This window comes from Macrotis lagotis, chromosome 1, assembly GCF_037893015.1.
Source record: "Macrotis lagotis isolate mMagLag1 chromosome 1, bilby.v1.9.chrom.fasta, whole genome shotgun sequence".
Classification (NCBI taxonomy): Eukaryota; Metazoa; Chordata; class Mammalia; order Peramelemorphia; family Peramelidae; genus Macrotis; species Macrotis lagotis.
In genome coordinates this window covers 600,154,198-600,226,286 of record NC_133658.1, presented here as the reverse complement: position 1 = coordinate 600,226,286, position 72,089 = coordinate 600,154,198, and the positions used below count along the sequence as shown (strand labels likewise).

General features: G+C 35.4%; 1 protein-coding gene across 1 annotated transcript; it reads right to left on the bottom strand.

Moving 5' to 3' along the window:
* Positions 1-18,138: 18,138 nt before the first annotated feature.
* Positions 18,139-64,410, bottom strand: CYP27C1 (cytochrome P450 family 27 subfamily C member 1). The gene is made up of 9 exons (XM_074214938.1): positions 64,066-64,410; positions 48,812-49,002; positions 46,001-46,200; positions 39,359-39,568; positions 35,522-35,685; positions 32,346-32,512; positions 31,470-31,548; positions 19,694-19,897; positions 18,139-18,255 (listed from the first exon to the last, which is right to left on the bottom strand). Exons 1-9 carry the CDS (start codon positions 64,408-64,410, stop codon positions 18,139-18,141), a joined length of 1,677 nt encoding a protein of 558 aa, XP_074071039.1.
* Positions 64,411-72,089: the final 7,679 nt, after the last annotated feature.

Here is a 72,089-nt window from a genome sequence, read left to right as displayed (position 1 = left end):
TTTATATAATGATATAATTCACAAGAATTATGTCCAGACTTCCATCTGAATTGCCCCAGGAATTGGCAAGCAATCTGTTAAAGAAATATATGTGTTGCTCCATGTCCTGAGGAGACACATGGGAGGAATTTTCACCTAGCACATTGCTTTCTCAACTGAAGGAGAGGAGATGACTTACAGGTAATCTAAATCCCTAATCCCTATTAGTAGAACACCTTTAGAATTTAGTTTGAGAATAGTTTTCTTATTTTTTGCTTTTCTTTTTCCTTTTTCCTTTTGCTAGTTTTTATTTTTATTTCATTTAATTTTGCCTAATTTTATATATTTCCTGATTTTGAAGGGTTGCAACTAACCCAGTACTGCCCTTAGTCCTGGGCAAGTGATGCCCCTACTCTGTGCGCTATACTTCAGGATCCCTGTCTTATACTTTGCAGGACACCATTCATCATAAGCAACAAAAATTAAGATAAAAAATGAAATTACAGAATAAAACAAAATAATTATAAAAGTCCTTTATGTAAGGAAATGTTACCTAGCTACCCTATTTCTTTTTTTTTAAGGAACACTCCATTTTATCTGTGTTCCCTAGTGCTTCTTTATCTTTATTTTATTTTATTTCTAAACTACATGACCCCCTCATGCCCCCACCCTCCAACCCACACCCCCTCACCCATACCCCCCTTACATGCAAAAATAAGTTTGAACATTCACTTCCAAAACCTAGAGCTCCAAATTCTCTCCCTTTCTCCCACCCCACTCACCCTCATTAAGAAATCAAATTATTCGATATAAGTTCAAATGTTTAGGTTAACCCATTTCTTAACCAGTGCCAAAAATATTTTGAAGATTACTGCTTTTTAGTGTAGTTTGGTCCTATTGGGTCACTTTATTCTCCCTATTTTTTCATTATTTCCCTTGAGATTCTTGACTTTCTTCCTAAAGAAGATTTTATTATTTTCCTAGATCTATAAAAGTATAAAATAATGAAGTGATCCTTTGAAAATTTGGGATGGCACTGAATAATTAATTTAGGCAATATTGCCATTTTTATTTCGTTGCTTGGTCCACCTTTGAGACTCCAATTATTTAGGTCTGTCTTTATTTGTGTAAAGAATGTTTGGGAGTTGCATTTCATATATTGAAATTCCTCCACCATTTTATAAATTCTGTAGTTATTTTAAATAAAATCTCTTTTTGTTTCTTTTGTGTATTAGTAATATACAGAAACATTGATAATTTATGTGGACTTATTTTCTAAGCTGAAAGTTGCTGAAGTTTTTTAAAATTAATTTTTAGTTTTACATTCTAGGATTTGTTATGTAAGTCATTATATTATCTACACAAAGTAAAAATCTTGCTTTCTTTTTACCTATATTATCCTATTTCTTTGTATTGTTTTTCTGCTATAGCTAGCATTTCTAGCACTTGATCAGATGTTGATAATGGATATCCTTTTACATTGATCTGATTGGAAAGACTTCTAGTTTCTCTCCATTACAATAATAATAATAATAATGTTTTGTCCTTAATTTTTGAAAAAGACCACATCAGGGAAGTGATGCCATGACAAGCACACAAATTAGATTTGAGTGAGCTGTGCTAAGTCACTAGCCTCACTTTCTCCTCCAGAGTCATTTGGGCCCAGTCACCAGATGTGAATCAGGACAACTGGAGATGGCCCTGAATGTGAGGCAATCAGGGTTAAGTGACTTGCCCAAGGTCACACAGCTAGTAAGAGTCAGTATCTGAATCTGGATTCAAACTCCTGTCTTCCTGATTTCAAGACCAGTGCTCTATCCACTGCACCACCTGGCTGCTCTTCTCCCCAGTCTATACAATGCTGGATCTTAGTTTTAGATAGATATCATTCATATTAAGGAATGATGTATTTATTCTGGGATCTTAGCCAGGAATAAGTGCTATATTTTATCAAAATATTTTTCTATGCTTATTGATATAATCATATGAGTTTAGTTCTTGCAATTAATATTCTTGTAATAACTATTATGTTAGTTTTTCTAATATCAAATCAATCATGCCTTACTGATAGAAATTAAACCTGATCATAGTGTATAATAGTATGTTGTAGTGTGTTGCCATAGTCTCCTTACTAATATTTTGTTTAAAATTTTCATAAATGTTCATTAATGATATTAATATTTTCTTTCTGTTTTGACTCTCTTGAATTAAAGTATTAAGATTATATTTATTTCACACCTATCAGATTGACTAAAATGATAAAAAGGGGGAAATGAGAAATGTTGGAGGGGATATGAAAAAATTGGGACAATAATAAGCCATTGGAGACACAGCAATGTCATTATAGACTTGTGTCCCAAGGTGAGCAGGGAAAAAAGGAAAAGAGCATATGAGCTCTAAAATATTTATTTATATATAGTATAGCTATTATACTTGTGGTGGCAAAGAACTGGAGATTAATTAAGGGGATACCCATCAATTAAGGAATGGCTAACTAGGGTATGTAATTGCTTTTTTCTTTTTAATTTTTTTCCAATTATATGTAAAGATGGTTTTCAACATTCATTTATTGCAAGATTTTGAGTTCCACATTTTTCTACCTCCATCCTTTTCCTCCCCCATCCCTATAACAATGAATAATATGATATAGATTATACAATCATGTTGGACATATCTTCATATTTGTTATATTGTGAAAGAAGAATCAAAACAAAAGGGAAAAAGCTCATGAGAAAAAAACATAAAACCAATTTTTGGAAAGTAGTATGCTTTGGTCTGCATTCAGACTCCATAGTTCTTTCTCTGAATGTGGATGGCATTTTCTATCACAAGTCTTTTAGAATTCTTTTTTTTTTAGGTTTTTTTGCAAGGCAAATGGGGTTAAGTGACTTGCCCAAGGCCACACAGCTAGGTACTTATTAAGTGTCTGAGACCGGATTTGAAGCCAGGCACTCCTGACTCCAGGGCCAATGCTTTATCCACTGCACCACCTAGCTGCCCCTAGAATTATTTAATCATTGTACTGCTAAGAACTAAGTCTATGATAGCTGATCATCACACAGTGTTGTTGTTCTTGTGTACAATGTTCTCCTAGTTCTACTCACTTCACTCAGCATCAGTTCTTTCCAGGTTTTTGGGAATCCACCTGCTCATGATGTAATTCCCTCCATCCATTTCTACCCACTACCATTATATTTTCTTTCTCCTTTCACTCTGTCCCTCTTCAAAACTGTACTGTGGGACAGCCGAGTGGCACAGCGGACAGAGCAGGGACCTTGGAGCCAAGAGGCCAAAGCCAACATCCCACCCCAGAGACCCAACAACCACCCAGCCCCATGGTCCCGGACAGATCACCCAATCCCACCACTTTGCAAAAAGTAAAAAAAGAAAATATGTTATATCTGACTATTGTCTCCCATGATCTATCCTCTCCTCTATCCCCTACAAACCCCCGTTCCTACCCCATCCCCTCTCTCTCCTTTTTCTTCTAGATTTTTATACCCTATTGAGTATATATGCTATCAGAGTCATTTCTGATGAGAATGAAGGCTCTCTTCACCTCCATCCCCCTCACCTTCTCCCCTTCCACTCCATTACAAAAGCTATTTCTTGACTCTTACATGAAATATCTTAGCTTATTCTACCTCTCCTTTTTCTTACTCCCAGTACATTTTCACAATATATTATATCTTCAAATTTGGATCTCTCCTGTGCCTCATCTATAAAGGCTCCTTCTACCTGCTCTAATAAATTAGTAGGTTCATATGAGTATTATCAGCATCATCTTTCTATGCAGGAATACACACAGTTCATCATCATTAAGTCTCTCAGAATTTACCCTTCTTATCCATTCTCTCTATGCTTCACCTGAGTCCTCTACTTGTAGATCAAACTTTCTGTTCAGCTCTGGCCATTTTTTTAGGTTTTTGCAAGGCAAATGGGGTTAAGTGGCTTGCCTAAGTCCACACAGCTAGGTAATTATTAAGTGTATGAGACCGGATTTGAACCCAGGTACTCCTGACTCCAAGGCCGGTGCTTTATCCACTATGCCACCTAGCTGCCCCTAACTCTGGCCATTTTAACAGGAACATTTGAAATTCCCCTGTTTCTTTGAAAGTCCATCTTTTCCCCTGGAAGAAGACATTCAGTTTTGCTGGGTAATTGATTCTTGGTTGCATTCCAAGCTCTTTTGCCTTCCAGAATATGATATTCCAATCTCTACAAGCCCTTAATGTGGATACTGCTAAATCCTGTGTGATCCTGACTGTAACTCCATGATTTTTTAATTGTTTCCTTCTGGCTGGTTGTAATATTTTCTCTATGACTCGGGAATTTTGGAACTTGGCTATTATATTCCTGGGATTTTTTTTTTTTTGGATCTCTTTCAGGAAGAGATCAATGGACTCTTTCAATTTCTATTTTATCCTCTGCTTCTGGGATCACAGGGCAATTTTTCCTGTAGAAATTCTTTAAAAATGAGGTCAAGGCTCTTTTCCTGATCATGACTTTCAGGTAGCCCAATAATTTTTAAATATTTCTTCTGGATCTGTTTTCCAGATCAGTTGTTTTTTCTTTTTTTTTTTTTTAGATTTTTTTTTTACAAGGCAAATGGGGTTAAGTGGCTTGCTCAAGGCCACACAGCTAGGTAATTATTAAGTGTCTGAGCCCAGATTTGAACCCAGGTACTCCTGACTCCAAGGCCAGTGCTTTATCCACTATGCCACCTAGCCACCCCTCAGTTGTTTTTTCATTGAGGTATTTCACATTTTCTTCTAGTTTTTCATTCTTTTAGTATTGTGTTATTGTTTCTTGATTCCTTGCAAAGTCTTCAGCTTCCTTTAGCTCCATTCTACATTTGAAGGAGTTGTTTTCTTCAGAGAACTTACTTATCTCCTTTCCCAACTGGCCAATTCTGTTTTTTAAAGCATTTTCCTCCTCATTTGCTTTTTGGATTATTTTACCCATTTGACCTAAACTGGTTTTTAACATGTTTTCTTCAGCACTTCTTTGGATCTCCTTGACTAAGCAGCTGACTTGGTTTTCATGTTTTTTCGACATCTCTCATTTTTCTTTCCAATTTTTCCTCTTCCTCACTTGATTTTCAAAATCTTTTTTTGAGCTCTGTCATAGCCTGAGATCAAGTCCTATATTTCTTGGACTCTTTAGATGCAGAAGCTTGGACTTTCTCATCTTCAGATTGTGTATTTTGATTGTCCATGGGACCAAAGTAATTGTCTGTGGTCAGGTTCCTTTTTTTCATTTTTTACTCATTTTTTTACTCATTTACTCATTTCCCCAGCCTGTACCCTGATTTTGGGGTGCTTCTTGAGCTTTTGATTGTTATTGGGACACCCCCACAAGGACCTCAGTTCCTTTAATGTCTTAGGAGAGGCCCTGGCCACTCTCCTGGTCTGTGCTCTGGTCTTTGGATGATCACAAGCTCTCCCCTCTGTCCTGAAGCTGTGAGGAAGGTCCTTGCTCTATGACAGTATGGGGGCCCAGACTGTGACCAGGGTCTGAATATGGACAAAGCCCCAGAGTCCTGTCCCAGAGACAGAGAACAGATCTTGACAGTCTCCCCCCAATCCCTTAGCTTCTGTAGGTTGAATGCTCTGGAAGAAGCTGCCAGCTTGATTCCCTGTTGGGTGACTCTGTGGGCCTGCTTCCATTTCCTGGGATCTAGGCTGTACTGATGTCTATGGCTATGCTGAGAAGGACCATGCTTCACGCTCACTCTGGCAGAAGTTTCCCTGCTGATCTTCTAAGTTGTGCTTGGTGCTCTCTGGGTTGGCAGGTCAGAAAACTGCTTCTTCTGCCAGGAGCCAGCACTCCCAGGTGCCCCTTGCACTATTCCTGGAAGACTGGAGCTCCTTCATTTTGGTGCACTGTCATCCCCTCCAACCACATGGAACAGAGTCTTTCTATGATTTTCCAGGTTATCTTGGGCTGGAGAATTGCCTCACTGGATCTTTCTGTGGGTTTTGTCTCTTGAAATTTTAATTAGAGTCATAATTTTAAGGTTTTTGAAATATTTTGGAGGAGAGTTCTCCTGCCACCATCTTGGCTCCACCCCCTGCTCGTGATTTTTTACAGAACTGTAGTGTTCCATCACATACTTATACCGCCATTTGTTCAGCCATTCCCCAATCAATGGGCATCCCCTCAATTTTCAATTCTTTGCCACTACAAAAAGAACTGCTATGAATATATTCCTACCTGTGGGTCTTCCCCCCCACCTTTTTTTTACCTCTTTGGGTTACAAACCTACTAGTGGCATTGTTGAATCAAAAGATATGCATGGTTTTATAGTCCTCTGGAAATAGTTACAAATTGCTCTCCAGAATGGCTGGATCAGTTCATTACTACATCAATGATGCATTAGTGTCCCAATTTTCCCACATCCCCTCAAATATTGATGATTTTCCCTATTGGTCAGAGTGACAGATATGAGGTGATACCCCCAAGTTATTTTAATTTGAATTTCTCTAATCGATGATGATTTAGAGCATTTTTTCATATGACTATAGATAATTTTAATTTCTTCATCTGAAAACTGTTTGTTCATATCTTTTGATCACTTATCAATTGGGTAATGACTTGTATTCTTATAAATTTGACTCAGTTCTCTACATATTGTAGAAACGAGTCCTTTATCAGAAATGCTAGCTCATAACAATTATTTTCTGCATTGGGTTTTTTTTTGGTGCAAAAACATTTTAATTTTGTGCAATCATAATGATCAATTTTGCATTGTATAATGTTCTATCTCTTATTTGGTCATAAATTCCTCCCCTCTTCAAATATCTGCCACAAAAACTATTCCTAGTTTTCCTAATTGACTTATGGTATCTCTCTTTATATCTAAATCCTGTATCCATTTTGACCTTATCTTGGTATATGATTTCAGATGTTGGTCTATGCCTCTTTTCTGCCATTCTATTTTTGTGGTGTATAACTGTGATGAAATGTTATTGTACTGTAAGAAATGATGAGCTGATTAATTTTTAGAAAAATATGAAAGGACTTGCATGGAAAAAATGAAGAGAACATTATAGTAATAGTACTTTTTTTTTGATGAATAATTGTGAACGATCAAGTTACTCTGAGAACTACAAACACTAAAATCAACTACAAAGATCCTATGAAGGAAGATGCTATGTATCTCCAGAGATAGAATTAATAGACATATGCATGGTATGGTTTTACATATATTTATAAATCTGTGTCAAATGTTGGCCTTCTCTAATGTGTAGTGGAAAGGGAAGAGGAGAGAAAGTTTAAAAACTTAAAACTTAAAAAGTAACCAAAAAAATGAAATTAAAAAAAATTAAAGGTTATACTTGTATCATAGGAGGAATTTGATAGAAACTTTTCTTATTTTTTCAAACAGTTTATATTGGAATTAATTGGCTTTGAATATTTGATGAAATTCATTTGCCAACTCTAGTTTTGGGGATTTTTCCTTCTTTGGGGAGCTTGCTTATGGCTTTTAATTTTTTTCTGAAATTGAGTTAATTATTCTATTTATTTTTTTAATTTGTTTTTGCTTTGTTTTGAAAGTCAGTGGGACTAAGTTACGACCAGGGCCAGACAGCTAGTAAATATTAAGTGTCTGAGGTCAGATTTGAACTCAGGTACCACTGACTCTAGGGCTGGTGCTCTATCCAGCTCTATTCCAAATGATTCTATTTCTTATTCTGTTCATCTGGAGCATTTTATATTTTTGTAAATTTGAATTCATTTAATTTTGTTTTGTTACTGTTTTGTTGTTGTAAACTCACCTTTTAAATTTTTGATGCTGGTAATTTGCTTTTCCTCTTACTTTGAAAAATTAAATTAGCTAAAAGTTTATAAGGGTCTACTTTATTTTCAAAAATTAATTTCTATTTTTATTTATTAAATGTGGTTCTTATTTTCTTTCAGTTTTATTAATCTCTTTTTGACTTTCAGAATTTCTCTCTTGATGTTTAATTTTTTTAATTTTGTCTTCTAGAGTCTTTTGTTTTTAGTTGTAACTCAATTTGTTGATCATTCTTACTTTTTTGTTGTTGTGGATGAAGTGTTTAGAGATATCAATTTGCCTCTTGGAACCATTACCTTGTCAATATCCTCAAATTTTGAATATTATCTCAATGTTATTATTATCATTAAAGAAATTATTCATTGTTTTTAATGACTTAGTCTTTGACCATTCATTTTTAAAATTAAGTTAATCTTCAATAAATTTTTAGTCATTGCTCAGTAGCACTTTAATGAATGATTTTTATTGTACAGTGGCCAGTAAAAGAGGTTACTTTTCCCTTTTTCCTATCCCTTTCCTCTCACTCCCCCTCACTTTTCCCCTCTTCCTTTCCACTGCAAAAGCATTTTCTTACTTCTTTTATATGAAATAACTTATCCCATTCTACCTCTTCTTTCCCTTTCTCCCAGTACATTCTTCTCTCTCCCATTAATTTCATCTTTTTAATATATCATCCCTTCAAATTCAGTTCCCACCTGTAACTTTTCTATATATGCACCTTTTAACTGTTCTAATAAATGATAAAGTTCATATGAGTTATCAGTATCATGTTCCAATGCAGGACTATAAGCAGTTCAACAAGCAGTTCAACATCATTAACTCCCTTATAGTTTGCCTTTCCTGTTTATCTTTTTTATGCTTCGCTTGAGTCTTGCATTTGAAGATCAGATTTTCTATTCAGCTCTGGTTGTTTCATCAGGAAAATTTGAGCCCCCTATTTCATAGAATGTTTATCTTTTCCCTGGAAAAAGTATGTTCAGTTTTTCTGGGTAATTGATTCTTGGTTGTAATCTAAGTTATTTTTTTTAAAAAAATTTTTTTAATTTATTTAAGGCAATGGAGTTAAGTGACTTGCCCAAGGTCACACAGCTAAGTCATTTTTAAATTTCTGAGGTCAAATTTGAACACAGGTCCTTCTAACTCCATGGCCAGTGCTCTATCCACTGCACCACCTAGCTGCCCCTCTCCAAGCTGTTTTGCCTTCTGAAATAATCTATTCAGAGAAGTTGCTAAATCTTGTGTTACCCTGACTGAAGCTCCATGATATTTGAATTGTTTCTTTCTGGCTGCCTGCAATATTTTCTCCTTGATTTGGGAGTTCTTGATTATAAATGTTCCTGGCAGTTTTCATTTTGGGATCTCTTTCAGGAGGTGATTTGATCAATTCTTTCAATTTCTATTTTACCCTCTGTTTCTAGGATATCAGGGCAGTTTTCCTGGAGATCTTCTTGAGAAGTGACATCTAGACTCTTTTTTTTGGTCATAGCTTTTAGGTAGTCCAATAATTTTAAAATTATCTCTTATGGATGTTTTCCAGGTCAGTTATTTTCCCAAAGAAATATTCCACATTTTCTTCTAGTTTTTCATTCTTTTTGGTTTTGTTTCATTGTTTCTTGATTTCTCACAAACTCATCCATCAACTTTCCATAACTCAATTCTATATTTTAATGAATTATTTTCTTCAGAGAGCTTTTGTATCTCCTTTTCCATTTGGCCAACTCTGCTTTTTAAGTATTCTTCTCATTGGCCTTTTGGATTGCTTTTTCCATTTGACCCAAACTGGTTTTTATGACATTATTTTCTCACATTTTTGGTATCCCCTTCAGCAAAGGGATTAACTCAGTTTTCAAGATTTTCCCCCATTGCTCTCATTTCTCATCTCAATTTTTCCTCTACTTCCTTTACTTGATTTTCAAAATCTTTTTGGAACTCCTCCATAACCTGAGACCAATTCATATTTTTCTTGGAGACTTTGGATGCAAAAATTTCGACTTTGTTATCTTCTTCTAAGTCTGTATTTTGATTCTCCATAAAAACCAAAATAATTGTGTATGATCAGATTTCTTTTTCTTCTGTTGTGTGCTCATTTCCCCAGTCTAGGACTTGAATTTAGTTCTTTGTTAAGGTGGGCTCTTCTTCCAGGCTAGAGGACAGACCAAGCTTTTGAGGGGTTTTGCAGCTGTTTTCAGGGATACCTGCCAGGTATCTGCAAGATCTCAATTCCTTCAAGATCCTATGAGAAGCTATGACTATTCTGCTGGCCTGTGCTCTGGTCTGTGGATAACCAAAAGCATTCCTTTCTGTCCTGGAGCTGTAAGGAGGGTCCCTGCTCTGCTGCAGGCAATAAGCTCTGTTGTGCTTCTGCTTCTTTTCCTGAGACTGGGGTCCAAGACTGTGACCTGGATCTGAATATGGACAAAACAATAGTCCTGCCTCAGTGATAACAGAGACCTCTGCAATATCCCCCAACCCCTTTACTGTCTGTGGGCTGACTCTGGAAACAGTTGCTGGGTGGCTCCCTGGTTGGAGCCAGTTAGCTTCAGTGTGACCTGGGCTACACTGTGGACTCTTTCTAACCCTGGTGAAACAGACCTTTCCCACAGATCTTCCAAGTTGTCTTGGGCTAGAAAATTGTTTTATTCAGTCTTTTTGTGGGTTCTGCCACTTTAGAATTTGATTAGAATCATTATTTAATGGTTTTGGGGAAAAACTCATAGGAAACCCAGCCTTTGCTCTGTCATCTTAGCTCCATCCCCCCATACACAATCAGTTTTTCTAATGTTGCCACAGCTGAGAAATATTAGTACTTTCAATTTCTACCCAATAATCATAAGGCATCTGTCATATCTAATTTTTCTAAAATTATATTCCTGCCCTTAACTTCTTTAATTTTTAGTTAAATTTGTCTAGGTCTAAAAAGGTCCCCCACTATTACAGTAATTGTCTATTTCTCCCTCTAACTCATTTAACATTTACTATTGACATACTATCCTGTTTGGTGCATTTAAGAAGTTTTGCTATTATTTTTCTCCAGTACCCTTCAACACAATTCAGTTTCTCTATTTAACTAGTTTAATCAAGGCTATTTTTGCTCATACCCTGCCTGAAATAATGTTTGCTACTTCTGCCTTTTTTACTTCAGCTACAGCACAATAGATTTCCCCCAGTCCTTATTTTGTCTGTCTTTATGCTTCATGTTTCTTGTAAATAACTTTCTCATCCATTCAGCTATTCTTTTCTATTTCCCGAATGAGTTCATCCTGTATCACATGCAGTTTAATAGTTAATTGCATATTTTCCTTCATCTTATTCCCCTATACTTTTTATCTTTGTTTCTTACCCTCTAATTATAAAGAGGATAATGGAGTGTATGCTCAGCATCAGTACATTAAGCTTGATTCATTCTGATACTACTTCCCTGCCCCTTTTATCCCTCACCCAGAGCCCATTAACAGGTTCTTACTTTTTTCCTTGGAAACTGCTCTTTGAGACATACTCTCCCTATAAGGGTGTTTTGCTTATAACGAATTCCTTCATAAATCTACTCTCCTTTTTATTACCTCCTCTTTTCCTTTTGTTTCCCTGTTGAGTTAAATGTATTTTGGCATTCAACTTTGTGGTATGCATGCATGTGCATGTGCATGTGTGTTTTAGTTTGTGTGTATTCTTCCCTTTTTTTGACTAATTCAGATGAAAATGAGGTTCAAGTGTTGCACATTCCTTCTGCCTCCCTTCTTGTTTGTATAATGTTCTACTTGTACTCCCTAATTATGTGAAATAGTTTCCCTTACTCTTCCTGCCCCATTTTCCTCTTGGTGTATTCTTTTTCTCTTCCTTTCCCTTTCTTCTTTTAATATGATCAAACAAAACAAAATCAATTCTGGACCAATCTATCTATTCCAACTCCCTCTATTATAGTTTTGAAGAAACATATCACCTTCCCTTCTAATTTATCATTTATATTTACCTTTTTCTGTTTAATTTGTATTTCAATGTTCTATTTAGCTCTAGCTAGTAGTCTTTTCCCACCTGTACAACTGATTACACTCAATTTTCCTAAGTTTTCCTTTTATAGGATCTCTGCTTCATTTAAAGTTGTGGCTACTAAATCTTATATGACTCTGATTATGGTTCCTAATTACATGATTTTTTTCTTTATCATTTTTTCTTTATCACTGCAATCTCTTCTTGCCCAACCCACAACCTTGGATAGGTCTCTTCCTGAGTTACTGGAGCTGCAATCCACTTCTGGAGTAAGAGCAACAAAACTATCAGTATTCCCTGAACTGCACCAAGTCCCTCTCTAATGGAAATGGAACTCCTCCTTGCTCTAGTGCATTCCAGGCTCCAGTTCAGTCCATGTTGGAATGTACTGTCCACACCTTCCTGGCTAGACCCAGGGTTCACCAACCTGGATCTATCATTTCTAGCCCATACTCTATGCTGACAGGCTGAAAAATTGATGAGTTTTTCTTGAATTTCCCAATAGGTACTCTGTTCGGTGCTTTTCTAGATTCTTTTTGTTAGAGTAGTTGTTGGAGAGAGCTGGACAGAACTTCTATAATTTTTTCATGTCTCTTACTCAGATTCTGTCCTCTTCTTTTCTAGTGTTAGTATGGGATCCTGATTCCTGCTATCTAACCTTCTGAACTCCAAACTCTGCTTACCTCTCTAGACTTATGTGACCTTTTTTAATTCATTAAATCTCTGAACTAAATTTGGACATATCTGATTTATTAGTTCCACCTCCCATCTAATCAAAATCCTGGCCCTAATTTGCCTTTCTGCTCCTGAGGTTCTAGCATAATGCTTATACCAAGGAATCTTAAAAAGAAATTGGTAACTTACTAAATGTTCATTTGTAACCAGTTTTGCTGGTTCATGAATAATATTATATAATTACAAAGGACTCAAATTCATTTTACAAAATTCAAACCACTCATAGTTTTATGCTATAATGGTAAGAATTAAGAGGCTATTTCCAGTTTATTATTATTTTTTTAAAGCTAGATAAAAAATTCAAGTTAGAGGGAATCTGATTGTTTACTTTCATTTCATAAAGCTGGGATAGTTGGACACATTCTAGGTTAGGATTTCTGAACTTATATGATATGCCATATAATTTAATATAATAAGTCATCTATTAGCTAGGGGGAAAGAAAATTCTGGTTAATTAGATTCAATGGTTAACTTAGGTAGCCAAAACATTTTTTCTATTTATTTTTTTATTTACACATAACTAAAATATTCTTAAGAGTAAACATAATACCCCTCCCCCCACAAAAATATAAAACCTCATGAGAAATAAAGTAAAAGAAAGAGAAAAAAATGTGTTTCAGTCTGTGTTCTGATACCATCAGTTCTGTCTCAGGTGGATCACATTCTTTATCATAAGTCCATCACAGAAGTTACTTCCATATTTTTCCACAGTTGCTGTTGCTGATTGTAATTCCCTCCATCCATTCCTCCCCACTACCATCCATTATATTTTCTCTCCCTTCACTCTGTTCCTCTTCTAAAATGTGCTGTAGTGTAGCTGACAGACTACCCAATCCCAGCACCTTGAAAAAAGTAAAAAAGAAAATGTGTTATATCTGACTATTCTCTCCTATGATCTACCCTATTCTCTATCACCCACATCCCCCTTCCCCCCATCCCCTTTCTCTCCTTTTTCTCTCGAGATGTCTATACCCTATTGAGTGTGTATGTTATTTTCTCTATGAGCCGTTTCTGATTCCCCCTCACCTTCCCCCCTTCCATATCATTGCAAAAGCTTATTGCAAAAAAAATCTTTTATATGAAATATCTTAGCCTATTCCACCTCTCCTTTCTCTTACTCCCAGTACATTTCCCTTTTAGTAACTGACTCTATTTTTATAATACATTATATCTTCAAATTCAGCCCTCTCCTGTGCTTCATCTATAAAAGCTCCTTCTACCTGCTCTATTAAATGAGAAGGTTCATATGGGTATTATCAGTATTATTTTTCTATCCCAGAATACATGCAGTTCATCATCATTAAGTCCCTCATAATTTACCCTTCTCCTCCACTCTCTATGCTTCTCTTGAGTCCTTCACTTGAAGGTCAAACTTTCTGTTCAGCTCTGGACATTTTAACAGGAACATTTGAAATTCCCCTGTTTGTTGGGTAGTTGATTCTCTGTTGCATTCCAAGCTCTTTTGACTTCCAGAATATGATATTCCAAGCCCTACAAGTCCCTAATGTTATCACTGTCAAGTCCTGTGTGATCCTGACTGCAGCTCCATGATATTTGAATTGTTTCCTTCTGGCTGCTTGTAATATTTTCTCTTTGACTTGGGAGTTCTGGAACTTGGCTATACTATTCCTGGTGGTTTGGTTTTTTTTTTTTTTGGATCTCTTTCCAGAGGAGATAGGCAGATTCTCTCAATTTCTATTTTGCCTTCTGCTTCTAGGCTATCAGGGCAATTTTCCTGTAGTAATTCTTTAAAAATGAGGTCAAGGCTCTTTTCTTCATCATGATTTCCCAATAATTTTTAAATTATCTTTCCTGAATCTGTTTTCCAGATCAGTTGTCTTTTCAATGAGATGTTTGACATTTTCTTCTAATTTTTCATTCTTTTGGTGTTGAAGTATTGTGTCTTGATTTCTCGCTAAGTCAACAGCTTCCTTTAGCTCCATTCTACATCTGAAGGATTTTCCTCAGAATGCTTTCTTATCTCCTTTTCCATCTAGCCAATTGTTTTTTTTAAAGCATTCTTCTCCTCAATAACTTTTTGAACTGTTTTATCCATTTGACCTAGGCTGGTTTTTAACATGTTATTTTCTTCAGCATTTTTTTGGATCTCTTTGACTAAGCTTCATTTTCATGTTTTTCCTGCATCTCTCTCATTTCTTTTCCCAATTTTTCTTCTATCTCCCTTACTTGATTTTCGAACTCTTTTTTGAGCTCTGTCATGGCCTGAGTTCAATTTCTATATTTCTTGGAGTCTTTAGATGCAGAAGCTTGGACTTCCTCATCTTCAGATTGAGTATTTTGATCCTCCATGGGATCATAGACAAAGTATTTGTCAATGGTCCAGTTCCTTTTTTTTTTCTGTTTACTTATTTCCTCAGCCTATGCCTCATTTTGGGGTGCTTCCTGAGCTTTTGGGTTTTATTGGGACGCCCTAAACAGACCTCAGTATGTGAGGCTCTGACTGTTTTCCTGGTTTGTGAATGACCACAAGCTCACCTCTCTGCCATGGGGCTGAGGGGGGAGTGGAGTCCCTGTTCTATGGGGGGCAGGGCTAGACTGTAATCAGGATCTGAATGTTGCCAGAACCCCAGAGTCTTGTTCCAGGGACAGAGGACAGACCTCGGAAGTCTCCCTCCACTCCCTTACCTTCAGTGTGCTGAGCACTCAGGGCACAGCTGCCTGAAAGCTCCTGCTGGCTGGCTCCACAGGCCTGCTTCTGTTTCCTGGATCTGGGCTGCCACAGCCATGCTGAGTGCTGTGGCCATGCTGAGGGCCTGAGCTTTGTGCTTGTTCTGGCAGAGGCCTCCCTGATGATCTTCCAAGTTGTGCTTGGTGCTGTGCTCCCTGGGGTGCAGGTCAGGAAACTGCTTCTGCTGCCAGGAGCCATGGCTCCCAGACACCCTGGGGCTATTCTCAGGAGGCTGAAGTTCCTTCACTCTAGTGGGGCTGCCCCTCTGACCCCATGGAACAGAATTTTTCCACTATTTTCCAGGTTACCTTGGGCTGCTGAATTGCCTCACTGGATCTTTCTGCGGGTTCTGTCTCTTGAAAATTTAGTTAGAGTCATAATTTTAAGATTTTTGAAATATTTTGGAGAAAGCACCTAGGAGAGGCTCTTCTCCTGCCACCATCTTGGTTCTGCCTACTCCAGTTTATTGCTCTTAATGTTTTAATTTCTAATAGAATATTTTTGTATATTTTATAAACATTAAGATATAAACACTGCTTCAAAAAGCATTCCAAGACTTGATCAATTAATTGAACATCATTTCATAATTATACACATTTTTACAGACTTTACACTAAAGCCAATTTATAATTGTCAGATTGAAGTTCCAATAGTGTATGCAAAAATAATAGGAAATGGATGTTAATGCTGTTTTTATTCTTAAATCATTTTTAGGTGTCAACTTGATAAAGGTGATAAAGATGAAGAAAGATGCACAGCATATTAGTTGGAAGGAAGTTTTTGAACAAGAATAACATAAAAAGATTCATTGAACTGAATGTATTTGGAATTTCAAATCAAATTAAATCAAAGAACCTAGTATTAAAAAGTCATTTTTCCTAGTATGAAAAAGGAGCCTCTCTGCTAGCTATCAGTGACTATCATGACAGGTAGCATGGTAGATAATGAAATAATTACAGGTTCCACATTCATAAATACTCATATTTTTTTTCCTTTACTGAAGGGACATGATACTTAAGACATGAACAAAAATAATCTGAAGCATTCAGAGAGAGGCATGAGTAAAGTGGGGAATTACTGAACATGCTCTGAAGAAGGGATATCGATTGATGAATATTTTTAACATTACCTATTGTGTTCCTCTTCATCTTTAAAACTCAGCTCCAGTATCATTTTCTCCTTGAAACTTTTCCTGATTTTTCTCTAGAGCTGACAACTTAAGATTCTCTTAGGAAATCAGTTAGCACTTAGTTTTACAACTCTCTAATATACTTTCCATTTATTACTGAATATTGTCTTCTCCTCCTACTAAACCATAAATTTCCTGAGGGCACTGTGTTATTTAAACTGCATTTCCCCCAAGACCTATCATAGTGTCCTACTCCAGCTTGTGAATTATTGCTGAATGGCAAGAAATTCTCTAGCTGAGTGGGAAGTAGGAGTCTGGAATGAATGGGAAGCTTTGGCTCTTGGGCTATTGAGCTCCTTCTCAGCAAGACATTTCCCTTTCTTGATCTCAGGCTCTTCATCTGAAAAATACAAAGATTTGACTCTGATTTCTAAGATTCTTTCTGCTTCACAACCATGCAATCTTACCCAGGGGTTAGAGGGAAGGTTCAAAGTTTCTGGGAGATAGATAATAGATAATAATACAACAAAAGACACAACTTGCAGCCTCTACCTCTACATAGATGTTTTGTTTCAGCTCTAAAGAGGAGCTTCTGGTCCTAACACTTAAAATGACTGGGTATTTAATTTCTTTTAGCCCCCCAGTTTCCCTAGTTTGGACTAACTATTCTTTAAGCGTATTTCTAGCTCTAAATTCTAAATTCTAAATTTTTATTTCATTAGCCCATCTGCTTCTAAAGTAAACAGAAAAAGATCCAGAGATTCTAAAACCAATATAATACTGTGCTTACATTTTGTTGATATTTTCTGCAACTTAAAAAAAGCAGTTTGATAGACATGAGATTCTGTTTTTAATTTTCATGACTATACAGGTCAGCAGTTAACTAAAATTCAATTTTAAAAATTCTATATTGCTTACCTGTTTCTCTGTCTCTCTCTCTTTAACAAGGTAATGGAGTTAAAAATGACTTGCCCATGGTTACACAGCTAGGTAATTATTAAGTGTCTGAATCCAGATTTGAACTCAGTACTCCTGACTTCAGGGCTGAGGCTCAATCCATTGTGCCACTTAGCCAGCCCTGTTTACCTCTTACTTAAAAAATATTTCTAATGTTTGCCCAGATCATTTTAAACAAGGATTTATGTCTAAGTTCAATAAAGATTGTGAATTAAGAAGAATAAGATTCTAGTTTTTTCAATTTTACAATTTATTTTAAAGATATCAAAACTGGAATTTAAGGATATAATTAAAATATTTAACTTTTTCTTCTCCAACTTGTAGTGCTACAAATTAGCACCCAACATCCCCACTTCAAATCAGAAAAAAAGAAATGGAAATTTCTGGCTACTATATAGTTCTCAGTCAATGTTAGTTTAAATACTTGGTATTTTCCATTTGGGAATTGAGTGTGCAAATACAAGTACAACCAACATTAATTTGAGCAAATATTATTGCTAATTAAATACTCTTGCAAACTCAAAGAAAAGACAATATAGGTGACATCCAAATTCAATGTCACTGGTTCTTAAACACCTATTGCCAGCAACAGATGTTTCAACAAAGAAAAGAGAGCATCTGAAATGAAAAGGGAAAATATAAATTTTCTTTTATATCATGCCATATAAAGATTTGTACTTCTCTTTTGTGCAAAGAATAGAAAGTTAAAGGTCTTTCTATAATGAAGCAGTCTCTGGAAAATGATCCTTTTACTTATTCTCCACAAGGGATCAGCAGCACAAAAGAGCTCCTGGCCTACATCAGGGAGACATTAGTCAGCTTCCACGCTGGATCTGCTAAAGCCTTCCTAAAAAAAAGGAAGTCTCATTTTCGGGTAACAAATCGCACATTGATGGATTCTCCAGGTGTCAGAAGCCCATGGGTTTTTGCCTGAACTGTTTTAGTTAGAGAAGAAGTTTTGATCTCAAAATGTTGAAGCATCTGAAAAGAAAAAGAGAGATAAATAAGCATTCCAACTCTTTAAAGTAAAACACACACACACAATTTCTTATGGGATTAATATTGTTTTCATTATTGTTAATTCCAGGGAGCCAAAATAATGACAATTTTTAAGAAAATTAAATTTATCTCCAGAAGAAATACTAGATCAATGAGGGTTTACTTATTTGAAAATAGAGCATTCACTTCTGAACAGATCCACTGAACAGTCAGTAAGTCAATAAACATTTATTAATGCCTATTCTGTGCATTCTGGTAAGCACTGGCTCTAAAACAGAGTGGAGAAACAAAAAGACCTAGAAGACATGATTTTGAATCTCAGCTCTCCCTGCTATGGTGTGACCTTGGGAAAGTTACCTGACCCCTCTGGGCCTCAGTTTCCTCATATAAAATGCTGGGGAAAGGAAGTGTCTAAATATCTCTCCCCCAGAGGTGGGAAACTTTTTTTTTTTTGCCAAAGGCAATATGGATATTTATAACACCATTCGAGGGTTATATTTGATCAAACATTTAATTAATTCACCCTTAAAAGGTACCTGGATTTTTTGAATTTCTCACCTGGGATTGTCTTGGAAATGTCAGACCAATACAGCCAGTGGGCTGGAGGATCCCCCACCCATTTCCAAATCTAAATCCTATGATCTAATGACCAAGGATTGGTCAGGACCCAAGTGAAAAGCAAAAAATTTTACAGGCTTAAATTTTAGGATTCATCACTTACTTAAATTCCAGCTTTGTCTCTTCCACTTGGAGTTTTAGATCATTATCTAACACCCCCACTTGAAACTGGAAATAAGAAATGAAAACTTCCTGCTAATATATTTTTATTTTAGAGAATATAGACTGTGTTCTCCGTTTGAGAAATGAACTTGTATGATCAATGTTTCCTTGCCCAAAGAACAAAAAGTGCTATTGTTAATTTAAAACTTACATATTCAAATGTAAGACAATATGTGTGACATTCAAATTCAAGATCCCTGATTTTTAAACACCCAGTAGCCAGCAACAGATATTTCAACAAAGAAAAGAGAAATTCAGAATGAAAAAATGAAATATAATCTTTTATATCACACTAGATAATTTATTGAGAGAGGGTTTCTTAACCTGGAATCTGTGAACTTTCTTTTCAACTATTTTGATGATTACATTTCAATATAATCAGTTTTCTTTGTAGTCCTATGTATCTTATCTTATGTATCTTAAAATGTTGTAGTATTCTGAGATGTCTGCAAAGCTTCATTAGACTGCCAAAGAGGTCCATAATACACATAAAAGAGTAAGAATTCCTCATTTAAAATAACATTATTCAAGTTTTCAATTTTTTCTTTTTAACCAAAAAAATGCTTTTTTTTAAATTAACTTAATTCAACTGAGAAGAGTGAAAGGGATTAAATTATGTCTTAGAATATACATCTCTTACCTGTATCATCACAAGGTGAATTTCTAGTTCTGCAATTCTCCTTCCAATACAGCTGCGGAGGCCATAACCAAAGGGAATGGAACCAAAGTTGTCTACTCTGTCCATATTGCCTTTCCTCAGCCAGCGCTCAGGTTTAAATTCCTTTGCCATTGGGAAATTTTCTTCTTCATAAGATGTAGCATAATGACATAGAGCCAGTTGTGTCTGAAGAAACCATTTAGAGTAGAAAAGAATTGTGGCATGTGAAAGCATAATAAGTGGAAAAAATGCTGGTTAAACTACAAAGATATCCTACCCAGAAGCAACCACTGAAATTATAATCCTAAACAAGTCATATTTGCTTCCTTTAATAAAAAAAAAGATAATTTTTAAAAGCACCTATTAATCTCTCCCTCATTTTGTCTCCCCGAAATTGAACAATGCAAAAATAAAAAACCTCCTAAAATATATAGCCCAACAAAAAAAATCCTATACTATTCATATTATAAATACATTTCTCATTTCATGTTTGAAGTTTATCATCTTTCTGGTAGGAGGGTGGCATGTTTCATTAACTCTGAGCACATGGTTTATCATTGTATTGACCAGAGTTCTGAAGTATTACAGAATTGTTCTTCTATGATAACACAGTTATCATTGTATAAATTATCCTCCTCATTCTATTCACTCTGCATCAGTTCTTAAAAGTCTCCCCAGTTTTCTCTGAAACGGTCCATCTCATCATATTAATGAGACACTAGAATTCCATTATATTCACATACTATAATTTGTTTAGTTATTCCCCAACAAGTGGGCATTCCCTTAGTTTTCAACTTGGGACTACTATCAAAAAAGCTTCTATAGTTCAGTAAAAAAAAAGTACCTTTTACTTTCTTTGATCTTTTTGGGATATAAACCTAGTAGAAGTGATACAGCTAAGTCAAGCAATAGACACCATATAGTAACTTTTGGAGTTGAGTTTCAAACTGCTTTCCACAACAGTTGGACCAATTTACACCAATATTTCAATATTTAACATTTGTCATTTTCCTTTTTTTCCTTTGCCAAAGAGGACTTCATACTTGGATTCATATAATTTCTGGCACATCTAATTAGATACACTCAAATATTTTATAGCTGCTAGTTATTTTGAATGGAATTTCTCTTTTTAGCTCTTCTTGTTGGGATTTGTTGACAATATACAGAATGTGGATTTACTTTTTATTCTACAACTTTTCTGAATTTATTGCTTCAATTATCTTTTTTGGATATCTCTTTAAATTTCCCCAGTAAATCGTGTCATTAAAAAAAAAGTTTCTTTCCTGCCTATGTTTATTCTCCCAATTTCTTTTTCTTGTTTTTTACTATAGCTAGTATTCCAAGGACTACCTTAAAAACTAGTGGTGAAAATAGATATTCTTGCTTTACCTCTGAAATTTTGGAAAGGCCTACACCTTTGCTCTATTACATGTTTACTCTTATTTTTAGATAAATATTATTGACTATTTCATTGAAAGGACTAGTTTTATGCCTTATAGAGTTTTAAAGAGAAACAGGCATTGGATTTTGTCAAAAATGTTTTCTGCATCTATATTTAAATTTTCTTGATGAAATTTTCAATTTTTTTCTTATAATTTGCTTTTCTACTAATCAATTCATTAGAATTATTTATATTGTTTTAATTTTAATATTTTCTTCAAGGGTGCTTTATTTAATATCACTACTGCACTGAAACTACTACATAACATGTTTAGTATTTCTGCTTTCCCATATTTTTGGTAATTTTTTTATGACCCATTATGTGGTCAATTTTTGTAAAAGTGCTGTGTGCTAACAGATAATAATTTTATCAAGCTACACATGGTAACAAAGTGTGGGTCACTTTCAATTAACATTTCAAGGAAAATTTATCACATTGTACCTATCAGCTACAAAATATATACAGATTAACAGTAGGTAAATTCTATTCTTTTCCGATTTCCTAACTGCCAGAAACATCTTTAATTTTTCAGACATCATCACTCTTTACCTGGGGATAGATATCCTTCCTCATCATAAGACTTTCAGAGTTTTTTTCAGTCATTGTACTGTCGAGAAAAACTAATCATTCACAGTTGATCATACTGTATCTTTAATTTTCCTAAAGTTCTATTCAGATCTATATTTTTTGTCTTATTTACCTTTTACTTAGATTTATTTAGATCCAAAAGGCTACAATGAGGGATCTTTCTATTTCTCCAAATTACTTTTCCTTTACATATTTAGGTACTATAATAGTTGGTGAATAAAAATAAAGCATTAAAAACCACCAAAAATATGTGTTTTATTGAGGAGAACCTTAAAGAGTTATCCAAAAAAGTAAAGCAAATATATTCAGTAAAGTTGAAGGGTTAAAAAAATTAAACCACATAAATCATCAACAAGAAGAACTAGAAAGAGAAATTCTGTTCTGCAACCAAGTGAAAACATAAATGGCCTCTACAAATTATATTAGGAAGACAAAAATCCCCAAGTGAGTAAAGGCTTGCAAAAAATATTAGGAACAAAGAACTATGGCTTTCATAGTTTTGTTGAAGATAAGAAAATGAAGAAATAATGAATAAAAGCATTTCTAGAGGTGGATGGATGGTTGTTAATGGGCAACAGAGAAAGCAGAATTATTTAATTTCTTTTTTGTTTCTATTTTTTTATATCACGATGAATATTATTCAAGTTGGAAATAAAAAAAGAAAACACAATTAAAAGAGAAATGGAAGGATACAAACACTCACTAAAACCTCTTCCACATGCTAGGCACTATACTAAGCACTACAAAAATGATCTGGTTTGATCCTCACAATAGCCTTGGGAAGTAAATGTAATATTCCTGTTTCACTGTTGAGGAATGAAGGAAAGTGATGCCTTTCATTTGTATGGACTGATACAAGCTGAAATAAGCAGAAGCAAAAGGACAATGAATGCAATAATTTATGAAATGTAAATAAAAAGATTCCCTATAAGGAAGATAGACTTTGAATGACTGAAAAATCAATTAATTGATCCTCATGGCAGAGAAGTGGGGTCTACTATATATATTCCAAATCATTAATAGTAAGATTAAATATAATTATAAATAGTTCCAATGGTTACCTCACATCCTGTAAATTGGCAAGGATGACAAAAGATGAAAATGGAGAAACTGAAAAAAAACCAGTTGGAACTATCAATCAATACAACCATTTTGGAAAATAATTTGGAATTAATGCAAATAAAGTGACTAAAATGTTCAACTCTTTGACTCAGAGATTCTGCTACAAGATTTATTTCAAGGAGGCCACTGATAAGAAGAATGTCCTAATATACTCCAAAATATTTATGACAGCATTTCTTGTGATAGCAAGAATTGGTAACAAGTAGATATCCATCTTTAGGGGAATAGCTAAACAAACTAAGGAATATGAATATAATGGAATGAGATAGAGGCACATTGAAAGAGACACGAAGTAAAGTAAGTAGAGCCAAAAACCAATATATACAATAACTACAACAATGTAAATGAACAGGACAACCACCAAAAAAAACCATCAAAGTCAGTGATTTAGCACTATAAAGAACAAGGATGAATCAAAGAAGAGATATGAGAAGATAGCTCTACCCCATCCTTTTGCAGTGGTGGGAGATACATGAGTGTTATACATAGTACATATTTTCAGAATTTCTTTTTGTTGTACTGATCAAGTATGTTGATTTACTTCTCTTTTCCTTTTTTTTGGTCTTAAAAATACCAAATTATAGAGTAAGGGTAAGGATAACAAAGGAAATAATGGTAATGTAAAAAAAGACATCAATAAAGTGGGTTTTTTTTAATGGAGAAAAAAGGAAACATTTAAAAACTTAAGAATGTTTCAAATATTATTTTATTTTTGAACATTCATCTTTTCTCATTTACAGTCAAGACCAGATTTGCAAGGTCAGTTATTCTGGGCTATATCCTGAGCTCCATTGCTCTTCAGAATACATTCCTTTCCCTCCTATGTTTTCTGTTTTCCAGTGACTGCAGAAGGTCTTTCTTGAAGAACTGAAGTAAAATGTTTCATTTAACTCATATGAGTTTTGGAGTTTTCATCCTTGGGGTTTTTTCCCTGATGGCAACTTTTAAATTTGTTCAATAAACATTTAATTCTCTATGTTCAGAATATTCTAGTTCTCATTATTTCAGTCATTATGACTGAAATAAGGGGTTTTTTTGGTCTTCTATTCTGGGAGTTCTATGATCCTTAGGTTGTCTCTATGCATCTTGTCTTTAGGATTAGTATGTTTTGCTGGGATGATGAATATATTTTATTTTAATATTATTCTCTTTTGCTTTTTTTTCTTCTAGGTAATCCTTCACTTCTTTGTATTTGCACCCCCAATCTATTGTTCTTTATTTTATTGCACTGGTGAGGTTTGCCATTGTAGATTCTAGTTTTTCTATGCTGTTCATTATTTTTACTCTGCAGACCATAAATTCCCCTTTTATATTTATTTCTCTTTTTAACCACTCAGGAATAATGTGCTATGGTTCCATGTTCTCAAATTTCATAGTATATTTTATATCATCAAGTGGTGGGTCATTTTCCTTTACTTTGTAACCTTTATTCCTGGCTGCCTGCACTTATTTACTACATCTGAAGGTCATATTTCTTTCTGCTGCTAATATTTTCCCCATTGATTTATCCACTTCAAAGGCTTGAAATTTTCTTCTCCTGCAATCTTTTGGTAAGCTCAATTTCTCTCCTTATTTTCTCTATTACTTACTTTCTGACTCTCTCCCCTCTCATTAGGTTTTCCTTGAAGACTTTTCTCAAAGTGTCCCAGACTCTTCCCATGCTGAACATTCCACCATACAGCAGGGTAGGATTCTGCCCCAAGTGTCCCAGCTGGATGCAGAGAGGGGGTACTTTCCTCAGGCTTAGTAGAATACTACTTAACCTCCCCCCCAACACACCAAGTCTTGCCCATGTGGCCTGTTCCATTCTTTTATTCCCCAGTTCTCTGACCTTAACCAGTAGTTCAAACAGTTGCCCTGCTGGGGCTATGGGCTTGATTTTTATGGTTTGGTCTCTGAGAGGAAGAGGGGGTAGATGTGGTGTTGGCACTCTTTTTCCAGTTCAGCCATGAATATTTTTTGGATTCTTGGTGTCCTAAATCATGAATACAGATGAAATTTATCTTTGGTGTATAATTTCTGTTTTGCAAAGGTTTGAGAGGTTGAGGAGACAAGTTAAAATGTCTAGTCCTTTATCTTATCCTGTATCTAAGAATTGCATTTAGAAACTCAAAATTACCACAAGTCTCCTATCCTTGACAAACTATTTCTTTTTTTTTTCTTTAGATTTTTCAAGACCACACAGCTAGGTAATTATTAAGTGTCTGAGGTTGGATTTGAACCCAGGTACTCCTGACTCCAAGGCCGGTGCTCTAACCACTACGCCACCTAGCTGCTCCGACAAGCTATATTTCAACTGGATACTTCTTTCCCTCCCCTCAAAGAGGGAAATCTTTCTTCCACTTAAAATATAGCTCAAAGAGTAATCTGAAATTATTATTATTATTATTAATTATTATTAATTGTTTTTAGGTTTTTGCGAGGCAATGGGGTTAAGTGGTTTGCCCATGTTTGAGGCCAGATTTGTACTCTGGTACTCCTGACTCCAGGGCCAGTGTTCTATCCACTGCACCACCTAACTGTCCCAGTAATCTGGAATTATGCCCAAAGAGTTATAAAACAATGTATTCCCTCTAACCCAGCAATATCACTATTAAGTTTGTTTCCCAAGGAAGGGGGGGGGAGGAAAAGAACCTACATGTTCCAAAATATTTAAAGCAACTCTCTTTGTGTTGGTAAAGAACTGGAAATTGAAAGGATGCCCATCAATTGAAAACTGGCTGAATAAATTATAGGATATGATTGTGATGGAATACTACTGTGCTATAAGAAATGATGAGCAGGTTAATTTTAGAAAAACATGGAAAGATTTTCTTGAAATAATGAAGGGTGAAACAAGCAGAATCAATAGAATGCTTTATACAGTTAACAGCCATGTTTTTGCAAGAGAAAATTTGAATGGCCAAGTAAATTAAATGAACATTCAAATCAATTAAAAAAGGACTTATGAAAGAAGATGCTGTTCACCTCCAGAGAAAGAAATTATATGTATAACTATGTATTGTATAATTTCACATATTATACAAATGTCAGTGAAATGCTGGCCTTCTCTAATGCAGGGCTAGGAGAGAAGGAAATAGATTGGAACCCAAATGGAGTAAAAACAAATATAAAAAATAAAATAAAATGCAACTCAAGTACTGCCTCCTACATTTCCTGATCTTTACAACATGCTAGTGTTTTCTTTCCAAATCAGATACTTTATATATCTTTATATGTATTTACATTATATTTATTTGTTACATATATTTGTATATCTACTTTGCTTCCCCCAGTAAAATGTTAAGTTTATTTGCAAGTTTACTTGTGATTATTTCATTCTTTGCACTGGTATCCCCAAGTGGTATAGCATCCAAATTCTTAGAGGAGAAATTAAGTAAGTTATAAGAAGAAGGAGATAATAAAATTTTACTATTAAGCAACTTTCCTCTCTCAGAATTAGATAAATCTAACCACAAAATAAACAAGAAAGAAGTGAAGAAGAACAGAATCTTAGAAAAATTAGATATGACAAACTACTGGAAAAAACTGAATGTGGATAGAAAGGCCTTTTTCTCAGTGGTACATGGCACCTACACAAAAATTGACCATATATATTAGAGCCTAAAAATCTCACACAGAAAGGCAAAAATATTAAATGCATCTTTCTGATATCATGATACAATAAAAATTATATGTAATAAAGGGCCATGGAAAAATAGACTAAAAGTTCATTGGAAACTAAATAATCTAATCCTAAAGAATGAGTAAATCAAATAACAAATCATAGAAGCAATAAATAATTTTATCCAAGAAAATGAAAATAATGAGAACACATACCAAAACTTATGTAACCAAAGCAGTTCTTAGGGGAAATTTTATATTTCTAAATGGATACATGAATAAAATAGAGAAAGAGAAGATCAATAAATTGGTCATGCAATTAAAAAAATCTAGAAAAAGAATAAATTAAAAATCAATTATATATCAAACTAGAAATCCTGAAAATCAAAGAAGCAATTAATAAAATTAAAACAAGAAACTATTTAATAAATAAATAAAACTAAAAGTTGGTTTTTATTTCTTTTATTTGGGGGGAGGGGTTGCAAAGCAATGGGGTTAAGTGACTTGCCCAAGGTCATACAGCTAGGTAATTATTAAGTGTCTAAGGATGAATTTGAACTCAGGTGCTCCTCACTCCAGGGCTGGTACTTTATCCTCTGTGCCACCTAGCTGCCCCCAAGAGTTGATTCTTATAAAAAAAAATAATCTTTTGGTTAATTTAATTTTTTAAAAGAAAGAAGAAAACCAAACTGCCATTCTAAAAAATGAAAATGGTGAATTCACCACCAATGAAGAGGAAATTAAAGCAATAATTTGGGGCTATTTTATTCAACTATATGTCAAAAAAATCTAACAATCTAAGTGAAATAGGTGAATATTTACAAAAAATACAAATTGCCCAGAATAGCAGAAGGGAAAATAAAATACTTAACCAACCCCATTTAAGAAAAAGAAATCGAAAAACACAACAATGAAGTCCCCACAAAAAAATCTCCAAGACCAAATGGATTCACAAGTGAATTTGACTAAATATTTAAAGAAAAATTAATTTCAATATTATAGAAACTACTTGGAAATAGATAAAAAAAAAGAAATCCTGCCAAATTCTTTTAATGACACAAATATGGGACTGACACCTAAACCAGGAAGAGCCAAAACTGAAAGAAAATTATAGTACAATTTCTTTATTGAATATTAAAGCAAAAATTTTAAATAAAGTATTAGCACATTTTCAGCAGAATAAGACCCTATGACCAGGTGGCATTTATACCAGGAATGCAGGGATGGTTCAATATTAGGATAACTATCAGTATGATTTGACCATATCAATAACAAAATTAATATAAATTATATGATTATCTCAATAGATGCTGAAAATTTTTTTGACAAAATAACAATACACATTCTTATTAAAAAACAGTTGAGGGGGCGGCTAGGTGGTGTAGTGGATAAAGCACCGGCCTTGGAGTCAGGAGTACCTGGGTTCAAATCCGGTCTCAGACACTTAATAATAACCTAGCTGTGTGGCCTTGGGCAAGCCACTTAACCCCATTTGCCTTGCAAAAACCTAAAAAAAAAAAAAAAAACAGTTGACAGTATAGGAATAAATGGATTTTTCTTAAATGATAAGCAGTATCTATCTAAAACAATCAGCAAGAATTATATGCGATGGGAATAAGCTAGAAGCATTCCCAATAAGATCAGAGGTGAAACAAGGATAGCCATTCTCACCATTATTCAATATTGCTCTAAAAATGTTAGCTTTAGTAATGAGAAGAAAAAGAAATTAAAGGAGTTAAACTGGGCAACAAGGAAACAAAACTATTATTCTTTGCAGATGATATGATGACATACTTTAAGAATCCAGAGAATCCACTAAAAATAACTTGAAACAATTAAAACTTTAGTAAAATTACAGGATATAAAATAAATCTACATAAATAACCGATATTTCTATATATAACAACTAAAAAATTCCAGCAGCAAGCAATAAAAAGAGAAATTCCATTCAAAACAACTGTAAACAACATAAAATATTTCAGAATCAACCTGCCAAGACAAATCCAGGAGCTATATGAAAACAATTATAAAACATTTTTCACACAAATAAAGTCATATCTAAACAACTGGAAAAATATCAGGTGCTCATGGGTAGGTCAAATTAACATAATAAAAATGACAAGTCTATCTAAATCTACTTATTTAGTGCCATGTCAATTAAACCACTCTAAAATTACTTTATAGAGCTAGAAAAAAATAATAACAATTATCTGGAGGAAGAAAAAATAAAGAATATCAAGAGAATTAATGAAAAACAGTGCAAAGGAAGGTGGCCCTGTTATACCAGATCTAAAGTTATATTATAAAACAGCAGTTATCAAAACTCTTTGGTATTGGTTAAGAAATAGAATGGTAGATTAGTGAAACAGGTTAGGTTCACAAGACAGAGTTGTAAGTAACTATATTAATCTGCTGTTTGATAAACCCAAAAATTCCAGTTTCTGGGATAATAAATCACTATTTGACAAAAAACCATTAAAAAAACTGGAAAATAGTATGGCAGAAACTAAACACAAACCAACATCTCACTCTCTATACAAAATAAGGTCAAAATAGGTACAGGATTTAGGCATAAAGGAGAAGGATTAGGAAAAGGAATAGTTTATCTGTCAAATCTATGGAGAAAAGAAGAGTTTATGACCAAAGAAGAGATAGAGAACATTATGAAACACAAAAAGAATAATCTTGATTATAATAAATTAAAAAAGGTTTGCATATACAAAACCAGTACAACCAAGATTAGAAGGAAAACAGAAAGCTGGGAAACATTTTTTATTGCCAGTGTTTCTGATAAAAGGATTCATTTCTAAAACATAAAGAGAATTGTGTAAAATTTATAAAAATATAAGTCATTCCCCAATTGATAAATGGTCAAAGGATATGAACAGGCAGTTCTCAGATGAAGAAATTAGTCATATGAAAAAATGCTTTAAATCACTATTGATTAGAGAAGTGCAAATTAAAACAAATCTGAGGTACCACCTCATTCCTATCAAGAAATTGATCATTGTTGGAGGGGATGTGGGAAAAACTGAGACACTAATGAATTGTTGGGCGAGTTATGAACTGATTCAATCAACCTGGAGAGCAATTTGGAACTATGTCCAATAAAACTGTGCATACCCTTTGATTCAACAACCTACTACTACATCTATATCCCAAAGCGATCTCAAAAAAAGGGAAAAAACCCAACAGGTACATTAATTTTCATAGTTGCTCTTTTTTTTCACCACAACCCCCCCCCCCCCGGAAATTGAGGGGGTGCTCAACAATTGGGGAATGGATGAACAAATTTTGGTATTTGAATGTAATGGAACATTATTGCTCTATAAGAAATGATGAGCAGGCAGATTTCAAAAAACCTGGAAAAACTTACATGAACTGAGACCAATGAAGTCAGCAGAACCAGGAGAGCATTGTAAACTTTAAATGATCTTTTATTGATAGACATAGCTCTTCTCAGCAATACAATGATCAAAGACAACTCTAAAAGACCTGCAATGGAAAATGCCACCCACAACCAGAGAAAGAACTATGGAATCTGAATGCAGATCAAAGCATATTATTTTCACCTTTTTTAAATTTATGTTTTGATTTTTTTCCTTCTCATAGTTTTTCCCTTTTTTCTTCTGATTCTTCTTTCACAATGTGACCAATATGGAAATAATTATAACACAATTGTACATATATAACCTTTATCAGATTACTTACTATATCCTAGGATGGGGTGGAGAAAAAGGTGGGAGAAAATTTTACAAAAATGAATATTGAAATTTTTCTTTACAATTAATTGAAAAAATAAATAAATTAAAAAAGAAAAAATCCTAAATATGTCATTCTTCAAAATGTAGTGAATTACTTGACTCTGAAAGTATTCAAGTAGACTATAATTCGCTTCAATAGGCATTTTTTTACCTATTATAAATTTTTCTTGAATAATGAACCCGAAGTAACCTCTCCTTTAATCAAAGCAGCAAGAAACAGGATAGGATTTGGAGTTCAAGGTCATAGGTTCAAATCATAACTCAGTTACTGACTCCCTACAGGGACCCTAGGAAATTCACTTCACTTTTCTGGGACTTAATGTCCTTCTGGATAGATGGATTTCTGGGTTCTAGCTATCATTGTTTTGTTTTGTTTTAAAAGGCAATGGGGAGGGGTGGCTAGGTGGTATAGTGGATAAAGCACCAGCCCTGGAGTCAGGAGTACCTGGGTTCAAATCCAGTCTCAAACACTTAATAATTACCTAGCTTTGTGGCCTTGGGCAAGCCACTTAACCCCATTTGCCTTGCAAAAACCTAAAAAAAAAGGGGGGGGGGGGCAATGGGGTTAAGTGACTTGCCCAAGGTCACACAGTTAAGTAAGTACTGAGTGTCTGAGGCTGGATTTGAACTCAGGTTCTCCTGATTCCCGGGCTGGTGCTCTATCTACTGTGCTATCTAGCTGCCCCTAGCTATCATGTTTTTAAAAAAGTTTTCATATGTTTATGTCTTATCTTTCAAAGCTCATGAATTCTTTAATTAGGAATGAAACCATCCCTGAGCTTTTTTTTTTAATATCCCAAACTCCTCATTCTTCCCAATATCTTGAGCACAATAAATACTAAATATTCACCATTGTCTTAAAAAGATTTAAAACTGAAACTACCCAAAACCCAGCACTAGGTTGAAGAGGAAAGTTAAAAAAGGAGTGGAGAATGTGTCAAGCAGTATTCTTACTCTTCAACTACTTTTGCTTTTTGCTTTTTTTTTAAAGGCAATGTTCTAAGAAATATTGGAACTTCTGACAGTAAACCAGTGGGAAAAATTATTCTCTTGGCTTCAGCATAGACAGTGTTCTTTTTTGATAAACCACTATCATTATATTTTAACTCATAACTTATTCAGTTCCCTTTTTTGCACCAAAATATCTATAAAAAGGAAGATGCTATAAAGTTTTAGCTAGGTAAATATAGAAAAAAGATTACAATCTGAACCACCTCCCCTAAATGCATGCCAAACTCACTCCTTTTGGAATTAGATACCCTCCAATAATCAAATCTTCTTGGGTTACTCTACCATTTCCTGGTAAAACTGGAAATAACCTAGAGAAATATAAAATATGAAATAGTTATAATTATTGGGAATATAAAGAAAACTATGTAGTTTAGACCACAATTCTCTCAAATGTATAACCCCCCCCCAATACCTGGAATAAAAAAATTTGATTAATGCATGTTAATAGATTGAAGACTCATGTCCTTTGTAGAAATTAAGTGGCATATTATATTATAGATAGGTACTTCAGCTAGTTCAGAAATTACAAATTAAGGCAACAAGTCAGGTATGAAATAATTGTCCTTTGTATATTATTAAGCAGTGCACTTCTTGCCATCAATTTTTTCCCTAGTGAATAATCCAGAAGCTTAAAAATTAATGATGACCTTATTGTATATAGATAAAAGGTAAAAAATTAAAAGTAGTTGAAAAATTTAATTGAACTGGCTTTCTAAGTTGTTCACTATTATGATGTTTGTCCTTCATTCTTGTAGAAGACAATGACATCAGGGGAGGTGATGCCATGACAAGCACATGAATTAGATTTGAGTGAGGGGGAGTGTGTTAAATCACCAGCCTCACTTTCTCCTCCAGAGTCATCTGAGTTCAATAATCGGAGAGGAATTAGGACAGCTGGATTTGGTCCTGGATGTGAGGAAATCAGGGTTAAGTGACTTGCCCAAGGTCACACAGCTAGTAAGTGTCTTAGGCCATAATTGAACTCAGGTCCTTCTGACTTCAGGATCAGCACTTTATCCACTAAGTTGTTCATTATGATCACCTTGGAAAAGGAATTGAGAATTTAAAGGACTATTTCCTGACATGACTTCTGAAAGCATTCTACCTTAGGGTTTCCTTGAGCAGAGCTCTGATCAGTGGTACTTTGGGGATATCCTCTGCAGTTGGAACATGTTTCTTTCCCAAGTTTGTAATGATCTCATGATACACTTTTTGCTGAACTTCAGGATGCTTTGCCAATAGGTATGCTGCCCAGGACAAAGTGAAAGAAGTCTAATAAAAAATAAACAACAAAAAACATATATGTATGCAAAATTAAAGTGGGTTAAAAAAACTAAAAATTAAATGCATCAAAACCCAGGAAGTTTCTAGATAAGGCATTCCTATTCTACACAAGTAGATTTAAAGCAATTGAACTATGTTAAATGGAGTTATACTATATCAAATTCTGTTTCCTCATAATACTCTCTTACTTTGCCAAAACAAATATCTCTTTTTACATCTATCACAGAAAATTAAAGACAAAATAAACTACCTATTACAAATGCTATTTTTAATGAAGAACAACAAGTGATTTTATTTCTTAAGTTTCTTTTTTTTTTATCTCAGTAAATATAGAATGTTTGATTGGTGAGGACTTAGACTGGAGCCTAGATTCAGGGTGGAACTACTCCAGAAGGCCAGCTTGGCATTGGTCTGCCACTGCATGGAGTAACTTGTATTTTTAAGGAAAAAGAGCTTAGTTTAATCTATCTGTTTTCTGAAGGATTTTCAACTTTCCCTGAATCTGAGTCATCTCAAGACAAAATATGGTTTCCTGTAGACCTCCCTAGACTCAGAATGGTCAATCCAAAGGAGACATGCCTATCCAAAATGATCATCAACCTACCCTAGTTTAGACTTGGATGGATCTCTGATTTTGATTACAACCACATTGGACCTCTGGAGATGGGTTTCAAAGTATTATCAAAACAATAGTTTGTTCCAATACATTAATCAAATAAAATAACAAACATTTATTGTCTACTACATATGGGAATATCATTTTCTTTTTTTCCCAGCTATGTCATTCATTGCAAGGAATAATAGTGGCATGATTCTCAAATGCATTGCATTATTTCCTTGCATTTAATTCCTTTTAGCTTTCCAAGTTTATACTAATACTGATTTTCATCACATCTATGACTCTGTGTCATTTTCTCATGAGGGATGATGTCCCATGATAAAAATACTTTTTCTAACACCTAACATTTGAGTTATATAGCCCAAATCATATTGTTTCCCTGAAACATGATTTTGAGTATTTCATGGTTTTTAGAGGCCTTTTATACATAAGGGCTCAGTCCTAGCATAGCTAAATTCTGAGAGCCTCATTAACAGATAGAGGAAGGAATTTGTAGTCTCAAAGGATGTCACAGAGAGCCTGTCACCTGCAGTAGCAGAAGGAGTGTAAATTTTGATAAAATAAACACTCATAAACACAAAATTTTAAAAAAGCTAAATAAAAGTACATGAAAAGAAAATAAGAAATTTCTATACAGGAATGGCAATATGAAAGTGAATAGGAAGGCAAATACAGTTTGTCAACTGATAACTCCATTTTAAAGTCCTAGCTTGGTAAATGAGATTTTCCCCCTCTTCTCCATTTTTCTCCCTATAATATTTGTAGCTGCCACTAGGTGTCAGGAAGAACATACATCTGAGTCAGTTGTAAGTTCTTAAGACACTATTAATGATAAAAGATCTTTTACCATGCTAGGAAAAATAGCTGTTTAAGATATTCTGTAGGATGAATATTACCTGAAACAAATCTATAAACAAATGATAGCATATAGTCTCTAAAATCAAATATGCAATTAAATTGAAATCCTCTTCTTTTAGCAATGCTCTCATAGAATGTGAACTCTTCAGGGCAAAGGCAAAAGACAGTCTTCATTTTTATTTTTGCTTTCCTGTTGCCTAGCATAGTTGACTTATAGAGAATACATCCTTAACACATTAATTCTTGTTTAATTTTTTTGTCTGGGTGTATTGATTTTAGTTCCCTTGTTTTACTTTCAGTACAATACAACAGACTTTAATAAAATGATCTTTGATTTATAATAGCAGAAGCATTGTTTTCCATTTTTATCTGTTTCTCTCCATTTAGGACCCCTGATCCATATCATAATGCATCTTAGAACCTCTATAGGTTTTTGCTAGATATTTTCCCCAACTAATTCCCAATCCAAGAGTTTCCTGCTCTCTCTATACCCTACATCAAGTTTGGCAGGTTTTATTTTTACTTTATAGATTTTAAGAAACAAAAACAAACATAAGTTAGTCATTTAAAATGTCATACACTTTCATTTATAAAACCAAGATACAACAATAAAAGGGATTATTTCATTATATAAACAAAACACATCTTTCCTATAAGATTCATGAAAAACAATTAGCCAAACTATTCTTTCCCTATTTTCTGCTTCTAAATTTCTTAATTAGTATTATTTCAAAAAGACCTGTTTTGCAATTGACACACCTCATTTTCCTAATATTGAAATAACTTCAAGCTGCTCATCGATGCCAGAGTCCATTCCTTAGTCTTCCCCAAAGGGGAGGAAAAACATATGATTATACAATATATCTTTTTTATAAGCCCTTTTATATGCCCTTTTAAGGTCTCAGCACCCTTATCTTCTCCACATTCCTGGCATTATACAACATAAGCAAAACGTTTAAAAATCAATAAAAAGGGACCTTAACAAAATCTTTAACTATCCCTCTGTGTACCTTCACTTTATAATTTTTTTTTTGTTTTTTGCAAGCAATGGGGTTAAGTGACTTGCCCAAGGTCACACAGCTCAGTATTAAGTGACTGAGGTCAAATTTGAACTCAGGTCCCCCGAATCCAGGGCTAATGCTCTAATATCCACTGTGCCACCTAGTTGTCCCTCACTTTATAATTTGTAAGAAAAGTCATTTTCTTTTAGAAATCCAATCACTTGGACACTTAATAATTACCTAGCTGTGTGGCCTTGGACAAGCTACTTAACCCCATTTGCCTTGCAAAAACCTAATAAATAAATAAGATAAAAAAAAAAATAGAAATCCAATCAGTTCAAAAAGCTGGTTGAATGAAAGCAGAAATTTAGTCAACATTAAACTAGGAAATGTCCTTAATGTTTAATAAATAGAATACTTAATTTAAAATTTTAAAATTTAGGTTCTATAAGGCTACAAATGCTTATCAAATTAAAATCTTTGTCTTTTAAGAAAATAAGATAAAACTAAAAAACTTACTGTGTCAACCCCAGCCAGGAGCATTTCAGTCATGTTGGCATATATCTCTTCTAATGTAAGCTCTTTGTTAATTAAGAGATGTGTAAGTAGTCCTCCTTTTATGCTTTCCCCTTTATCCAGCTGGGACTGAATGTCTTTCAACTTATTGTCAACATGAATTTGGCCTGTTCAAAGATAAACTTCTTTTTTAAAAAATGCTCAGCTGAATACACTCTATAGTTTAGAATTTATCCTACCTTAGTACTGACAATTCAAAAAACAACTCAATTCAGAGGTTATCAGTCTGAGAATAACACAATATTAGAACAGAACTTACATTCACACTTTTACACACAAAAGATGAACATGTGGATATAGGCATTCCACTTATATTTTAATTATTTGTCTAACTAGGCATGAACTACATTCAGAATAAAGTAGTTTCACAAATACAACTAAAAAGCAAAGGTTTCACATTATACAGAACATATGAAAAACCCACTTTTGCTTATCAGGAATATTTACTATGCAGGATATATAAGTGGAAAGGTAACTTGATGTAATGCAGTGGTTCTAAACCTGTGATTTGTGAACTTTTTTTTTACTATTATTTCAAGATAACTGGATTCCTTTGTAAGCCTATATATGTTATTTTCTGCACTTAAAAATACTATTTTGAGCAGGGACCCAGGCCTCATCATATTGCCAAGGGGGTCCATGACACAAAAAATTAAGCACCTTTGCTAGAGTCGAATACATTAGTCTTGGGAGTTAGGAAGAACCAGGTTCAAGTCCTGCTCAGACATTGATTGGCTGGTGTTTCCTTGAGAATCATTTTTCCTCTGATTACTTGGGCCAATTCTCTGAACTACAAGTTATATGGCAAGTGCTGGATTATGTTGGCAGAGAAATGTGGTGGAAGCTCCTATGCTGATGAAATAAAATCTCCAGTAAAAAAAAAAGTGTACCCAAGATGAAGCAATCAGCCTTCATAGAGTGCAATAAGCACTATGTACAGAACCAGCACTATCTTTTTGAAATATATTCTATAGTTATAGTGATTACACTTGACTGAATCAGGAACAATCATTCCAGAACACAGTGGAGTGGAAAGCTGAGGGTGTGACAGAGTTTGAGAAAGTCACTAATGCATTCCATTACATTCCCTTATAAAGTCTTTTAAAACCAGGACGAGGAAATATACCTCCTCTTCTCCTTCTGCTGCCACATTATCCCTCTCCACAACACAGCCTACTCCACATGAAGTCATCACTTCTCAGAATCTATCCCATGGCCCTGGTTTGAAATAGGCCAAAACCTTCTCAAAAAACCCATCACTCATATTTTCTACTATGAAAAATTCTGATATCAACAAAAGCCTTCCTTTCCTGAATTCAGTCTTCATTCCAGTCCTAGTCTCTTCTAAGTCTATTCCCTTAACTATCTATTAGACATGTTGAAATAGATATCTTACAGGCATTTCAAGCTCAACATGTGGGAAAATCTTTACTTCAGAACCTTGCCCTCTTCCTAACTTCTCTGATACTTCAAGAGTACCAACATCCTTCCAGAATTCCAGTTTCATAACCTTGATATCATCTGACTTTCCTGACCTTTACTAACCCCATTTATGAATCTCTTGGCAAAACTTACAGTTTCACTTTTGTCCCTCTCTGTCCCCTTATATAGTCATATATCACCGCTCTACTTCAGGCTTTCATTATCCTTTTCCTAGATGATCAAGACAGGCTTCTAATTTGCCTCAAGCTTCATCCCATTCCAATCCAACTTCCACAAAGGTTGACAAAGTGATTTTCTCTATATGAAGATATGCTCATTTTACATTCCTTTTTGATAAATTCCACTGCTTCCCTATTACCTCTAACCACTATCATATACTCTGGCTCTTAAAGCCCTTCACAACTTGTCCTCAATCTATTTATACAACTTTATTACACATTATTCACCTTCACTGACTCCATGGCCCAGTCAATCTGGATCTCATAGTGACAGTCTATTTCCCCATCTACATACTTTCAATGAAGACTCCCCAAGCCTGAATATATTCTCAGCTCTCCTCTGCCTCTTGGAGTCTTGAGTTTCCTTTGAGACTCAGCTCAAAAATCTCCTATTTGAGATCTCTTGTCATCTACTCAGATGCTAGTGCCCTTTCTTATCTACTTCAATCACAATGTATTTATCATATATATATTATATACATGTATATACACATACCTATATGCATGCTCATACACATAGCTTTCCTGACCTTCCCTCTCTTCCAAATCCCAGCAAAATGAAAACTCTTTCAGGTCAGGACTGGTACACTTTTGTGTTTTTATCCCTAGTCAACATAGTACAAAGAACACAGTAATTTAATAAATGATTATTGATTAACTGATACAAAAATTTCTTTTCTGTCTTCACTTCAAATCACATCTGTAAACAAAGCCACAATAGATCCTGAATATGTTCAGAATAAATTCAACAGGACAGAAGGTGAAACAAAATATTTGAAACATCTCTTCCATTTGAAAATAATTTAAAGAAATCCTTAACATCATTTGAACTGAAAATGCACTTGAAGAAAAAAATCACACACTGTTGGCTTAATTTCTTTCACTGTGTACCTCCTAATAGAAAATCAAACTAGGAAGGGGAAAAAACCCATCAGTTGATAGACAAGACAGGCAAATGACTATACAATAAGGAGAAAATTTTAAGAAAATATATCAGAATTTATACATCTAAATAATGTTCTTCAGAGGCATCTCCTTGGGAGCAATGAGAAATTAAAGCAAATATACCAGAATTTATACATACAAATAATGTTCTTCTTCAAAGGAGTTCCCTTAGGAGGTACTATTCAAATGGCTGACATTTCTTTAGCATTATTTGGAACTTCTTATCAAATTGCTTCAAGATAGTTTGTGAATCAAACAAGAAAAATAGTATAATTTTTTTCTGCACTTTAAAAAATTTTCATTAAATTTTATTACTTTTGTATTTATTATAAACACTGTCATTTCATTGGGATTTACTCTTTTTTCCACAGAAAATGTATAGTATTTGACTTGTATTATGGGTTAAACTTCTGTGGGATAAAATGTAAGAATCAATACTGAAATCCCCTACTTCCATATCCATTTCTATATATTTTTTATTTTTATAAACTGATTCTTTTTCTTGCTCTTCCTTTTTTAAACTCAGAATAATTTTCTAAAATATACCCTAACCCCCTCCCCATCTCAAATACTTTGTTTTAACCTTTATAACAAAGAAAAAATACACAAAAGTCTAATAAATTAACTGTCTGACAGCTTCTGCAACATTCTATAGCTCTGTTTCCCCATTTTTCTACAAAGAAGAGGGATGTCACACCTTGTTATTCCCTCAAAATGTTATTACCAAGATTGATCACATGCTCCATTCAATAGCTTTTGAGCCAAATGATTTTCTGCACTTTTCTGAGAAATAACTTTCATCCACATAATGAATGAATATTTGCTACTATTGAGGATTCTTAAAAGAATATGCCATGGGCTCTAAAGGCAACTCCAAAAGATAAATTTCAAAAAAATTTATTATAATGGTTGTATTATTGGAACAAGTGAATATTCATTTGGATGTATAAGTTCTGGTATATATAAGAATTTTATTCAGTCACATTATTCATGTGTTTCATGATAATTCTCCAAACTGAGCTAACAGTCTATTAATACAAATGACATTTACTACAAATATATTGTACATCAAGTCCATCTCTGCCATAAATAGCTCACTGTCGTGGATGAAAATATATGTAACTTCAGGTCAATTCTAATTTTATAAAAAGTGACCCTTCAATTCTTCTCTTACTAAATTTGAAGAGTCCATCCCAGGATCTGCAGAATTCTTTCCAGGGTTTAGGGATAAATAGGCGAAGCCATTTGGGAATAGCTCCTGCATACATGGTGGTCTTAAACATACTAAACATCAACTCCAATGCTTCAATGTATTCCACAGTCAGCTGGGGGACATTGTTTTCCAGGCAGCCCAAACGACATTCATAAAGAATAGTAGCCACTCCTAAATAGGAAAAAGGCAAGAGTTTAAAAACCCTCTTCTGAAATAATAACATTACCAAGATTTAAATTGTAATAAAACTAAGTTTCAGAAACTCTGGAGATTTGTCACTAGAAAATGACAAATCACAGCTTCAGTTTTTTTATAATTTTATCTGAACTTAAGAAATAAAACAAGCATTTCTATAACATAGTAGAATAGAAAAACAGATTGCACCTGAAATTACAGATCCATTAGGTATAACTTGCTATTCCTTTCAAATATGCAACAAAGTTATCATGTAACTTTCTTTTTTTCTCACTCAAACTTCAAGATGAGTACTACCATTAGAAACAATTCTCTCTATGTGTATGTGTGTGTATGTGTATATATATATATATATATATATATATATATATATATATATATATATATATCTATGTTAGTTCTTCTCTGAATGCAAGCAGCATTTTCCTTCATAGGATCTTTGTGGTTAGTTTCGGTATTTATAATACTCTGAATGACCTAGTTGTTCAAAGGTTTTCTTAAAACAATACTGCTGTTCCTGTGTTCAGTGTGCTCTTGGCTCTGCTCATTTAATTCTTCATTATTTCATGGAAGTCTCTCCATGCTTTTCTAAAATCATTGAGTTCATCAACTCTTAGAGTAATATCCCAATTCCAACATAAACATATATACCACAATTTGTTTATTCATTCCACAATTGACTGGCATCCCTACAATTTTCAGTTCTTTACCACCACAAAGAGAATAGCTATAAATACTTTAGAACCATATAGGTTCTTTTCCTTTTTCCCCCAATCATCTTGTAAATGGTGGTATTGCTGGGTCAAAGGGAATATTAAAAGCAGTTTAACCACTCTCCAATCTCTCCAAATCTCTCTCCAAAAATGGTTGGATCAGTTCACAGATCTACCAACAATGAATTAAGGTCCCAATTTTTCCACACACACAGTTTCATTTTCATCACTACTACCATAGCAAAGCTTTTTCAACTGATGGGTTTACCAGTGAATATCCAAGCCAGTCACCCTCTTGTAGACTCTTCTTTGGCACACATTCTATCCATGCTTTTCCCAGATAAGGAGTTAAAGCCAAATTTCATTAAAAGAAATCCAAATACCCACTCACCCTAACTAATAGCAAAGTATCAGACCTCTGGTCTGGTGCATGCAAGATTCCAAGGAGGTCCTAGTTACTTGACACTAAGTGAGGTTTATTTTCATACGCCCAATTTTTTCTTAAATTGTATTATCAAAAGTTTTTAAACTGGATTAATGATAAATTTTGTTTTGCTTGTTACAGGACTTTTCAAATAAACAAAAAATAAACTTCAGTCAAATTAATTTTTTTTTGAAAGGCAATGGGGTTAAGTGGCTTGCCCAAAGCCACACAGCTAGGTAATTATTAAGTGTCTGAGGCCAGATTTGAACTCAGGTACTCCTGACTCCAGGGCCAATACTCTATCCACTGCACCACCTAGCTGCCCCCTAAAAAAATTTTAAACTAAATAAATAATAATAAATTTAAAGATATTCCTTTATCTAAACACAGTGATTAAACTCCTGTTTTTAAACTGCAGAAAATCTATAGTATTGCTAGAAAGTGAGGGGCTGACAAGGGTGAAGTAGACTTAGGCCAGGAAATATCCAAGTGAGCAATTTCTTATATTGCTTGAGCAGGAATTCAGCTTCACCCACCCTGATCCTAGCTAGTCCTCTAGATGTGTCAGATTTAATCTGATTTATAGGCTTGGATTCCTGATAATACTCTTCAAATTTCTATATATATCAAGTAAGATGATATTTGTAAAAAGCACTTAGCATAGTTTCATATAAATATTTCTGCCTCATTCTTTCTCAAAAGAACATGATTAGTGGCTTTGATTTGAGTTTTGATTATCTCTGATCCTCTACATTTAACACCAATGTCTTTAGAGGCTTTGGCTCACTAAATTATTGAGAGATGAACAGAAGAGAAACAGAAGCTGAGAAAAAATATGCAATGGCAATAAATACACAGGTTATTATACAGCTATATTCATTAGTCTTAGGGTGGTTTCCTAAGTGGTAAGCATTTTAAAATATTGGTTACTTAAGCCAATAAGTCTTTAAGTAGTTATGAATCAGTTTCTTCACCTTTAAAAATAAAGGGCCTTTGCTAGATCAGGAATTCTCAACCTTTTTTTAATTGCTTTTTTTTCCCTTTTCTCTTTCTTAGGACCCTCGGTAGTTTGGTGAAATCTGTGGAACTCCTTTGAGAATAATGTTTCTAAACTCATAAAATACATAGGATTACAAAGAAAACAAATTATATTTGAAATAGTAAAATATTCTTATAAACTAAGTTCACAGACCTCAAGTAAAGAAATCCTGGTAGATGATCTAAGGTTTCTTCTAACATTCTAACAATATCATTAAATCAGAAAGTTCTACTAAAATCTGAGAATCAGAACAGACTATCGAAATTTGCATATACTTTAATGAATCACTTTAAATCAGATCCTAAGATGAAATATACATATGGCATTACCACATTTTACCGTATTTAAAGAAAAATGATTTACCAAAATTACATATGTAAAATCTTATTATTATATATGCTTCCTTTTTCAGTTTTGTAATTTCTTCTAGCCTAGAATCTAAAAATATAAAAACATCTACTGGTGTGTTCATATTTTCAACTTCTTAGATTTTATTACTTTTTTGTATCACCCATCATGCCTCCTTTCCTAAAATATGGGGCATAATGATCAGTGCTGACCTTAGAGAATGCTTAAAGAATATCCTTAGGACTAATGTGAACATACCAACTCCAAGCGACAATTAGGCATGATTGATTTTATAAGCAAACAAAACAGGTGACTGTATATAATGTATACATTGAGGAATGTACCCTACACAAAGAATGTACCTACACAAAGAACCCTAATTCCTGACTTAAAATATTTTCCCCATCATACTGCCATTTGAAATTTTACCAATAGAAAGAGATTTCTCTGAACCAAGGGAAAAAAAAGAATCCTATTAAAATGAAAACAATCCTAAAAAGGGTGGAGTAAAAGGTCCTAACAGTTATTTTTAGTATTTAGGGTGAATTAGTTTAACAAATTACTTTCTAAAGTAATATAGTTGAGAACTCACTAAGTAGGAGAAGCATAATGGGAAAGACTTGGAAAATAAGACACTCCCTAAGAAAAATAGGTCAAGAATATAAGCTCTTGAAAGCAGGAATTATTTTGTCTTTGTTTCTAAATCCCCAGGGCTTCGCACAGTGCCTTATATATCATGCTTCATAAATGTTTTTTGAGTTGAAATAAACTGAAATGAACTAGAAAAAGCATCACCACAGGGGACTGAACATTAGATGAACAGAAAGTGCCTCCCATGAAGTGAAGGGGGCAAAAACTGGGGAAAATGCCAGGTTGAGAGAAGAACACAGAAAGGATAGGATGCTAGAGCACTGACCTCGGGAACAACAACAACAACAACAACAAAACAAAACAGCAAGATTTCTGTTATCTTCTGTAAATATGGACAAGTCATTTTCCCAATGATCTCTAAAATCTCTTTCCAGGGCTGGTGCTCCAAGAAAATCCTTGTCTATAGGTCAAAAGAAAACTGATATCACAGATATTGGTCTACAAGGAACCTTAAAAGTCTTTTAGTTCAATTCCCTCAACTATAAAGTCAAGACAATAATAGTACCTGTCTTACAGGCTGTTAGGAGGATTAAATCAAACAATATAGAAAAAGGACTGTTACTGTGATGCTAGCCTTGATTATTGGATTATAGCAGTTTGATGAAAGGTAGTATAGCTTAAAGACTAAAGTACTGGATAATTCAGTGTCAGGAAGTCCTGGATTCAAGTCCTACCACTGACATTTACTAGCTGTGTGACCATAGTCAAATTCCTTAACCTGTCAGAACCTCAGTCGACTCTCTTTGAGACATTAGGCCATAGTTGGTTGCTCTTACATTCACTATTGCCACAACTTCTGAGTTTACTCCAGCCTAAAGCAATATCTACTTGTCCACATTAATTGGTCACCGACCAACTAAGATTTACTTAGCTATAATTCTTAGGTGCTCATAATTGGTAAGCAAGGTTTTTGTCTTCATGATTGTACTAACTCAATACTCTAAAAAAAATCTGTCCTGGGAATAAGGAATAATGAGGTAGCACTTTAAGGGAGATAAAACACTATGAACTCTCAGTTCAGAGAAAGTTCTGACTTTTTCACAGTGTGAAATTGGACAAGTTGTTTGATTTCTCTGGTACTTGGTTTCTTTATATGTAAAATGAAGAGACTAGAGTCAGGAGTCAACAGCCAACAAGCATCATGAACTCTGGTAATAATCTGCTCCTGTCTCCATTCCAACTACCCAAAGCACACAATTCCAGAAAGGATGCCCCACATCAGCATTTCCTCCTCAGATACTATTCCAGTTTAAGAATTCCCTGTCATTTAATCATAAATATAATTCTCCTTACATCACTTTAGCCTATAGGATTGTTGTAACTATATGTAATAAAGGTGGTGCAAATATAATTGCACTAATGTTAAAAGGGGAGAACCTTAAGGTCTTCCCTCCAATTCATAGGATAAACTGCATTATAACCAAAGCAACAAATTACTATTATTTGGTCTTTCTCTCATACTGACTTGTATAAATTAAATAAAATATTCAAAATGTGCAGAGTAGATGAAGTTGATATAATATCCCTCTGGAATATTTATATGTATTCAAAGAGTTATACTTTGAGACCATTATCAAGAGTTGTTCTTTAAAAGAATGTTGACTTGTTGACTTTTGAACTAAGATGATCTCCAAAGTCCTTTTGAGTTACATAATTATGATTGGATTAATTGATGATATACAGTAATAGAGAAGCTGAGGCATTTCCAACCTTATACCACCTGCTTTGTTAGAGCAATAGTTTGATGATTCTGCTGCTGATACAGGTTCTTCAGAATAGAATGAACCATTCTAAATATTTCTTGATGCCTATAAATTTGCCACACACACAAAAATAACAGTTATGTGTACTAGCTCTGCTTATTACCAGAACTCTTTGGCAGAGAATATTATTGTGCTCAGATTCAACAATGTAGAAAACAACAAAGTCAAATTAGAAGAAACACAACTGTCCTAATACCACTGAAATTTGTATCAGTAGCTTAAACAAACAATATTTGTATCAGTAGCTTAAACAAACAATATTTCTGAATAAAATGTAATAAATATTTATTTTTCCTATATTTAAGCTAGACTGACATAAGTGAGTTTTCCATGAAACTGAAGCCTATTTCTTTAAACAAAACAAAAAAAACTTTAAAAAAATGCTAACCGTTCTTGAAATATTTCCCAAATATATTACACACTTCTTTACCTCCTTAGGTAAAATACTCAACCTAATTTAAGCTTTATGATCATGGGCACTATTATGCATCTTAAGGGACTTTTAGAGATGTTCTAGTCTGCCTTCCTTATTTGATGATAAGGAAACTGAGGCCCAAAAGGTGAAGTGACTTACCTAAGTTGTGACTCAAACTCAGTCTTTTGAGTCTTTTAAGACTTTTGGTACCATTAGATAATTACTGGCTAGCTGGGTATGTAGTTCTAATTAACCTCACACTAAATAGCCTTAGGGACATCTGGGTGACACAGTGGATAGAGTTAGGATAGAGTTAGGAACACCTGAGTCAAATTTGACCTCAGACACTTACTAGCTGTGCGACCCTGGGCATATCACTTAACCCTGGTTTGCCTCAATTTCTTCATGGGTAAAATGACCTGGAGAAGGAAATGACAAATCACTCCAATATCTCTGCATTAAAAAAAAAACCTCAGATGAGTTCACAAAGACTTATATGTGATTAAGCAACAAAATAGCCTTAGATTGTTTTCTATAACTTTAAAATTCTTGCATCTATTTTTAAAATAGTTTTTCTTTCTTTTCTTTTCCCTCTTAGTCTGACAGTTGTCACTTCAAGGTTTTGTCAGTTCCTTTATGCCTCCAGCTTTCAGATTTTCTAAATAGCACACATGGAAGAACAGATAATAGAAAAGAAGAATTTAAGAAAACATTCATATATTTTCAAAATACAGTATTTGGCACCATCTGACTCATCTTATGGCAAGACCTTCTGCTTTCCCCTTCAAAAACAAAGCACATAGGGGCGGCTAGGTGGTGCAGTGGATAGAGCACTGGCCCTGGAGTCAGGAGTACCTGAGTTCAAATCCGGCCTCAGACACTTAATAATTACCTAGCTGTGTGTCCTTGGGCAAGTCCCTTAACCCCACTGCCTTGCAAAAAAAACCTATAAAAACAAAACACATGGATCTCTGTGAAATGTACACTCATCTTTCTTTTCCTGACCTTATACTAATTAACTATATTAATTAATATTACTTATATTAATGCCTCACCTTCCATTGAATATTTGAAGAAAAGATTATTAATATTAGTCACTGTTTCCCCATCTGATTCTTGGCTCTTGAGGATGTAGATTCTTTTAATCAAATCAGCAATTACTTGATTGACTTCTCCAGAAAATACAGCCACATCTTTGGGTTTCAAAATTCTTTGTCTCAATATGCTTCTCATCTTTAGCCACTGTTCTCCCTCCCTAAAGAAAAAAAATGACAATAATTTAATTTCCAATCACTTTGTAAATATATGTACAGGTGAGGAGTTACAAGAAACTTGTGAGAATTTTTCAGTGACAATGAAATGATTTGTAAGTCATTCAGACAGGAAGACTAAACAATAAAAGATGAAATTTAAAGCGGAAGGTTGGGTTGGATATAAGGTATCTCCTTATCTATATAAGGTAACTCCTTGACTTTGAAAGTAATAATATGCTAGAATGGTAAACTGTGGAATCTTTAACCCTGGAGAGCATTAAGAAAAGACAATTATCTATATCATTTAGTCATTACAGTTTATTACCTTTGAGCCTATGCCTATTCAGAGTCTTATGTCCAGACTTTAAAAATGTAAAGAAAAAAATAGTTGCTATTTTGAATTGTATTGATACTGTCACTAACTAAAAGTTCTATTAAATCATTTTAAAGCCCTAAAAATATAATATAATGATATATAAAAGTGTTACAAATCAACTAACATCAGTGAAAAAAAGTAATTAGATGTGAACATTTAAAAAAATTACTGCAGCCCTTTGTTAATGACACTGATGTAGTTTAGTTCCAAATTGCGGTCTGGTTGGCCGGCACTGCAATAAGATCAAATTATCATTAGCAGGCCCTTCCAGTTTTATCGTTTGAGAGTTTTAAAAAATTATGATAGTTATTATTGGTTATATGTGAATACCTAAAATTGCAACATGTTGTTTGAGAAGTATCCCCCTTCTGAGGAAAGCTGGGCAACTAAGATCTGTCCAGCAGGGCATTTCCATATGAATTAATGCTACTTATAAACTGCAGTTAAGAGTGCACACAATTCATCCCTCAATCTTGTATTTTTAGCTTCACTTTTATTAGTTAAGCTATTACAAAAATAAGAAAAAATAATTTTAGACTATTTTGAATAATACCCTTTTGCTATAGTCCATAAAACAAGGATAAAATACAATAGAGCAAATATATTTTTAAATAGATATTTTTGAAGATCACTGTGCTATGTTCTGAGGTAGAGAAGCCACAGTCTCTACCCTTGAGGAGCTTATGCATTCTAACAGGAAAAACAGTTATAACACACCTGATACACAACAAATCACATTACAGTTTTATGAAACAGTGTTGTTTCAAGTTTTAGGGAAATTAAGTTGGCAGCATCTGAACTGAACTTTTAAGGATGGGTAGAAATTCAGTAGATGAAGAGAGGGTAAGATGACATCTCAGGAATAAGGGGCAATATGAACTCCTAAAAGCATGGAAAATGTATTGTATGTTTTTTGGGGGGAGGTCAGTGGCATTTGTTATCTTCTTTAGACACAGAAAAGGATAGATAGATAGAGAGATAGAGAGATAGAGAGATAGAGAGATAGATAGATAAAGTTATGAGTTAAGGCTGAAAAGGAAGAATGATGCCAGGTAGTGGAAAGTCTAGAATACCAGGCAAAGGAGTTTGAATGTGATTTTGTAGGCAACAGGAAGCCACCTGTAAATTTCTGAGTAGAGGAAATCTATGAATAAGAAAGATTTTTGTGAGAGAAATATAAAAGAATAAATTAGAGATAGAAAAACCTATAGGGAGCAGGCTGCTCAATATTCTGGGTGGATAGTAAAGAGGCCTATACTAGAGTAGCACTATCAATAAAGAAGAAAACACTGGCTTGAGAGATTTCAAGATAAGTGAAAAGGCCCTTGTAACTGATTTTATATAGATATATGTGTGTGTGTGTGTGTGTGTGTGTGTGTGCATGTATGTGTATGTATGGTGAGGGTGAGGGGGAAAAAGTTAAAGATTACTAATATGTAAATGAGATAAATAAATTGGTTGCACCACAAATAGAGCCTGAAATCTATAGGAAAAATAACTTTAGGAGATATCATATTGATCTCAGTTTGGAATAGAGTTTAATGATTGCCAATGGGATGCTCAGATGGAAATTTCCAACTGGGACAGGTGAAAATAGATCTGAAGCTCAGAATAGAGAAGGGCTTGGAGATGTAGCTACAGGTGATAATTATATGTATCTAAAGAAGCAATAAGAATAAGTAAGATTGCCAAGAGAAAAGGAACAAGGATAGAGTCTTTCTTATTATAATAATTACCAAAGATTACATATGAATTTTAAAAATTGCAATGTACTATTTGAAGTTACATATGAACACCTTGGAGATATCTTTGTAGAATGTTTTCCTTAATATACAAAGAGGGTGGAAAGAAAATTAGAAATCCATGAAGGAGTGTGATCGGAGAGCCAGAAGAATGTGTCATTTTTGAAGGCAAGAGAGAAAGACTACCTAATAGTAGGCCAGAAGTATCAGTGTTGAAGAAAGGCTAAAGAAAAGTCATTGGAGTTAGAAAATTGGAGGTCAGTGGTGAGAAAGAGTAGTTTTAGTAAATTCACAATGGGAAAAGGATGATTGAAATGTATTGATAAGAGAATCAGCTCTCATATGGTGAAGTCTTTAAGGATAAAATGGTAAATGAATGGGTTGGAAGATTCAAGGGACGGATTTTTTAGGATAGGGTAAACTTGAGTAGTTAGACAAAGTTCTGCATGAGATCCATTAGTTACTAATAAAGTCTAAACACATGTACGTACTTACGCAGAAATAAGCCCAGTAGATCTCCCTCGTAAATCCCTATATTCCTGCCAAGACTCCATGTTGGCTCTCTGGGGAGTGGTTCCCTCAGCCCGGAGAACCTGAGCCACCATGTCTCTGTCTGCAATAGATACTACAAACTGAGGACCAAAGTGAGACTTGAAGATTTTTCCATATTCCAGTGTGTGTTTTTGCTGCAATACCATGGAGAAATCAGAAAAAATAAAAATACATATTAAGGAAAATATTCTACAAAGATACACTTTAACAAAAAATGTCCTCATTTTGCCAAAATATGATATATTACAAATCAAAATTTCTATCTTACAGAATGATTTAGTGAAAATAACACTGGATTTGGATTCAGAAAATCACGATTCAAGTCTTGGTTCTACTTAAACTCTTTGAGAATCTTGATTCCCTTATTGATATTGGGAGGAATATACTTCTATCACTACCTACTTCAGGTCTGTTTTGAGGAAAATACAAAATACTTTGCAAACAGTAAATTCATATAAATCTCTGTTTTCAATAATAAACCTTTTTTTCAATTGCAAAGACAGAAGATATTTACTTGTAAGGTTAAGCACTAGGAAAAACATATTATTGTGTATTTCAAGTAAAATCAATTGAATTTGTTACAAGAGTATTAAAGCAGTTACCTAACTCTTGAAAGTATTTATGACCAATTTTAATGAAAAGGTCTGGGTAGTTTCCTGAAACAAATAGTTTCTTAAGGGTAGATTATTAAGCAATGCATATAAAACTAGAGCTTAAATTGGATAAATTAAAGGTAGGCTGAAAGTGAAGGTGTTTATAAATAGAAAAGGAGCTATACTTTTATTTTTTTAATTTATGTTTATTAAAGATATTATTTGAGTTTTACAATTTTCCCCCAATCTTGCTTCCCTCCCCCCACCCCCACCCCACAGATAGCACTATGTCAGGCTTTACTTTATTTCCATGTTGTACCTTGATCCAAATTGGGTGTGATGAGAGAGAAATCATATCCTTAAAGAGAACAGAATTCTCAGAGGTAACAAGATCGGACAATAAGATATGTTTTTTCCCTAAATTAAAGGGAATAGTCCTTGTATTTTGTTCAAACTCCACAGCTCCTTATCTGGATACAGATGGTACTTTCCTTTGCAGACAGCCCAAAATTGCTCCCGATTGTTGCACTGATGGAATGAGCAAGTCCTTCAAGGTTGAACATCACTGCCATGTTGCTGTTAGGGTGTACAGTGTTTTTCTGGTTCTACTCATCTCACTCAGCATCAGTTCATGCAAATCCCTCCAGGTTTCCCTGAAATCCCATCCCTCCTGGTTTCTAATAGAACAATAGTGTTCCATCACATACATATACCACATTTTGCTAAGCCATTCCCCAACTGAAGGACATTTACTGGATTTCCAATTCTTTGCCACCACAAACAGGGCTGCTATGAATATTTTTGTACAAGTAATGTTTTTACCCTTTTTCCTCATTTCTTCAGGGTATAGACCCAGTAGTGGTATTGCTGGGTCAAAGGGTATGCACATTTTTGTTGCCCTTTGGGCATAGTTCCAAATAGCTCTCCAGAAGGGTTGGATGAGTTCACAGCTCCACCAACAGTGTAATAGTGTCCCAGATTTCCCACATCCCTTCCAACAATGATCATTATCCTTCCTGGTCATACTGGCAAATCTGAGAGGTGTGAGGTGGTACCTCAGAGAAGCTTTAATTTGCATTTCTCTAATAACTAATGATTCAGAGTATTTTTTCATATGGCTATGGATTGCTTTGATCTCCTCATCTGTAAATTGCCTTTGCATATCCTTTGACCATTTGTCAATTGGGGAATGGCTTTTAAAAATATGACTCAGTTCTCTGTATATTTTAGAAATGAGTCCTTTCTCAGAATCATTAGTTGTGAAGATTGTCTCCCAATTTGCTACATTTCTTTTAATCTTGATTACATTGGTTTTATCTGTGCAAACGCTTTTTAATTTAATGTAATCAAAATCATCTAATTGGTTTTTTGGTGATGTTCTCCAACTCTTCCCTAGTCATAAACTGTTCACCTTTCCATAGATCTGACAGGTAGACTAGTCCTTGATCTTCTAATTTGCTTATAGTATCATTTTTTATGTCTATGTCCTGTAACCATTTGGATCTTATCTTGGTAAAGGGTATGAGGTATTGGTCTAATCTAAGCTTCTTCCATACTAACTTCCAATTATCCCAGCAGTTTTTATCAAAGAGGGAGTTTTTATCCCAATAGCTAGACTCTTTGGGTTTATCAAACAGCAGATTACTATAATCATCTCCTGCTTTTGCACCTAGTCTATTCCACTGGTCCACCACTCTATTTCTTAGCCAATACCAAACAGTTTTGATGACTGATGCTTTATAATATAATTTTAGATCAGGCAGTGCCAAGCCACCTTCGTTTGCACTTTTTTTCATTAAGCTCCTGGCAATTCTTGACTTTTTATTTCTCCATATGAATTTACTTACAATTTTTTCTAACTTGTTAAAGTAATTTTTTGGAATTTTGATTGGTAGGGCACTAAACAGACAGTTTAGTTTTGGTAGAATTGTCATTTTTATTATATTAGCTCTACCTATCCATGAGCAGTTGATATTTGCCCAGTTATTTAAATCTGATTTAATTTGTGTGAGAAGTGTTTTATAATTGTTTTCAAAAAGATTCTGAGTCTGTCTTGGCAAACAGACTCCCAAATATTTTACACTGTCTGGGGTTACTTTGAATGGGATTTCTCTTTCTAGCTCTTCCTGCTGTTTCTTGCTAGACATATACATATATATATATATATATATATATATATATAGAGAGAGAGAGAGAGAGAGAGAGAGAGAGAGAGAGAGAGAGAGAGAAGTTGAGGATTTATAAGGGTTTATTTTATAACCTGCAATTTTGCTAAAATTGCTAATTGTTTCCAGTAGTTTTTTGGATGATTTCTTGGGATTCTCTAGGTAAACCATCATGTCATCTGCAAAGAGTGAGCATTTTGTCTCTTCCTTCCCATTCTAATTCCTTCAATTTCTTTTTCTTCTATAATTGCTGATGCTAACATTTCTAATACAATATTGAATAGTAGTGGTGATAATGGGCACCCTTGTTTCACCCCTGATCTTATTGGGAATGCCTCTAGCCTCTCCCCCATTGAATATAATGCTTGTTGATGGTTTCAGATAGATACTGCTAATTATTTTAAGGAACAGTCCATTTATTCCTACACTCTAGTGTTTTTAATAGGAATGGATGCTGTATTTTGTCAAAAGCTTTTTCAGCATCTATTGATATGATCATATGATTTCTGATAGGTTTGTTGTTGATATAATTGAGTATACTAACAGTTTTCCTAATATTGAACCAACCCTGCGTTCCTAGAATAAATCCTACTTCATCATAATGTATTATCCTAGTGATAACTTGTTGTAGTTGTTTTGCTAAGATTTTATTTAGGATTTTTGCATCTATATTCATCAGGGAAATAGGTCTATAATTTTCTTTCTCTGTTTTAACTCTTCCTGGTTTAGGTAACAGTACCATATTGGTTTCATAGAAAGAATTAGGCAGAGTTCCAGCTTTCTCTATTTTTCCAAAGAGTTTATATAGGATTGGAACCAATTGTTCCTTAAATGTTTGGTAGAATTCACTTGTGAGAGTTTTTTGAGGGATTTCCATAATGGCTTGTTGAATTTCTTTTTCTGAGATAGGGTTGTTTAGGTATTTAATCTCTTCTTCATTTAACCTGGGCAACTTATATTTTTGTAAATATTCATCCATTTCACTTGGATTATCAAATTTATTGGCATAGATTTGGGCAAAATAATTTCAAATTATTACTTTAATTTCTTCATTGGTGGTGAGTTCACCTTTTTCATTTATAATAATAGCAATTTGGTTTTGTTCTTTCTTTTTTTTTTAATCGAATCGACCAGAGGTTTATCAATTTTATTGTTTTTTCATAATACCAACTTTTGGTTTTATTTATTAATTCAATGTTTTTTTTGCTTTCGATTTTATTAATTTCTCCTTTAATTTTTAGAATTTCTAATTTGGTATTTGATTGGGGATTTTTGATTTGTTCTTTCTCTAATTTTTTTATTTGCATGTTTAGTTCACTGATTTCCTCTTTCACCAATTTATTCATATAAGCATTTAGAGCTATAATATATCCCCTGAGAGTTGCTTTGAATGAATCCCATAGGTTTTGGTATGTTGTTTCATTATTATCATTATCTAGGATAAAATGGTTAATTCTTTCTATAATTTGTTTTTTGGTCCACTCATTTTTTAAAATGAGGTTATTCAGTTTCCAATTTGTTCTGGGTCTATATCTCCTTGGCCCAGTATTGCATATGACTTTTGTTGCATTGTGATCTGAGAAAGATGTATTCACTATTTCTGCCTTTACAGTTGATCATTAGGTTTTTATGTCCTAGTACATGGTCAGTTTTTGTATAAGTTCCATGTACTGCAGAGAAGAAGGTATATTCCTTTCTATACCCATTCAGTTTCCTCCATAAGTCTACCATATCTAATTTTTCTAACAATCTATTTACCTCCCTAATTTCTTTCTTGTTTATGATTTGAATTATCTAGATCTGATAGTGGGAGGTTGAGGTCTCCCACTTAGTAGAGTTTTGGGTCTATGTCTTCCTGTAGTTCTTTCAGCTTCTCCTCTAAGAATTTGGGTGCTGTCCCACTGGGTGCATATATATTCAATACTGAAATGACTTTATTGTCTATGGTACCTTTTAGGAGGATAAAGTTTCCTTCCTTATCTCTTTTAACACAATATATTTTTGCTGCTGCTTTGTCTGAGATGAGGATTGCTACCCCTGCTTTTTTTACTTCAGCTGAAGCAAAATATATTTTGCTCTAACATTTTACCTTTACTCTATATGTATCTCTCTGCTTCAAATGAGTTTCTTGTAAGCAGCATATTGTAGGATTCTGGTTTTTAATCCACTCTGCTATTTGCTTACGTTTTAAGGGAGAGTTCATCCCATTCACATTCAAGGTTATGATTACTAATTCTTTATTGCCCTCTGTGCTATCTTCCCTCTGTTTGTATTTTCCCCCCTTTTATCCATATTCCCCAGTATTTTGTTTCTGAATACCACCCCCTTCAGTATGTTTGCCCTCCTACATCACACCCTCCCTTTTCTTTCCTCTTTCCCTTTTTCACTTTTCCCTTCCCTTCCTTTTGTTATTTCCCCTTATTTCCCCCACTCCCCTTCCGTTTCTCCATCCCCCTCCCTTTTCCCCTTTTAATACTTGAAAGGTTAGATGTTTTATAAGTTAACTCAGTATGTGTAGGTTGACTTTAAGCCAAGTCTAATGAGAAGAAGATTCAGGTGTTTCTCCTCTGCTCCCTTCTTCCCCTCTATTACCATAGGTTTTTTTGTACCTCTTAGTGTAATGAGATTTGTCCCATTCAATCCCCTCCCTCCTCCCGTCTCTTTCCTGTCCCCCTTTTTAGGGAGGTAGTGTATTTTTTTAGATCATTCTAAGTCATAGAAAATTCTGAGTGTCTGTCCCTTCTAGTTCAGTATATTCTATTGAATAGAGTCAAAATTCCTGAGAGTTATTAGAGTCTTTCTCCCAAGTGGGGTTAAAGCCAGTTACATCCCATTAGATAGCAGTCTCATGGATAGGTCATGGATGGCCATCATTTCTGGCTAGGTATATTCTCTCTGTTAGAGTTACATTTGTCAGGATTTATAAGAGTCTCCCCCCCCCCACCCATGCTGGGATATAGCCAGTTTCAACTTCCTGGATTGCATTTTTTTTCCTTTTACCACCCCCCTTTTTTTTACCTTTTCATGTGTCTCTTGAACCTCCTGTTTGATGTCCAAATTTTCTGTTTAGCTCTGGTCTTTTCATCAGAAATTTTTGGAATTCTTCCATTTCATTAAATCTCCATCTTTTTCCCTGGAAGAGAAGGCTCAGCTTTGCAGGAAAGTAGATTCTTGGCTGCATTCCAAACTCCCATGCTCTTCGAAATATCTCGTTCCAGGCCCTTCAATCCCTTAAAGTTGATGCAGCCAGGTCCTGCGTGATCCTTACTGTGGCTCCTTGATATTTAAATTGTTTCTTTCTGGCTGCTTGCAGGATTTTCTCTTTTATCTGACAGTTCTGGAGTTTGGCCACAACATTCCTTGGTGTTTTCATTTTAGGATATTTTTCTGGTGGGGATCGATGTACTCTTTCAATAACTACTTTGCCCTCCGATTCCATGATATCAGGGAAGTTTTCCATCACTAGATCCTGTAATATTAAGTCCAGGCTTTTTTTTCTCTTCAATGTTTTCAGGAAGTCCTATACTTTTCAGGTTGCCCCTCCTCGATCTATTCTCGAGGTCAGTGGTTTTGTTGATGAGGTATTTTACATTTGCTTCTATTTTTTCTATTTTTTGATTTTGTTTAACTGACTTTTGCTCTCTCATGGAGTCATTAGTTTCTGTAGACTTCATTCTTTTTTGGGGGGAGGAGTTTTCTTCATTAACCTTTTGCAACTCCTTTTCCAATTGGTCAATTCTACTTTTGAAAGAGCTTTCCATTTGACCAGTTGAGGTTTTGAGAGAATTAATTTCTTTTTGCATTTGCTCATTTGAGGATCTGAGAGATTTATTCTCCTTTTGTGTTTGTCCAATTGTACTTTCTAAGGTTTTGTTTTCTTGTTGCAAGGTATTAATTGTCTCTCCCAAATTTTTAAGCTCCTTCCTTATTTCTTCAAGGAAGTCTCTCTGTGCTGGAGACCAGATTGTATTGTCCTCAGAGGTTCCAGGTGTCTCTGAGTTGGGGTCTTTCCCTTCCAGGAATTTTTCTATGGATCCACCTTTCCGCTTACCCTTCTTCATTATGCTAAGACCTTGAGTTGGGGGGGGGGGGCTGGTTCACCTGGGCTTGGGATTGCTAAAGGCTTTACTGAGTGCAGTTTCTCTGGCTGGCCAGTAGGAGGTGCTAGTTGCTTTCTCTGGAGTGTCTGTGACCTTGGTTGAGAGGCCTTCTCCTTTTGCCTGAGGCAGAAGTAGTTTGCAATTGTTTGTTTTGGAGGCCTCGGTGCAATGGAGGCGTGGACTCAGAGTTTCTCAGACCTGAGGAACCCAGGGATGGTGTCCGCAGCTGTCCTGCATCAGACCTCTCCCCGCAGCCCTTTCCCCAAGCTCCAGGGGGACAGCCCCAACACCAGCACCTCTGCTTCCCCACGGACCCAAGTCCCCTTCGTCCAGCCACACCACTGATTCAGCAGGTTCAGCTCTCGGGCCCTCAGACTCCCGGTTCCAATTCAGCTGTTAATCTGGCTCATCCGGGGCTGATCCTCCCTCTGAGCTCAGACTCACCCGCCGGTACTCAGCCAAGGATGCTGCAGAAGACAAATCCTGAGGTAGATGTTCTTTCTCCTGCCTTTTCTTTATGGGTTTTGTGGTTCGGATTTCTTTTAAGAGGTTTGTTTCATGTGATAGATGGGGGAGAGATCAGGAGACTTTAGAACTGTGCCTGTCTTGTCTCCGCCATCTTGGCCAGAAGTCCAAGTCTGCCGGAGCTATACTTTTAAAAATGAATTTAGCAATTTAGAATTTAGATGATGAATTAAAACACTTTTCACTGGGATATCTGAAAACAATTTTCCCAGATATGGACTACCTGATACTGAGAATTGTCAGAGACAAGAAAAGAAGATAACATGCAATTTTATTCAACAAACTAAACAAATTAACAAAATTAAGCATCTACTTTACATTGAATATGAAGCAGTAAAACCCACCCTAGGAGCTCTTACAGCATTCCTCTGGTAATCTGGCAAAGTCTATTAACCTCTTTTCACAATGATTTTTAAAAATTCATTAACTCCTAAAAACAATTCAGAAAAAAATTCATTAACTGAAGGAAAGTTAAATTTTAGAGATTAGTGAAAATAAAGATGAGGTTTTTTTCCCTTACTCACTTCCTAAAATTTTTGATTCATGGACCCCATGGTCTAATGGATGGGAACTGAGTTTTGGGTCAGGGAAAACTTAATTTAAGTCTTGCCTCTGATATATTTTTGCTGTGTGAAAATGGTCAAATCATTTAATTAATGACTCAGTGCTACAAATAACAGAATTACTGATCTGGATTGGGAGAGGGAAGTTTTTACAATAGGATTTTTTACAGTACATTCACAAAATCACAGTTACAGACCACCCCCAAAATTATGCAGGCCACTCTGATAAACATTGAGTGTGTTTAAAGTTGGAATAAGATGCAGTCTCTACCCTAAGTGGGCATCATTATCTAGTTAGGGAGAGGTCATCCAAAATTAGCTATAATATCAAATCATAAAGTTCTATGTGAGGTCTTGGGTTCTGAGGTCCAAGGCCTTAAAAGTAGTTACTAACTAGAGGCAGCAGTGAAGGCTTCATGGTGTAGATAGCATTTTAGTTAGTCTTTAAAGGAAAGGGGAGGGGAAACATACCAGGCCTGAGGGACAGCATTAGCAAAAATGGTACCAAACCAAGGCAATCCAATAAATGAACAAACAATTATTAAATACCTTCTCTGTTCCAGACATTGAGAATACAAAGAAGTAAATGAAACAGTCCCTGCTCTCAAGGAGTCCAAGTCCTTTTTGAGAAAGCATATACACAAGTAAAAGAATGGGGAATATAATTCTCATCACCCCTCCTGGCTGGGCTGATGTAGTCATGGGAAGTAGTTACATAATGTGAAGTTTTAATGTTGTTACTTTGTAGCATCCTTTTATAAGGGTCTCTGAGTAAAGAAGGGAATAATAAGACTGGTCAAGCAAACAAATTAGCCAAACTTTTGTGAGCTTTAAAACAGCTAAGCCCTAGACAAGTTTCCCGAGTATAGAGATTTGTAGGACAGCTCCCTATCATAAGATTCTTGCAAAGGAAAAAAGGATACCTCTCTTTTCTTTTCTCTTCCCTCTCCTTCCCCTCAATAAGTGTTTAATAGCAAAGCAGGAGGCATTCAGAATTCATTAGTTCAAGAGAGCTGAAGGATAGCTACAAATACAGAAAAGTCAATTGAAGGCAGAAGCAACTTGAGAATTAGGCTCTATGGTAGCAAAGAAGAGAGCTGGTAATGAAGAGAAGTAGCTCCTGGAAGCCCAGTTAAGTCTTCCCAGTAAAATGGAATTTCAGGAGGACTCTACAAAGAGTCCATTGAATTCTGTTTGAACTCTGTCTTTCCAAGGATGCTGTATTTGTATATGAGTATACCTTGTAGCTATTATTTTGTAGCTATTATTATATCATCTTGGTTTCTTTGCTTTCAGGTTAAAAGATTCTGGGTGACTACTGATGACAGTGGGAGCTCATGAGAAGCCACTTAGAGTGTTATCTCTAGAAACTATTCTTAAAAGAACAAAGCTTGAAAGTGCTAATTGAAGAGAGTATTGAGGGAAGTGTTACCCCAAGAGAGCTTCAAACATACACATTTGAAGCATCCAAGTGGAGAAATTTTCCATTGGTACTCTTCTTCTTGGATACCCCAGCAGAGATATACTAGAGAAAATTAACATTTTTCTTCTATTTTTAGATGTCAGTTTTCCATTATGGGTTCTTTACAGATCAAACTTTTCTTTTGAGAAAAGTTTTGCTTGATCGAATACTTATATTTTGATATCTGTTGTAATAGTGTATTCATTGATGCGTATGGAAGCAAATATGAGCAGTACAGAGTTTGTGTCGTGAAGAAACAGTGGCTAGCAATTACCTTAATGCATCATTAGTAGCTCCTAGTTATTCCACCCCATTCCCCACCCCCTTTAAACTTTTAAGCATATTTGGATTGCTTGTGTTATTGTGATTTGAGTCCAGACATCTTGTATGAGATCCTTACGGGTTGCTGGTTCAGGGGATAAGGTTTTCCTTATGTTTTATGAATCTTAATGGCTTCATCCCTTTTTGGGGAGGACATATATTTCTTTGGCATTTGCTGGATATGTCTGATTTCTTTTTCTTTTTACATTTGTCTGCTTATTAGTGAGGAATGATTTCGAACTTCTATTGCCAGGATCCATTGTGAAAATTCTGGGTACCTTGTAAATGGCTGGGTTCCAGTTGAAATTTTTTGTCTGAACTTCCAACCGAATTGCCATACGTGTTTAAGGGATTCCTGGAGAATTTTCATGTACTATATGCATTTCAAGGACATAGGGAAATTTTTATCTAAGACAGTCTAGTTTCTCACACAATAAGCGAGGGGATGATTTTCAGTTGATCCCATGTTTCCTGATCCCTGTAAGGAGAGCCCAGTGCCTTGGGAGTTTTATTCAGACTAGACTTTCCTTCTGAGCATAAAGGTTTGATTTTTTTTTAAGGTTTTTGCAAGGCAAATGGGGTTAAGTGGCTTGCCCAAGGCCACACAGCTAGGTAATTATTAAGTGTCTGAGATCGGATTTGAACCCAGGTACTCCTGACTACAGGGCCGGTGCTTTATCCACTGCGCCACCTAGCGGTCCCAAAGTTTGATTGTTCTTTTCCTTTTTTTTCTTTATTGTCTTTGGATTCAGAAAGGTCTTTGGATATGCCATGACAAGAAGTAACTTATGTGAACTTGATAAAATGAAATTTTGGTGAAAATTTAGTAATATGTACTTGGAAGTGAGTGTAATTTCCAGTTCTACCAGTTTATTGTAGTCATGAATGCTTGAAGTGCTAATTTTTGACTGTGAACTGTACCATATGGACTTTTACAGAAAGCACCCTGGCTGACTTGAGAGGGATGCTGGTGGGGCACCATGGCATCTTGGAATCCAGGGTCATAAAGAATATACCGAAGAAAGAAAATCCTGAAGAAAGGTCAAGGAGGAAGATGAATAGAAGTCACTGGATTTGGTAAATATATCACTGATAACTTTACAAAGTAGAGTAGTGAAGAAGAGTGAGAATGAACTCTGATAGCAAGGGCTAGAGAAAAAAATGAGTGGTGAAAGACAGATATTTGAGAAGGAAGAAGGGTCGAGAGAAATTTTTCTTTGAGATTAAAATCAGATTTTTAGGTAGATGGGAAGGACTTAGTAAAAAGAGATTAAAGATGTATGAAAGAGAGTAACAGCCAGAGGAAGAACTCAAAGGAGATAGGAGAACACAGGTCAAGCAATCACCTTTAACAAGGAATAGAATTAACTAACTCTTCCTCTGAGATAAGAAAAGAGAATAGGACAGAATGAATGAATTTTTGAGAATCAGAGAAAGGGGTGTTGAAAGTATCCCCCACAAAAAAGGCCTTAATCTCAGTGAAATAAAAAATTATCATCTTTCGTGGCACTGAAGCTGAGAGTGAGACAGGTTTGGGATAGTCAACCAAGAGGAGGTAGATAGGGATTCATTAGGAAGAGCAGAAGGAATGCTGAGTAGTGGAGAAGATCCATCTGAGTTTATAAAGCTTGTACATTTATTTATAGTGGCATAATCACCTAAATTTTGCATCTTTATTCAGCTATAATCAATAGCCTGGGAGAAAAAGTAAAAGGAATCAGAAATCAGGGGTGGACTAGGGATGAGGATTTAGCAGATGAGCAACAGTGGAAAGAGAAGTGTAAAATTATGGAGTAACGGCACTATATGGAGATATGCAAACCAGAATAGGGTAAATAGCCTGGAAAAAAATGAAGGGTCAGGAAATCAGAGGCCACAATGAGGACAAAAAAGATGTTTAATTTGAATATGAGTTAGTGAATGTTGGGAGGATGGAATATCTTTTGTGAGTGATCTTTTTAATGTTCAGGGTCTTTTTATATTTTTAGTCACTCAACATTAAAATTTTATTGCTAAGAAAGCATTACTATAAAAAAGTTGATTTTTTCCCCTTCAGTTCCATGATTGATCATTTCTGAATATAAAATGCAACCTTTAAATAGTTGCAGGATTGTTATATGGTTTTCTATTATGTTCATTTTATTCCTGTTATACTGCATTTCATGAAGCATTATCTCCCATCTGTCATTCACATACATAGGCTCAGTAATACTTTGCCATCACAAGGCAGAATAATTGATTTAGACAGGTTTGGAATCAATTGTGCGAGGTTAATGGAATTAACACATATGAATAAAAGAATTGCCACCAAGCAGTGGTTTTAGAAGGTTAGCTAACATTTGTTACTTAAGGTTGTTGCTATATTTTTAATTACTCAACATTAAAATTATATTGCTAAGAAGGTATTACTGTGCAAAAAGTTGAATTTTTCCCTTTCAGTTCCATGATTAATCACTTCTGAATGTAAAATGTAGCCTTTAAATAGTTGTGTAGGATTGTTATATGATTTTCCATTATGTTCATTATTTAATATAATGATGAAGCATTATTAATCCATTAATCCATATTTTGTGAATGGAATTATCTCTACGGTATTAACTTATGATTTAAATAGAATATGATTGAGGCAGCAGATTGTGCAGTGAATTGAGCATGTTCAAATCCAACCTCAGAATGTTTAATGATTGCCTAGCTGTGTGACCTTGGACAAGTCACTTAACCCCATTGCCTTAAATTTTAAAAAAAGAATATGATTTATTATTATTTTCTGCTTCCCCAGCAATATTTTCAGTATATCATCAGTTTTCCATATCAGAAAGAATTCATTTGATAATTTACTAATAAAGATTCATTCAATTTTTAAAAGAATTTAAGAATCTAACAGAAATTAAATATATTCTGAAAAAGAACTTAGTCTCTAGGATTCATTAACATGTTGTTAAGTTACTATCACAGTATTTAAATGTAGAGCTAATTAACTTGGTTTTCAAAAATAAATTTGGGGAAAAATCTCTCAGAAGCTATAGCTGCTGGACGATATGTTTTTGCTTGTTAAGTTACAGATTAAAAATATATATCATTTACTGAATTTGAAATCCTCCACAATCTGCTTAAATACCTTTCCAGGCTTATTTTCTACTACTCTCCTACAATCTTCCTCTCTAATTAACAGGGCTACTAACACTTCACTACTATACATTTCAAATGCCCTCTCAACTCTCATTCTGCCTATCTAAAACTTATTTATCTCTTATTTTTCATTTAAACTTTTATTTTTCTAGGGGCTGCTAGGTGGCGCAGAGGATAGAGCACCGGCTCTGGAGTCAGGAGGACCAGAGTTCAAATGCCTCAAGACACTTAATGATTACTTAGCTGTGTGGCCTCGGGCAAGCCACTTAACCCCTTCTGCCTTGCAAAAAACCTAATAAATAAATAAAAATAAACTTATTTTTCAGTTAAGAATTTCTTTTTTCCCACCCTTTTTAAAATAATAAAAAGGGAAAAAACTCAAATATTCTCCATATCCAAAAACTGTCTCATTTTGCATCTTGAATCCACCACTTCTTTGTCAGAAGTGGGGTAGTAATCATCAGTCCTCTGGAGTCAAGATCTGTCGGGGCTCCATGTCATTTATCAGAATTTTTAACTGCCTATTCATCTTTCAGGGTCCAACTCAAATTCCATTTCCTCACCAACTCAGCCTCTGATTTCTTTCTCTATTGGGCACCTGGTGTTTATTGACTTATCAAGGACTAGCAGGTCTCTAATGTCTTTTCTGTATGTCTTTTTTTTTTTTTAAGATTTTTGCAAGGCAATGTGGTTACGTAGCTTGCCCAGGGACACACAGCTAGGTAATTTTTAAGCGTCTGAGGTCACATTTGAACTCAAGTACTCCGGACTCCAGGGCCGCCCCTGCCTCATCTGATCAGTAGATTCTAAGTCTCTCAAGCTTTCTGGAACTGTCATATGTAGATTTAAAAGCGCCAAACACAGCATCTTGATCTTGGACACACAAGCATCTTCTCCATAAATCTTTGTTCACTGAGTGATTATGGAGGGTAACTCCTTTGCCTCGTTTAGAGAAGCACAGAATAAATAAAAAAAAACCAAACCAGAAAAGTAAAAATGGATAATAAAAGATAGAGTTTCTCTGGAAGGTTCTATAGAATTTCATGATTTACCAAACCCTTTCTCTGTAGGGTCCACCATCCTACGGTCCCTCTGATTTTCCAAAGCGGGGCGGGTGAGAACACAGCTCGGAAGCCGCGCGGGGGCCGGCTGGGGCCTCGGAAAGGCCGGCTGGGGCCACACCCCGAGCCCCGCACGCGAGCCGGGCCGCCGGGCAGCGCCGAGGGGCGCTCCCGGAAAGCCCCGCCCCCCCGCGTGCCACTCCACCAATCAGAAAGGCGCCCCGGCCCCGCCCACACGCCTCCCGGCACCTTCCGCCCCCTCTTTCTGCCGAGCTCCACGTGGCCCCTGCGTCTCCTAAGCAACCGGTGGCTTGGGTCTGCTTATTTGGCCTGTGGGGGGTGCCTGCAGGGAAGAGCTAGCGGGACAGTGGGAACGGCTAAGCGCGGAGGGACGGGCACGGAAAGGAAACGTCCTTCTCCCCCGCCACCTAAAGTTCTCTTGACGCACCTGGGTAGATTTACCGAGCGCGAACAGGTTCTACCCCGCCACCTCCCCTTCCACCCCCACCCTCTTCTCCCCTTCCCAATGCTCCGGACTCCGCAGGACCCAACCGGCCGACGTGCGCATGCGCAAAGCCCCGGCCCGCTTCGGAACCTGAGCCAGGGAGGGGGGGCGCGATCAAAGCCCCGGAGCCCCGCCCCGTGCCGTGGGGGCGTCGGAGGGAGGGAGCCGAGGCCGAGGCGCGCGCCGCAGCGCGCGAGGGTGGGAGCAGCGTGGGGGGGACGCGCCGTCCCGGAGGGGCGCGAGTTGCCCCCGCAGCGCGGGGCCGGCCCCTTCCCTGGCTTTGTGTGGACGCGCCAAAAAGGAAAAAAGGCCGGCGGGGCAAGCCCGTGGAGAGCGCCTCCGTGCCCGGGCATAGCGGGCCTCCGCTCCGCGCCCCCCGCCCGCCTGCCCCCTCCGGGGGGCACCCCCACAGAACGCAACAAAAGCGAGCTCCCCGCACTCCCCCGAACCTCACCACTTTTCCTTTTCCCGCCTCATAATCAGCCCGAAGAGGCCGGGCAGTCGGTCCGGGTGCCGAAACCCTCCGTGCTCCTCATGAGGTCCCCCCACAGACACACACACACACACACACACACACACACACCCCTAGAACTTTCGAGATGTCTGGAAACGGACTTGCACGGTAAATGTCCTCCGGACAGATCTGGCAATGACCCCCGGCCCGGGCTGACAACTGGACAGAAGAGTCAACTCCTTCCCCAACTAGTTTGCAACACAAAGCAAGCAGTTGGGGGGGAGGGATGGGGGGGGATGCTTCTGGAGAGAGACCTTACCTGGATTTCGTGGATCCGGCTAAAGCCATCCTTCCAGAAGAACTCTACCAGGTTAGCCAGGGTTCCGGGCCCTGGCATTTCGTCCAGGGACTTCACCTTGGCATGATGTCGCTGCGGGGTGGGCGTCGGGACCTCCCCTCCTCCTGCCGCCACCATCTCCCCTTCTTCTTTGTCCTCAGCGCCTGTTGCTGCCGCTTTATTCTGTACCTCCCGGTTCTGGCTGCCAGTAGGTTTGGGCAGCTGGTGAAACCTGCTGACAAAAACGAAGCGATCCAAAATCCCATTCCATTCAGGTACTAAAGCCGGCTTGTAATGGGCTTTCAAGATCTTGGTAAAGAGAGCCATTTAAAAATAATAATAATACTTTTTTAAAAGAGTTTGTTTTGTTTCAGTGGCTGTTCCCTTTTTTGGTTGCTCTTTGCTCGGTTTTAACTTGTACAAGCAGCTCTTCTTCAAACTCTTACTGCTTGGGCATCAGTTTACACAGACCATTATTAAAGGCTCCCTCCCCTAAGGCTGGAAAAGGGGGGGTGGTCTGTGATGAGACCAGAATAGAATGTATCTATTATTATTTTTTTATTCAGAACAGATCAATTTACCAATTATGCAATTTCCCTAACCACAAACTTTTGTTGTCCATGGCATGCACCCCCATAACTTTGTCATATGCACCCACACAATTTAGAAATAGACATTATTTCCTTCATTTAAATGAATGGCTATTATGGTATAAGCTAGCTCATTTTTATATTTAACCTTTTTTTCAAAACAAAAGGTTAAATTCTTGGTACAGAGAACTCCATGCAGTTGTAATTCAGGATTTGAGAGATAAAAAAAACCGAAGTTTTACAACATTTGACGACAGTTCTTTCTATAATAGCAACATGATTTTACCTTGTTCTTGAAATAATTAGAATTATGTTTTTTTGATTCATGGTTTGCAAATGTCAAGAACAAATAAGTTTTATTTCTTCGAGGAACATCGACCCACTTTGTCTAGCAATGACTCACACCCTTTGCAAAATCAGTTTGCTTGCTGATGAATTCTTCTGCTTTTTGACTAGGTGCTCTGATAAATCTCTAATTGTGTCTAAACTCCTTCTACCATCTTCAGCTAATTTGAGGAGGTGAGATGAGTCTGTGTTGTGAATGGTTGGATTTCCTGAACAATTGGTTTTTACTCTTATACGTGTTAAAAGTGACGAGACATTGTTGCACAATGCTTAAAGACGTGCAGCGTTCTCATTGAGGGTGTGTTTTGACCACTCAGCATCCAGATGCCGGTGCCCAATGGGAAAGAGAAATACCTTCCACAAAGAGAGTAATTTTGGCAGTAAATATGATTTTCAGAGGAGGAAAGTCTTGATATCTAGGAAATGTCTGTTCTTTTGAAGATGGAGAAAAATTGTATTCCCTACAGCTGGGGAATTAAAAAATTATAAGCACAAACTATTGTTCCTTGGAAAATTTTAATTTTGTGGTGGATATTACTAAATATGGTAACATACATATTTAAAATCTATTATTTGAGGCTTGAAGAAAAGAGGTTTTTGTTGTTCAGTCACTTCTTTCTTTTCCTTCCTCCTTTCTTCTTTCCTTCCTTCCTTCTTCCTCCTTTCCTCTCTCTCCTTCCTTCCTTCCTCCCCCCCACCTTCTTCCTTTTTCTCCAAGATACTACTGGCCTCCCTGGGGTTCCACAAACAAGACTCTCCAAACACAATGCTTGACTTTAAGCATTTTCTCTAGTGGTACCATATTTCCGAAATACCCTTACCACTCATCTCTAAGAATAGCTACATGGCACCATGGTGCATAGAACGCCTGGCCTGGATTCAAGAAGATTCATCTTCCTGAGTTCAGATCTGGTCTTAGACACTTAGACACTGGTCAAGTCACTTAACCCTATTTGCCTCAGTTTCCTCATCTGTAAAATGAACTAGAGAAGAAAATGGTAAACCACTCCAGTATCTTTGCCAAGAAAACCACAACTGCGGTCAAAAACAGTCTGAATCAACTAAAACAAATGAACAACAATCTCAACTCTGCCTCCTGTTTTCCCTGGCTTCCTGACTTCTAAGGCAGCCTTTCCCAATACTTTTTAATTCTTGTTCTTTTCTTCAATATATATTGTTTGACATTTATTTGCTTCTTGTCTTCCCGATTTGAATGTGAACAAGAGGTCAGAGACTATCTTTTGCCTTTCTTTGTATCACCAAGTCTTTCCACAGTGACTGACAGGCACATAGTAGGCACTTAATAAATGCTCATTATTTACTAGATGGGAATGGGTGTGAATTATTGAGAAATAGAAAATATTCCATTACTCTAGCAAATTCAGTTCAAGCCATATCCAAAACTATATTGCATAAACACAATGAAAAATGCATTTTTTTTCAGTCCTTTATTTTGGTCAGTTATACAAGAGAAATGAAGACTAGAACAGACACTGAAAATAGGTATATATGCATACAAAGAGATTAATTTACAAAGTGATTCCTATCTAGTGATCTTTTCAACTAACAATTTTAAACCTTAGGTATAGAGGACAATTTGTTCATGGTACTTTTCCCCAACACCTCCCAAGAGCCAAATGAAATTAAACTGAGTCCTATTTATCAAAAAGCAAATTCATTACTCTTCTAATCTTCTAGAATTTCAAAACATGTAGTCCAAGATCCATTTCCACATTAGCTAAATAGCTAAAAGATATAAACAGGCAGTTTTCAAAGGAAGAAATACAAACTATCAAGAATGATTTGAAAAACTGCTCTAAAACTAATAATTAGAGATAAACAAATTGAAACAACTGAGAGTGCACCTTATAATTACCAGACTGGCAATAGAGAAGAGGAAGATAACTAGGAGATCCTGTGGAACCTTTTTTCTTTAGGGGACATAATTAACTTAAGAAATAAGGGACATTTATTACCTTCAAAGGAGTGGGCTGAGTTTCCTATTAGAATTCTCCTGGGGGAAGAAATGAGGAGTGATTTACATAGGACAAGACTCTTCACAGGACTAATTATTATGGTCAAGTGTCTTAATACCAGTACACTATTGGTAGAACTAAAGAGGTTCAAACATTCTGATGAAGAAATTTTTTTTTGGTTTTTAGTTTGCAAGGCAATGGGATTAAGTGATTTGCCCAAGGTAATTATTTAGTGTCTGAAGCTGGATTTGAACCCTGGTCCTCCTGACTCCAGGATCAGTGCTCTAACCACTGCGCCACCTAGTTACCCCAAGTTCAACCATTCTGGAAAGTAATTTGGAACTATGATCAGAAAATGATGATGGGAAGAGGAAAAAAATAAGCATGTACCCCAAACCTACCATGAGCCAGACACTAATAATTACTATAAATATTTTTCTATTTTATTCTTACAACAACTTGACTGAGGTTGTTTGTTCAGTCATTTTCAGTTGTGTTGACTAGGGTCTTCTTGGCAGTGGTTTGCCATTTCCTTCTCCAATTTATTTTACACATGAGAAACTGAGACAAACAGGGCCAGGGTCATACAGCTAGTTGGTATCCAAGATCAGATTTGAACTCAATAAGATGAATCTTCCTAATTCCAGGCTCAGTGCTGAGCCCTTAGCTGCCATTCTGTAAAGCAGATGCTGTTAATATTCCCATTTTACAGATGAGAAAATAGGCACACAGAAGTTAAGCCACTTTCCCTGTGGTTCCACAGCCATTGTGTCAGAAATCACATTTGAGCCTGTCTTCCTGACTGAGTCACTTCTAGCCACCGTGTCACATAGCTACCTGCCTTTAATTTAGTTATACCATTGTGGTTTATGAATGTAATTGAATATTATTGTACCATATGAATTGATTAAATGGGTAATTTCAAAGAAAACTTAGAAAACCTTTTTGAACAGATGCAAAGTGAACAGAAATAGAATAATTAGAACAATAGAACAAATAGAAATAAAACAACTTTGAAAAACTTTAGAATGTAGACCCAATCACAAACAAATCCAAAAGAATGAAGATGAAACATTCCCCTCACCTGATAAAACAATAATGAACTTAAAAAAGAAGAAAGAGACTTTTATTTTCAGATATGGCTAATGTAAAATTTTGGTTTTCCAGACTCTGCAGCTATGTATTGAGAACTTTATTTTCAGGGTTTACTTTTTCTTTTTTTTTTTTTTTTTAGTTTTTGCAAGGTAATGAGGTTAAGTGGCTTGCCCAAGGCCACACAGCTAGGTGACTATTAAGTATCTGAGGTCAGATTTAAACTCAGGTACTTCTGACTCCAGGGATGGTATTCTATCCACTGTGCCACTTAGCCACCCAGGGTTTACTTTTTTAAAAATTGCTTAATGGGGCTTTAAGGGTAGTGAGAGGAGCAGATTACCTTTTAAAAATGCTTCTAAACAGAAAATAATTGATTTTAATTTAATTTTTTAAAAAATGAGTTACTTAGTCTGATACAGCAGTTCTTTTTCTGCTATTTCATAACTACTTATGAGCTTTGCACATTGTAGATACCTTAGTTTTTTTTTAATGGATTTAGTAGTATTAATGGAATTATATACATAAAGAATGAATTTAGATTTCTTTGTTTTGGAAAAATTTTATTTACTTTAGTAAATTAAATACAATAAGAATTTTCAAGGACTTGATTGTTCAAGATAGAGGATCCTACAAAGAAAGACCTAGAGTTAGATTGGAACTTCTAATCCTCTAATCCTCCTCTCTTAATATTACAAATGAGTAACATGAAACCTAGAGATACTAAGGGACTTGTCTTAGGTCAAATGGGTAGTAAATGGATGAGGCAAGCTCCTAACACTAGGCCCAATATTGTTTCAACTGCACCATGCAAGCAATAGGGAGCAAATAAAGGTTTTCAAGCAAGTTAAGACCTGTGCTTTATCACTCAACCTATAATGTCCCACTACCCCTTATAAAAATTAATTTGATAAGCTAAGAAAAAGACAGATATGAAAGAAGAAGAAATTGATGGAAGGGACACTAATTAGATGGCTTTTACAATCATCTAGGAAGGAAAACATCAGTTTCTGAATTAAGATGATGTTATCATTAATAGTGGGAGAAAATAGGATACATGAATAATATTATAGAAGTAGACTATATGTCTTGGCAACTGATCCATTTCTGTGGGGGGTTCAAGGGAGGGGGAAGAGCCAAAAATGATTCCAAATTTTCCAGTTTAGAGGACTAGGAGATTATGGTGCCATCAACCAAAAATATAAGATTGAGAGAGAAACTACTTTAGGAGTTTAGAAAATGTGTTTACTTTTTGATATGTTTAGTTTGGAGTACTGTTTATTTTAATCTTTCAAAAGATCTGTGAAAATGGATGAATATTTACAAAAATATAAGTTGCCCAGGTTAAAGGAAGAAGAGATTAAAAACCCTATCTCAGAAAAATAAATTCAACAAGCCATCATTGAACTTCCTAAAAAAAATCTCCAGGGCCAGATGGATTCACAAGTGAATTCTATCAAACATTTAAGGAACAATTGGTTCCAATCCTATATAAACTCTTTGGAAAAATAGAGAAAGATGGAACTCTGCCTACCTCTTTCTATGAAACCAATATCGTACTGTTACCTAAACCAGGAAGAGTTAAAACAGAGAAAGAAAATTATAGACCTATTTCCCTGATGAATATAGATGCAAAAATCCTAAATAAAATCTTAGCAAAACAACTACAACAAGTCATCACTAGGATAATACATTATGATCAAGTAGGATTTATTCCAGGAATACAGGGTTGGTTCAATATTAGGAAAACTCTTAGTATACTCAATTATATCAACAGCAAATCTATCAAAAATCATATGATCATATCAATAGATGCTGAAAAAGCTTTTGACAAAATACAGCATCCATTCCTATTAAAAACACTAGAGAGTGTAGGATTAAATGGGCTGTTCCTTAAAATAATTAGCAGTATCTATCTGAAACCATCAACAAGCAATATACTCAATGGGGAGAGGCTAGAGGCATTCCCAATAAGATCAGGGGTGAAACAAGGGTGCCCATCATCACCACTACTATTCAATATTGTATAAGAAATATTAGCATCAGCAATTGGAGAAGAAAAAAATTAAAGGAATTAGAATTGGGAAGGAAGAGACAAAACTCTCTCTTTGCAGATGACATGATGGTCTATCTAGAGAATCCCAAGAAATCATCCAAAGAACTACTGGAAACAATTAGCAATTTTAGCAAAGTTGCAGGTTATAAAAATAAACCCTCATAAATCCTCAACTTTACTATATATGTCTAGCAAGATACAGCAGGAAGAGCTAGAAAGAGAAATCCCATTCAAAGTAACCTCAGACAGTGTAAAATATTTGGGAGTCTATTTGCCAAGACAGACTCAGAATCTTTTTGAAAACAATTATAAAACACTTCTCACAAAAATTAAATCAGATTTAAATAACTGGGCAAATATCAACTGCTCATGGATAGGTAGAGCTAATATAATAAAAATGACAATTCTACCAAAACTAAACTATCTTTTTAGTGCCCTCCCAATCAAAATTCCAAAAAATTACTTTAACAAGTTAGAAAAAATTGTAAATAAATTCAAATGAGAAATAAAAAGTCAAGAATTGCCAGGAGCTTAATGAAAAAAAGTGCAAAATAAGGTGGCTTAGCCCTACCTGATCTAAAATTATATTATAAAGCATCAGTCATCAAAACTGTTTGGTATTGGCTAAGAAATAGAGTGGTGGACCAGTGGAATAGACTAGATGTAAAAGCGGGAGATGATTATAGTAATTTGCTGTTTAATAAACCCAAAGAGTCCAGCCATTGGGATAAAAACTCCCTCTTTGATAAAAATTGATGGGATAATTGGAAGTTAGTATGGAAGAAACTTGGATTAGACCAACACCTAACACCCTTTACCAAGATAAGATCCAAATGGTTCCAGGACTTAGACGTAAAAAAAAGATACTATAAGCAAATTAGAAGATCAAGGACTAGTTTACCTGTCAGATCTATGGAAAAGGGAGCAGTTTATGACTAGGGAAGAGTTGGAGAACATCACCAAAAACCAATTAGATGTTTTCGATTACATTAAATTAAAAAGCTTTTGCACAGATAAAACCACTGTAACCAAGATCAAAAGAAATGTAGTAAATTGGGAAACAATCTTTACAACTAATGATTCTGAGAAAGGACTCATTTCTAAAATATACAGAGAACTGAGTCATATTTTTAAAACAAAAAGCAATTCCTCAATTGACAAATGGTCAAAGGATATACAAAGGCAATTTATAGATGAGGAGATCAAAGCAATTCATAGCCATATGAAAAAATGCTCTAAATCATTAATTATTAGAGAAATGCAAATTAAAGCTTCTCTGAGGTACCACCTCACACCTCTCAGATTGGCCAATATGACCAGAAAGGATAATTATCATTGTTGGAAGGGATGTGGGAAATCTGGGACACTATTACACTATTGGTGGAGCTGTGAACTCATCCAACCTTTCTGGAGAGCTATTTGGAACTACCCCCAAAGGGCAACAAAAATGTGTATACCCTTTGACTCAGCAATAACACTACTGGGTCTATATCCTGAAGAGATGAAGAAAAAGGGTAAAAACATCACTTGTACAAAATATTTATAGCAGCCCTGTTTGTGGTGGCAAAGAATTGGAAATCAAGTAAATGTCCTTCAATTGGGGAATGGCTTAGCAAACTGTGGTATATGTATGTGATGGAACACTATTGTTCTATTAGAAACCAGGAGGGATGGGATTTCAGGGAAACCTGGAGGGATTTGCATGAACTAATGCTGAGTGAGATGAGCAGAACCAGAAAAACACTGTATATCCTAACAGCAACATGGGGGTGATGATCAACCTTGAAGGACTTGCTCATTCCATCAGTACAACAATCGGGAGCAATTTTGGGCTGTCTGCAAAGGAGAGTGCCATCTGTATCCAGTTAAGGCACTGTGGAGTTTGAACAAAGTTCAAGGACTATTCCCTTTAATTTAGGGGAAAAAAACAGATATCTTATTGTCTGA

What these genes read in the sequence shown, in the direction of transcription:
- CYP27C1 (XM_074214938.1), bottom strand. Translation starts at nt 64,410, where the DNA reads ATGGCTCTCTTTACCAAGATCTTGAAAGCCCATTACAAGCCGGCTTTA. An exon ending in CTGCTCAAGGAAACCCTAAG is followed by an intron (nt 31,549 to 32,345) that starts GTAGAATGCTTT and finishes ATATTTCTCTAG; the next exon opens with GTTATTTCCAGTTTTACCAG. An exon ending in GGTATCTAATTCCAAAAGGA is followed by an intron (nt 19,898 to 31,469) that starts GTGAGTTTGGCA and finishes TGGTTTCTTCAG; the next exon opens with ACACAACTGGCTCTATGTCA.